General features: G+C 42.5%; 2 protein-coding genes across 3 annotated transcripts; both read right to left on the minus strand.

Annotated features, from left to right (window-relative positions):
* Window positions 1-25,329: 25,329 nt before the first annotated feature.
* Window positions 25,330-34,597, minus strand: LOC311105843 (protein YIF1B-like). 2 transcript variants are annotated; one of them, XM_084148055.1, is made up of 8 exons: window positions 34,432-34,597; window positions 27,857-28,077; window positions 27,640-27,744; window positions 27,382-27,460; window positions 27,211-27,268; window positions 26,950-27,105; window positions 26,684-26,777; window positions 25,330-26,554 (listed from the first exon to the last, which is right to left on the minus strand). In XM_084148055.1, the coding sequence occupies exons 1-8, from the start codon at window positions 34,481-34,483 to the stop codon at window positions 26,399-26,401; spliced, it is 921 nt and encodes a 306-aa protein (XP_084004181.1). In that variant the 5' UTR covers window positions 34,484-34,597; the 3' UTR covers window positions 25,330-26,398. The 2 variants fall into 2 exon arrangements, with proteins under 2 accessions (XP_084004181.1, XP_084004182.1); XM_084148056.1 differs by having other exon boundaries at window positions 34,441-34,596.
* Window positions 34,598-42,380: 7,783 nt separating this feature from the next.
* Window positions 42,381-52,805, minus strand: LOC311106272 (HHIP-like protein 2; the record flags this gene model as incomplete). Its single annotated transcript, XM_084148559.1, has 9 exons — window positions 42,381-43,516; window positions 43,646-43,728; window positions 44,141-44,222; window positions 44,613-44,758; window positions 44,993-45,119; window positions 45,289-45,617; window positions 48,258-48,401; window positions 48,601-49,247; window positions 52,518-52,805. 9 exons carry the CDS (start codon window positions 52,803-52,805, stop codon window positions 42,381-42,383), a joined length of 2,982 nt encoding a protein of 993 aa, XP_084004685.1.
* Between the last annotated feature and the right edge of the window lie 19,284 nt (window positions 52,806-72,089).

The following is a 72,089-nucleotide window of genomic DNA, read 5'->3' on the forward strand; positions in this document are numbered from 1 at the left end:
CATGCCCCATTCAAAAAATTCAGAACTAAGAACAGATATAGCCCCTGGTTCTCCTCAGACTTGGCTGCCCTTGACCAGCACAAAAACATCCTGTGGCGTACTGCATTAGCATCGAACAGCCCCCGCGATATGCAACTTTTCAGGGAAGTCAGGAACCAATATACACAATCAGTTAGGAAAGCAAAGGCTAGCTTTTTCAAACAGAAATGTGCCTCCTGTAGCACTAACTCCAAAAAGTTTTGGGACACTGTAAAGTCCATGGAGAATAAGAGCATCTCCTCCCAACTGCCCACTGCACTGAGGCTAGGAAACACTGTCACCACCGATAAATTGAGAATTTCAACAAGCATTTTGCTACAGCTGGCCATGCTTTCCAGCTGGCTACCACTACCCTGGCCACCAGCTCTGCACCCTCCGCTGCAACTTGCCCATGACCTCTGGCAGTCTCTATGGGGGTGCCACAGGGTTGAATTCTCGGGCCGACTCTATTCTCTGTGTATAGCAATGATGTCGCTCTTGTTGCTGGTGACGCTCGGATCCACCTCTATGCGGACGACACCATTTTGTATACATCTGGCCCTTCATTGGACACTGTGTTACCAAACCTCCAAACGAGCTTCAACGCCATACAACACTCCTTCCGTAGCCTCCAACTGCTCTTAAATACTAGTAAAACTAAATGCATGCTCTTCAACCGAACGCTGCTTGCACCCGCCCACCCGACTAGAATCACTACTCTCGGCAGGTCTGACCTAGAGTATGTGGACAACTACAAATACCTAGGTGTCTGGTTAGACTGTAAACTCTCCTTCCAGACTCACATTAAGCATCTCCAATCAAAAGTTAGATCTAGAATCGGCTTCCTATTTCGCAACAATGCCTCCTTCACTCATGCTGCTAAACATGCCCTCGTAAAACGGACTATCCTACCGATCCTTGACTTCGGCGATGTCATTTACAAAATAGCCTCCAACACTCTACTCAGCAAATTGGATGTAGTCTATCACAGTGCCATCCGTTTTGTCACCAAAGCCCCATATACTACCCAACATTGTGACCTGTACACTCTTGTTGGCTGGCCCTCACTACATACTCGTCACCAAACCCACTGGCTCCAGGTCATCTATAAATCACTGCTAGGCAAATCCCTGTCTTATCTTAGCTCACTGGTCACCATAGCAACACCCACCCGTAGTCTGCGCTCCAGCAGGTATATCTCACTGGTCATCCCCAAAGCCAACACCTCCTTTGGCCGCCATTCCTTCCAGTTCTCTGCTGCCAATGACTGGAACGAACTGCAAAAATCTCTGAAGCTGGAGACTCTTATTTCCCTCACTAACTTTAAGCATCAGTTGTCAGAGAAGCTTACCGATCACTGCACCTGTATACAGCCATTCTGAAATTAGCCATCCCCATATTGTTATTTATTTTGCTAATTTGCACGCCAGTATCTCTATTTGCACATCATCTTTTGCACATCTATCATTCCAGTGTTAATATGAAATTGTAACTATTTTGCACTATGGCCTATTTATTGATTTACCTCCATAACTTACTACATTTGCACACACTGGATATATGTTTTCTGTTGTATTTTTGACTTTATGTTTTGTTTACCCCATATGTAACTCTGTGTTGTTGTTTTTATCGCACTGCTTAGCTTTATCTTGGCCATGTCGCAGTTGTAAATGAGAACTTGTTCTCAACTGGCTTACCTGGTTAAATAAAGGTGAAATAAATATATATATATACAGTGGGGGAAAAAAGTATTTAGTCAGCCACCAATTGTGCAAGTTCTCCCACTTAAAAAGATGAGAGAGGCCTGTAATTTTCATCATAGGAACACGTCAACTATGACAGACAAAATGAGAAAATCACATTGTAGGATTTTTTATGAATTTATTTGCAAATTATGGTGGAAAATAAGTATTTGGTCAATAACAAAAGTTTCTCAATACTTTGTTATATACCCTTTGTTGGCAATGACACAGGTCAAACGTTTTCTGTAAGTCTTCACAAGGTTTTCACACACTATTGCTGGTATTTTGGCCCATTCCTCCATGCAAATCTCCTCTAGAGCAGTGATGTTTTGGGGCTGTCGCTGGGCAACACGGACTTTCAACTCCCTCCAAAGATTTTCTATGGGGTTGAGATCTGGAGACTGGCTAGGCCACTCCAGGACCTTGAAATGCTTCTTACGAAGACACTCCTTCGTTGCCCGGGCGGTGTGTTTGGGATCATTGTCATGCTGAAAGACCCAGCCACGTTTCATCTTCAATGCCCTTGCTGATGGAAGGAGGTTTTCACTCAAAATCTCACGATACATGGCCCCATTCATTCTTTCCTTTACACGGATCAGTCGTCCTGGTCCCTTTGCAGAAAAACAGCCCCAAAGCATGATGTTTCCAACCCCATGCTTCACAGTAGGTATGGTGTTCTTTGGATGCAACTCAGCATTCTTTGTCCTCCAAACACGACAAGTTGAGTTTTTACCAAAAAGTTATATTTTGGTTTCATCTGACCATATGACATTCTCCCAATCCTCTTCTGGATCATCCAAATGCACTCTAGCAAACTTCAGACGGGCCTGGACATGTACTGGCTTAAGCAGGGGGACACGTCTGGCACTGCAGGATTTGAGTCCCTGGCGGCGTAGTGTGTTACTGATGGTAGGCTTTGTTACTTTGGTCCCAGCTCTCTGCAGGTCATTCACTAGGTCCCCCCGTGTGGTTCTGGGATTTTTGCTTGCCGTTCTTGTGATCATTTTGACCCCACGGGGTGAGATCTTGCGTGGAGCCCCAGATCGAGGGAGATTATCAGTGGTCTTGTATGTCTTCCATTTCATAATAATTGCTCCCACAGTTGATTTCTTCAAACCAAGCTGCTTACCTATTGCAGATTCAGTCTTCCCAGCCTGGTGCAGGTCTACAATTTTGTTTCTGGTTCCTTTGACAGCTCTTTGGTCTTGGCCATAGTGGAGTTTGGAGTGTGACTGTTTGAGGTTGTGGACAGATGTATTTTATACTGATAACAAGTTCAAACAGGTGCCATTAATACAGGTAACGAGTGGAGGACAGGGGAGCCTCTTAAATAAGAAGTTACAGGTCTGTGAGAGCCAGAAATCTTGCTTGTTTGTAGGTGACCAAATACTTATTTTCCACCATAATTTGCAAATAAATTCATTAAAAATCCTACAATGTGATTTTCTGGATTTATTTTTCTCAATTTGTCTGTCATAGTTGACGTGTACCTATGATTAAAATTACAGGCCTCTCTCATCTTTTTAAGTGGGAGAACTTGCACAATTGTTGGCTGACTAAATACTTTTTTTCCCCACTGTATATATATTGAGTTGCACCCTCTTTTTTCAGAACAGCCTCAATTTGTCGGGGCATGGACTCTACAAGGTGTCAAAAGCGTTCCACAGAGATGCTGGGCCATGTTGACTACAAACCTTCCCACAGTTGTGTCAAGTTGGCTGGATGTCCTTTGGGTGGTGGACCATTCTTGATACACACGGAAAACTGTTGAGTGTGAAAAACCCAGCAGTGTTGCAGTTCTTGACATACTCAAACTGGTACACTTGGCACCTACTACCTTACCCTGTTCAACGGCACTTGAATATGTTTTGGCCCATTCACCCTCTGAATGGCACACACACAATCCATGTCTCAATTGTCTCAAAGCTCCTTATTTAACCTGTCTCCTCCCCTTCATCTACACTGATTGAAGTGGATGTAACAGGTGACATCAATTAGGGATCAGAGCTTTCACCTGGTCAGTGTATGTCATGGAAAGAGCAGGTGTTTCTAATGTTTTGTACACTTAGTGTACAAAATATGTTGATATGGCCAGTAGTGACTTTGCCACGTGAAAGGTAAACAAACAAATAGGCAAATATAGCCTACAAGCAGATTCAGCCCCACCGACAGCGATCTGCATTCCCGTGATTTGACAGTTAGGTCCAACAGAGGAAAGTGGTAGATGTATTTTTTGACAAGATGACGACTGAAAAACAATAAGCATTCTTTTTCAATAACTTGATGTTCCTAAAAAAAAGCTTCCTACAGTAATTGACAACTTTCATGCAATGGGCATGGCACGAGTCCAAACTTTTAACAGAAGCTGACCAAAAATTATGTCCAATAGAAAGAATCATATAAGAAAAAAGGGGGATGTCTGGAGTAAGGGGTGGGAAATGCCAGGGCGCCAATTTTTACATGACGAGATTGCTAACTAACATGAGTTTGACACTTGCGCCTCCTTATCGCCAGGCGAAAATAGAGCCCACAGTCTCAATTCAGCCTGAATGACAAATTGCCTTGCATGTTTCCACTTTCAAGACTAACACACAATGATGCATGATATATGATAGTGATTCACCTATTCCACTTAATCCCAGAATTTATGAACTCACTGATGCAGAATTGAATTTAACAAGGGAGTGTCTGAATAGTGAAACTAAAAAATAAGTAACTTTTATCAGTGAAGATGGAGCATTGATAACAGAATCGGATGATAATGCATTAATTGTAGATTAGTTGGATGTGTGTGAGGCAGAAATAGATGAGCTGTGTCTGGTACAACACTAAGGTGTGTGGCTCTTCCTTACAGGGGGTCAAACATGGACCTTGGCCAAAGATTGATAGGTCAGCAAATATGCATCACTACTTGCATGCTTTGCAGAAACTGTGTGAAACTGTGCTCTAAATAACCAAACAAGCTTTCGATTGCATTTTTTTTATATATATATAAAAAAAGATTGTATTTCATATTCTTTTAACAATACAAACCATACACATACAAACAACATCATACACACATCAACTACATCACACCTGCCCAGCTCTTTTTTAGAACAGTTATTTTCTTCCTTATAACAACATCAGGACCATTATATAGGGATTCCCCTGTATCCATACTTGAACGGTATAGGCTGATACAGAATAGTAGCCTACATGATAAGTTGTTTTTATCGTATGAATTAGTTTGGATCACAAGCGAGGTTTTAAAATGACTCTCAAGGCTAGGACAATATGTAGCCCAATAATGAACTAAAGGAGCCTAACACTACTCCTTATAGTCCAAGGACCTTACAAGTTCTGCTTAGAGGCGAATTGGCTCTGGAAGCCAACACAGCCAAATACTCCCATCTAAACAAGAATCGATTCTCAATTCCGGTAAGGTTCTAGAAACATAAAGCCCTATACTTTCATATCACATCAAAATAATTTCACAAACGCTAAATATACACTTACTGTACACTGTTTTAACACAGTTGCAGCTGACAGTATTTTTCAGTGACAACACGTTTGTGGCGTCCGACTTCCATTTACACACAGGTGTTTGGAGACGCAGAAAGCTAGCTAAATAGCACAGGTACGCCTCTGTCTTCCGTCTGTTTCCCGCAAACAAGCGCTGTAACATGTCGTGTGGGAAACCTAACTCTATAAAGGTGTGTAATAACATTTTTTTATTATTATTATTTCTCGCTGATATGAAAGATACATTCCTTGTTTCCAAAACTGTACCGCAAGTGATGCATTTCAATGTTCAGATTGAGTGTCGGGGCTCTTAACAAAACTCCCCTGGCCAGAAGATACTATCGTCAATAGGTGCTGAAGCCAAGGTAGTTAGCGTCTATGAATGGGTTAGGGCAATATGCTGCGTAAAGTTAGCATTTGCCATGCGTCATTTCAAATTGTGCAGTGATAAAGCTAATCATTTGCATTAACTATTGAGATACACTGAGTACACAAATATTAAGAACACCTGCTCTTTCTATGACATAGACTGACCAGGTGAATCCAGGTGAAAGCTATGATCCTGTGGTGCCGAGACAACGATGCTGACATGCTGTGTAGACAAGAAATCCGCTGACACTGTCCTTGATTATAATGGTTTATTACATCAAAGATTACAGTATCAATTTACAGACTCCTGCAGAAATCCAGAGAACAACTGACCCAATCTCTTATATGTTATTCTCTCCGTCCTTTGTTCAAAACATGGTATTTATATCCTATGTAACATAAAATGGGTGGTTTTTGATAGACCAATCCCTGGCCTCCCCATATCTCCAAATGTCCTTTATTCCAAGAAGCCTATGTAGTAATGCTTTCCAGATGTTTCAGCAAAGCAGAGTAAAGTTAATCTATTACACCATTTGCAAACGTCAGCAAAATCATAGACTTTCAGATACTACATATTTCCCCCATTTGAGACTAATTAAGTCTCGAAAACAAAAAGAATAGGATTATGACAAATAACAATTTTTGTTCTTAAGTAACTTTAGCAATAAACCAAAATGTATGGAGAGTAAACACATTTTTATATAGACACATTTTTGTATGGAGTGTAAATAAATTGTTATGGAGTGTAAATAAATTGTTATGGAGTGTAAATTAATTGTTATGGAGTGTAAGAGCGAAAAACCTGTCTGGCAGCTTTCATTCCAAATATCCATCAATCAATCAAGACAGGAAAATTCTCTCACGCCCCCTCTGCCCCAGGCGACCACCTAAGTACTCCAGATCAATTTATAAATCTTTATCAATGCATTTTAAGCTATGATGCAATTGAATACACATGAAAACCTCAGAAAACAAAATACAATCAAAATTGTCCACATTCAGGCTGGTCGACCCATCGGACCCTCCTGTGGATTCTCTCTGTCCCTGCCTAGACCCAATATCCCTAAGCTTCAACGAAATAAACAAAAACATCTGAGGTCCCCACATGTACCCAACAACAGAAAACATAATTCTTCAAAAATTTATACAGAAAGAATATGACACAAATTATGTATTACACATGCAAATATGTCTATATATCATTGCAGACACTGGAATGTAGTCCACTATACCGCATCTCCTCAGCAGTGTCGACTTTCAATGCAACGTCGATGATGGAATCTGAACATTTCCACACCATCCTTGTTCTGCTTCCTCCAATCCATTCATATTGTCCATGTTTGAGTATTTGAATCCCACTCTACACACCCCCATATACTTCTGGAAGAAAAGAAAACACCAACCAGTATCTTTTGCAAAACAACACATGCAAATTAAAACATCAATATCAACAATAATATAAAAATTATATATAAATGATATATAAAAATTAATCACATTCCATTTCCCCCCTTTGATTCATAAGAAAACACTAAATATCACAATAATATGCAAAGAAATGTAAAAATCTTCGCACAATCAGATATTGAACATTTCCTAGAGTTACTTCAACCCTAGTTTTCATAACATTTTAGTCTGACTTTTTTCCCCAATTTTTTAAAAAACCATTTCACTGATTTATCCACAAAACTCTTTCCCACTAATTTGAGGATATTTGATCGGGAAGTCCCCACCTGCTTATGACTTCTTTACACAAGAACTTTGCAACCGACTGAGCATCTTTTAACTTAGTTGGACATCTTATGCACCTCTTGGTGTAGGAATTTAACCAGGAATAACAGTCACACCCCTGCGATCATTATTTTTCAGACAGATTGTGCACCTGCCTATGACATAGTCAACCTGTTCAAGCAAATATGGTGCCCAAAAACCATACTCCTTTGTGATCTTTCTCCTAACCTCCCCCCTTGCAACATTAGCTAACCCATGTGCTTCCTGAATCATCAGACCTAATAGGTCTAGAGGCGCTACTATCAACCCCTCATGGTTTCTCCAAAGACAACAAAGGATTGTTACTCTGAGGATTTTTTATTGTCTTCAAAACACCTGCTTTCGAAAGTCCTTCAATTTGTGGTTCGATCCCTTGGATTGCTTCATCTTTCAATGGATACTGATTCTTCCAAGGAGGTTTGGCTCCTGGTCGAAGTTCAACTTTCACCGGTTGGGCTGATTTCACAAGTCCAATATCGGTACTGTGTTGAGACCACAAACATTCTGGAACTTGTTGCAACATCTCCTCTTTCATAGAGTCTGAATCCATCTTCGCACTGCAAATAGATTCATGTGTCATCCGTACAGCTTGTAGCTCTCCTTGTCCTTGAGCCGAAATCATGATTTTGAGAAATCGCTGATCTTCACTCCTCCAAATCGCCAAATTCTCTTTCATCGGTACGAAAACAGCTTTCTCTGCTTCTGTCATCATTGCTCCTATTTGCTTCTGCTCATAGCCTTCAGAAACCAACAAGGTCACATGTGGCACACTCTTCTCAATCTCAAATTCTTTATCCAGATAATCGTCTGTGTTTATCTTCATAGCCGCTCCTTGTGGTCCTAAAATTATGCAACATGAGCTGAGTTGAACTTTCTTTGGTTGATAACTCAACCATTCCTCTGAGTTCGATTGGGCAGCATTCTTGAAATACTTGAGCGTACAATGAAATGGATATTCCGGAAGCCTCGCATCTGGCATGTTTGCCACAATGAATTTCTCCCATATCTTAGCCTGCTTCAAAAAATCTTCACTGAGATTTCCAATCCAGAATACTGAAGAAGAATCCATCTCTGTCGTCATCAACAATTGGTAAACCTTTTCCTTTGGCACTTCTACCAGACAGCCGTCCGGTGTACATTTTATTGTACAGTTCAATTTACACAATGCATCTCTTCCCAACAATGTGATAGGTGTATGTTCCGATACCAGTATGGGTATTGTAATTTTCTGATTTTCATAGCAGAGCTTAATTGGTTCCGTAAGAGGAATCAGCTGTTTCACTCCCTCAAATCCGATTGTCCTAATTAGTTGATTGGACATAGGGAGATGTGTAGCATCTTCAGGCCGAACACAGGTAAAAGCAGCTCCGCTATCCGCCATAACTTCCAATGGTCGTTTGTTTACTTTCACCTCAATTGTTGGATCTTTTTCCGGTCCTGATGCTACCAGCTGACACCCCCCTTTCGGATCTTCTGGGCACCTCTAGAATCCTTGCTCCGGGCCCCTATAAGGGTTCACCGGTCCTCCAGATGATCTTGACTGGCCCCTGTATCTTCCTCTGAAATTCCCTCTGGTGTTTCCTCCTGGCCCATTACACTCACGGGCAAAGTGACCAACCTGTCCACAATTATAACACACTTCTGAAGATTGCTGGAAGTATGGCTTAAATCTTCCTCCTCTTCCTCTTCCTAAGCCTTCTCGTCCTCTTCCTCTCCAATTCTGTGTCTGTCCAGAAACTGGCTGTGGATATGAAACAACTGGTACCGCTATTGGTGGCTGGTACAATTGCGGTTGGAACTGGTTCGGTTGAAGCTGTGGCAGTGATTGTTGATTTGGTGCACACTGATTCTGCATAACCAAAGCTTGTTTCTTCTCCTTCTTATTCTCCACCAGTTGTATTTGATTGCGTTTTCTGAGAGTTTCTTGGTCCTGTTCTTTCTGGTTGTGTTCCTTTTTCCGGTACAGATCCACTTGATGGGCTATATGATCTGTATAGACACCTTTTGTCATGCTTCCAAGTCCAACAACCTCTGCCAGTTTGACTGCTCAATTTGACTCACATCTGGATCATTTCCGGTAATATTTCTCCACACTTGATGAACTCTTGACACATAGGCTCTCTGATTTTCTTGTTGTCCTAGTGGGTCAATCAGAATGTTGTCAGGATGCACATTTGTTGGAAACGTATCTTTCAGTGCTCTCCACAGCCGATTTCTGCTTGCAGCTAACAATTCAGGATAATTCACCGCAGTCCCCACATATCGATGAAGTCCAGCTCTCTGAAACATTTCTTCCATACCTGGAATCCCAAGGAGATTAGCCAAAAGTCTCTTAATGTCTCCTATGGCAGACTGTGTTCCCACCGTAATTTCTTCCAACTTGGAAATCCAAGGATATGCTCCATCTTGAAGAGTAGGCAGCTTCTCAAGTATATCTGACATATCGGTATTCTGCAAAGGCTTATACTCCAGGTTCTGTCCTCGAATTATCACTGGCATCATCTCCTTACTTGTGCTCCCTTGTCTTGGCCTCAATGTATACTTCTCCAATTCTTGGGATCCTTTTTTCAGCCATTTTTTCTTCTGTATCTTCAGCTTCTTGAGTTGTTCTTCCAGTTCTCTTACTTCTTCTAAATTATTGGCCTTATCCAGGCATGATATGCATCGATCTATATCTCTTTCTATGTCTTCTGTGCTAGTCATTGTAGGATAAAATCCTTTTGAATATGAAGCACCTTTAATCTCCAAATCTTCATCGCTGTCTCCATCTTCACTTTCATCAGAGATCGAATCTCTTGTATCCTTCTTCTTCCAACTTCCATCACCCCTTCTTTCCGCTCATGATCTCTTCTGAATCACTCTGATCATCATCATCATCATCTTCAAATTCCATCCTCCTGAACCTCACTCCACCCTTAGTTTCCAGACATCTCGTTTTCTTCTTACTTTTGGAGTTTGGATTCATCTTTATGGTCGTTTCTGCTTGTCCTCTCTCTATTATTCGTTCATCTTCATCTCTGATGCAATAATCACCCTCCTGAATGATCACTGGAAGCTGAGGATAGACGTCCTTAAACTCTACTTCTTCCTCGTAAGGTGGGGGTCTTTTTGCTGAATCCGTATGTGAGAAAGGTGTATTGACTTCTTCCATTAGTTTTTCTGTTACCTTCACCTCTTTTGCCATTTTCTCTATACCTCTGTCTCTTTTATCTTTTGTATCTTTTATCAGTTTTTGTCCTTTATTTTCAAACAGCTTAAGAACACCCAGCTCTCTTTGTCTCTTTGCTTTACGTTGTTCCCCTTTTTTCCCTTCTTTTGATCTGCCTTATAAGTCGACACAAGCACTTTCATTATGTTGATGACGTCTGGGTTAAGAGTCCCTTCCACCGGCCATGGTTGTTCAATGTCAGGACAACATTTATTCCATTTTCCAGATAACCTTGCAATACCATTAACTAGAGGATTACTATTTTGTACTACATCAACAGGAGTAATTACTTTCATAGTTTTGATGTCCCTTTTCCCCATTGTAACCACTCTTTTATATTCCTTTATTGTGAATTATTTTATTATTATTATTATTTTAAATAATACATTTGTAAACCCAAAAAACGTTTAGCTATGTTGTTTATCAATCCCTCCTATTTAATAATAAAATTATTATTAATTATTTTTATTTATTTTTATTATATTTTATTTTACCAAATTATTGATTAGTGGCAATCTAACCACATCCGGTCAGGAAAAGTAAAGGAAACTAGTCAACTTCAGAGCAATCCAAAAAAGAAAGACCTGTAATACAGCAACACTACAGCACTCACAAACCAATTGCTTAATAATCACCCAATTACCTTAATTTTACATAATAATGTCAGTGCTGGATTTCCAACACAACTCTAATCAAACCAACCCATGCACAAACAACTCCAATGTGCAATTCTTAATTACATCAATTGATCAGTCTGTTATCAAAAAAGCAACAGTCACTTATCAAACAGAATACTTTATCCGTGTGTATTCAAAATCTCCACCTTTTCACATCCCTGCAGCACTAAGTCTGCGTGTCACAGCAGCTCAGTGCAGGCAGGTTAGTGGCATATTTGCTCTACGTAACTCTAAACTCATAAAATCCCACGCATGCGCAGCTCATTCACCAGTGCGATTTCAAAGCGAGAGGAGCTCTCCCAAGCAGCTCTCTCCAAGCTAAACAACAGAAAGCAGACAGACCAGCTGTCCCTCCGTTATTTCCAACACAGACAAACAGTAACACTTAACAAAACTCACAAACCAACACAGAACATAGAACACAAATCCTACTTCAAAGTTTCTTATCTTCACTTATTGTAATCTGCAGATTTATAGTTATTTTCTTATCCATTACAAATAATCGTCCTCCCAGGGGCTCATAGTTTTTTAACAATTATTAAACGTTCTCTTCTATAGAGACTCATATAAGGTTTTAACCTTACCTAACATATTTCCTTACAAAAAACTAAAACCCCTGTTGTCATAGCCTTAGTCGACACACAGCAGAGACCTCCCCATTCACACACACGCATAGGCTGTCTGCCTCTCACACACACACAATTCAAGAGGAATGCATCCGTTCATACAATACACTAAGCATGCTACCGTCGCTCCTTATTTCTCATTGTTCCTTCCTAAATTTCTGCTACCTCGAGTTGCAGATATTCAATGAGAGGTTACTTCGAACACATACCTCGTCAACTATATGTCGAGAGGTAACGTACAATTAAATGTATCTTCCACAAACTCCAGTTCCCAGAACTGACCTTAAAAATCAACCTAGTGAGTTTTCAGGATTTTCGGCTCATCCTAATGATCGCCTCGTTTGAGGGCTTCCTTAAATCAGCGACGTCCTAATAGTATACTTTTTCCTTATTTCCTGGCCTTATTCCTTCATGCTATTCCTGGACACTCCTTTTAATTTTATTCAAGCCAAATATCCGTGTGCCCAGTGTTAACAATTCCTATAGACACTCCCCCCTGTTTGCGTTGTTCCCAACGCAAACAAATTTAGAAATTTAGAACGGATTCTCATCACAGAGCAAATAAGAGCAAAGCGCACATGCAAGTCCTAAAATGGTACATCTCCTCAGCGCACACACACAGCACACGAACCGACCAGCGCCCAAAGTTTGTGAGAAAGCTCACCTTATCTGCCGGCCTCTTGAGCGGGAGTCACTTCGTAGCTCATGAATGGAACGCTGAAGAGACGCAACACGTCCCAAAAATCCTCGTCGCCATTCTGTGGTGCCGAGACAACGATGCTGACATGCTGTGTAGACAAGAAATCCGCTGACACTGTCCTTGATTATAATGGTTTATTAAATCAAAGATTACAGTATCAATTTACAGACTCCTGCAGAAATCCGGAGAACATCTGACCCAATCTCTAATATGTTATTCTCTCCGTCCTTTGTTCAAAACATGGTATTTATATCCTATGTAACATAAGATGGGTGGTTTTTGATAGACCAATCCCTGGCCTCCCCATATCTTCAAATGTCCCCAAGAAGCCTATGTAATAATGCTTTCCAGATGTTTCAGCAAAGCAGAGTAAAGTTAATCTATTACACCATTTGCAAATGTCAGCAAAATCATAGACTTTCAGATACTACAATCCATTATTGATGTGACTTGTTAAATCCACGTCAGTCAATGTGGATGAAGGGGAGGAGACAGGTTAAAGAAGGATTTTTAAGCCTTGAGACAATCGAGACATGGATTGTGTATGTGTGCCATTCAGAGGGTGAATGAACAAGACAAAATACTTTAGTGCCTTTGAACGGGGTATGATAGTAGGTGCCAGGCGCGCTGGTTTGTGTCAAGAACTGCAACGCTGCTGGGTTTTTCACGCTCAACAGTCTCCCGTGTATATCAAGAATGGTCACCCCCCCCCCCCCAAAGGACATCCAGTCAACATGACACAACTGTGGGAAGCATTTTATAAATTTTTATTTTACCTCAATTTAACTAGGCAAGTCAGTTAAGAACAAATTCTTATTTACAATGACAGCCTACACCGGCCAAACCCGGACGACGCTGGGCCAATTGTGCGTCGCCCTATGGGACTCCCAATCACGGCCGGTTGTGATACAGCCTGGAATTGAAGTGTAGTGTAATTGTAGTGACACCTCAAGCACTGAGATGCAGTGCCTTAGACCACTGCGCCACTCGGGAGTCAATATGGACCAGCATCCTTGTGGAACGCTTTCAACACCTTGTAGAGTCCATGCCCCGACGAATTGAGGCTGTTCTGAGGGCAAAAGGGGGGTGCAACTCAATATTAGGAAGGTTTCCTAATGCTTGGTATAATCAGTGTAAATATTGCATTGAGACATTGCATACTACAATCTCTTTGTGGCTGCTTACACAATAATAGACAATCCTGAATAATAAGTGTTCAGTTCATTTACTTGTTTTGAACTCTTCTAACATGTGCTTTATGAACATAATTACCCCACATTACATTTTCTTGATAAATGTCAAAGCCAATGGTGTATCATAAAATGTTATTTTATTATATGTCCCAGTCCTTACAACTGTTTCTTGATTTCATGGAGGGGTTTCAGGAGGAGCTATGTGAAGAAGTCAGGCAGGTTTCCACTAAACAAGATAAAGCTGAGTTGGCTGAGGCTCCTTCTCCTGAGCCTTATACTCAGCACACTTTTCCTCACACTCCTCAACTGTAGCAACTTACTGTATATAACCAATTCTGGGTCTCTTTCAAATCAACTGTCAACTCAACCAGGCCTGGAAGATTGACAACCACAGCCCCCCACCAACCTTTGGCAGTGTGCAGCTCAACAGTGAAGAAAGCCCCTAGGTGGCCATTGGCGACGCACATACATTTATGGTATCAGAGATTTGAATAATCGCCATCGCACTCTGCGAGTGAGAAGGCAGTCTTTCAGTGCTAATTCTGCTGCGATGGACAAAAATACAACTCTTCAGCTGTTAACAGCATCCACTCTGACCACTATACATTTGACTATGGCACAGCTGACATCATGTGCCCAGTCCCTCATAGATGTGAAGCCCCCAACCGCATAGCCCTTTACATTGACTTGCCAGATGAAGAGCCTCCTTTCATACCAGTCTTGAACCTGAGGGCCCGCAACGAGTCCTTCCCCTACGAGTTCACTGTCTGCATCTCCCCCATGTTTGACTTTGACAACATCCTGCTTTTGGAAAAACCAAAGGGTGTGCAATGTGTCCCTAACCTGTGAACAAAACAAAGTTGGTTTTAGGTGCCTAGGTCATGTGATCAAGGATTTATTTAAATTCTAAGTAAAAATTGTAACAAATAAATTAAGGTAAAAGAACATTAAAGAATTTGTCAGAAAACCAAAGCATGTGTGATGTGTGTCCCTACCCTGTTAATACTCCAAAGTTGGTTTGAGGTGTCTAGTTCACATGGTCAAGGAGCTATTGGATTTTAAATGATTTTATATACACTGCTCAAAAAAATAAAGGGAACACTAAAATAACACATCCTAGATCTGAATGAATGAAATAATCTTATTAAATACTTTTTTCTTTACATAGTTGAATGTGCTGACAACAAAATCACACAAAAATTATCAATGGACATCAAATTTATCAACCCATGGAGGTCTGGATTTGGAGTCACCCTCAAAATTAAAGTGGAAAACCACACTACAGGCTGATCCAACTTTGATGTAATGTCCTTAAAACAAGTCAAAATGAGGCTCAGTAGTGTGTGTGGCCTCCATGTGCCTGTATGACCTCCCTACAACGCCTGGGCATGCTCCTGATGAGGTGGCGGATGGTCTCCTAAGGGATCTCCTCCCAGACCTGGACTAAAGTATCCGCCAACTCCTGGACAGTCTGTGGTGCAATGTGGCGTTGGTGGATGGAGCGAGACATGATGTCCCAGATGTGCTCAATTGGATTCAGGTCTGGGGAACGGGCGGGCCAGTCCATAGCATCAATGCCTTCCTCTTGCAGGAACTGCTGACACACTCCAACCAAATGAGGTCTAGCATTGTCTTGCATTAGGAGGAACCCAGGGCCAACCGCACCAGCATATGGTCTCACAAGGGGTCTGAGGATCTCATCTCGGTACCTAATGGCAGTCAGGCTACCTCTGGCGAGCACATGGAGGGCTGTGCGGCCCCCCCAAAGAAATGCCACCCCACACCATGACTGACCCACCACCAAACCGGTCATGCTGGAGGATGTTGCAGGCAGCAGAACGTTCTCCACGGCGTCTCCAGACTCTGTCAAGTCTGTCACGTGCTCAGTGTGAACCTGCTTTCATCTGTGAAGAGCACAGGGCGCCAGTGGCGAATTTGCCAATCTTGGTGTTCTCTGACAAATGCCAAACGTCCTGCACGGTGTTGGGCTGTAAGCACAACCCCCACCTGTGGACATCGGGCCCTCATACCACCCTCATGGAGTCGTTTGAGCAGACATATGCACATTTGTGGCCTGCTGGAGGTCATTTTGCAGGGCTCTGGCAGTGCTCCTCCTGCTCCTCCTTGCACAAAGGCGGAGGTAGCAGTCCTGCTGCTGGGTTGTTGCCCTCCTACGGCCTCCTCCACGTCTCCTGATGTACTGGCCTGTCTCCTGGTAGCGCCTCCATGCTCTGGACACTACGCTGACAGACACAGCAAACCTTCTTGCCACAGCTCGCATTGATGTGCCATCCTGGATGAGCTGCACTACCTGAGCCACTTGTGTGGGTTGTAGACTCCGTCTCATGCTACCACTAGAGTGAAAGCACCGCCAGCATTCAAAAGTGACCAAAACATCAGCCAGGAAGGATAGGAACTGAGAAGTGGTCTGTGGTCACCACCTGCAAAACCAGTCCTTTATTGGGGGTGTCTTGCTAATTGCCTATAATTTCCACCTGTTGTCTATTCCATTTGCACAACAGCATGTGAAATGTATTGTCAATCAGTGTTGCTTCCTAAGTGGACAGTTTGATTTCACAGAAGTGTGATTGACTTGGAGTTACATTGTGTTGTTTAAGTGTTCCCTTTATTTTTTTGAGCAGTGTATATAAGTGGAACTTGCCCCTGTGTAAGGAATAATGGACAGTTGAAATTAGGTTGCTAAGTCACATGGTGTCAGAGCTATTGAAATGTTAATATCGTGATTATGCACTTTGTTGACGGTCCCTAACTAGTTGCATTGACTGCGCATCAGGCTGCCTTTAAATTGCCATGTGATTATGAAACTGGGGTCGGAATCGGGAAAACAAGACCTGTGCAATATTGTACACTTTTTTACCATCATAACGAGCCTAACTTGAGGTATGTAGCACAACTTGTTCGTGAGCTATTGACGTTTGAAGGTCTGAATGTCTGTTGAAATTTAAACCAACTTTACCTTGGTTCATTACCGCATTACTGTACGTTCTCATTTGGTTAGCTAGGAAGAAATGTAAATCACTTTGCTAGCTAGCTAGCTATGCTGATCTTGAACGACTGTTATCCATAGTTGGCATATCTTATTTGTCAATCAAATGTATTTGGCATCAATCAAATTGGCGGGCAGGCAAGTTCCCATTCAGTTGTCATCGTTTATCAGTGCAATTTTGACGGCCAACTACAAGCTGTTCCCTCTTTCGATTTCAGCACATCTTGCTCTAGCTAGTTTAGTTGTTGATGATTTGCATATAACTGAGGGAGAGAGAGCCTTCCTGTTCATGGTTGTTTGATCAATAGGACTGTAAAGTTCCCAAATGTAAAAGGACTCCAGTGATATTTGCATAAATCCATTCAGGTGTATTTTTTATGGCTTTTGGCAAATGCTTTCTAATGATCTAAAGACCCTCTGTTGATATACTGCCTGTAAACACCGGGGTGGCAGGTAGCTTAGTGGTTAAGAGCATTGTGCCAGTAACCGAAAGGTCGCTGGTTCTAATCCCCGAGCCGACTAGGTGAAAAATCTGTCTGTGCCCTTGAGCAAGGCACTTAACCCTAATTGCTCCTGAAAGTCGCTTTGGATAAGAGCGATGACAAAAAGAAGAAGAAAAAAAAAATATATATATATATATAAACACAGTCTAGTTCAAAGTGAAGGATGGCAGGCCCATGTTGCAAATGGCTTATTTGCATATACAGTTGAAGTCGGAAGTTAACGTACACCTAAACCAAATACATTTAAACTCAGTTTTTCACAATTCCTGACATTTAATCCTAGTAAAAATTCCCTGTCTTAGGTCAGTTAGGATCACCACTTTATTTTAAGAATGTGAAATGTCAGAATAATAGTAGATAGAATGATTTATTTCAGCTTTTATTCCTTTCATCACATTCCCAGTGGGTCAGAAGTTTACATACACTCAATTAGTATTTGGTAGCATTGCCTTTAAATTGTTTAACTTGGGTCAAACATTTCGGGTAGCCTTCCACAAGCTTCCCACAATAAGTTGGGTGAATTTTGGCCCATTCCTCCTGACAGAGCTGGTGTAACTGAGTCAGGTTTGTAGGACTCCTTGCTCACACATGCTTTTTTCAGTTCTGCCCACACATTTTCTATAGGTTTGAGGTCAGGGCTTTGTGATGGCTACTCCAATACCTTGACTTTGTTGTCCTAAGCCATTTTGCCACAACTTCGGAAGTATGTCTGTAAATGTAAATGTAAATATGCTTGGGGTCATTGTCCATTTGGAAGACCCATTTGCGACCAAGCTTGAACTTCCTGACTGATGTCTTAAGATGTTGCTTCAATATATCCGACAGTAGAGGATGCCTGGTTGTTCTTTAAAAGTGCTTTCCTCTCAATCTTAAATAAGCATGCCCCATTAAAAAATTTCAGAACTAAGAACAGTTATAGCCCCTGGTTCTCCTCAGACTTGGCTGCCCTTGACCAGCACAAAAACATCCTGTGGCGTACTGCATTAGCATCGAACAGCCCCCGGGATATGCCACTTTTTAGGGAAGTCAGGAACCAATATACACAATCAGTTAGGAAAGCAAAGGCTAGCTTTTTCAAACAGAAATTTGCATCCTGTAGCACTAACTCCAAAAAGTTTTGGGACACTGTAAAGTCCATGGAGAATAAGAGCACCTCCTCCCAACTGCTCACTGCACTGAGGCTAGGAAACACTGTCACCACCGATAAATCTACAAGAATTGCAACAAGCATTTTCCTACGGCTGGCCATGCTTTCCACCTGGCTAGCACTACCCCGGCCACCAGCTCTGCACCCTCCGCTGCAACTTTCCCATGCGAACGCTACTTGCACCCGCCCACCCGACTAGAATCACTACTCTTGGCGGGTCTGACCTAGAGTATGTGGACAACTACAAATACCTAGGTGTCTGGTTAGACTGTAAACTCTCCTTCCAGACTCACATTAAGCATCTCCAATCAAAAGTTAGATCTAGAATCGGCTTCCTATTTCGCAACAAAGCCTCCTTCACTCATGCTGCCAAACATGCCCTCGTAAAACGGACTATCCTACCAATCCTTGACTTCGGCTATGTTATTTACAAAATAGCCTCCAACACTCTACTCAGCAAATTGGATGTAGTCTATCACAGTGCCATCCGTTTTGTCACCAAAGCCCCATATACTACCCACCATTGTGACCTGTACGCTCTTGTTGGCTGGCCCTCACTACATATTCGTCGCCAAACCCACTGGCTCCAGGTCATCTATAAATCACTGCTAGGCAAATCCCCGTCTTATCTTAGCTCACTGGTCACCATAGCAACACCCACCCGTAGTCTGCGCTCCAGAAGGTATATCTCACTGGTCATCCCCAAAGCCAACACCTCCTTTGGTCGTCATTCCTTCCAGTTCTCTGCTGCCAATGACATTCCCAAACATTCCTATGAAAGTATAAAAATGTGAAAATCACCATATCTAAGTGCTTGCTTGTTAGAAAATGTTTTTTTTTTTAAAGGCGTCATATTCTTCCTGGGAGTGTGTACAGATTTGAATACGATTTAATGTTGTTAAAACACTGTCAGTTCCACTTTAAATGTAAAATAAATCTACTATATATAATTAATTTCTTAGTAAAAAAATTGATGTACCTATCTCAGATTGTGTCTTTTAAATATGTTGATGTTTGCACACTGCTTTCTGACCCTTGTATGGCCATTTGTGTTCTGCAGCTTTCTTCAGAGAGACCCTCATCAGCCCCTCAACTCTGACAATGAAGAAGATATATCTGGGTTTGACTCTGTTCACCTTGGGATATGTGATTTTTATTTTATTTACTAAGGAATGGTCTGTAGAGCAATTGTTTAGGAGGATAGACTGGGCAAAGGACACCTGCAGTCTAAATTTGAGCACTGACCCCTTCATCCCGGTCCACAGGTCCAAAACATTTGTGCTGAATGCTTTCTTCGAGCACCGGACCCATAACATGAGCATCCGTCTCATCTCCATTGTGTGGCGACCAGAAAATACCATCCATCACTGCTTAATGTGCTGCCAAGGCCGTCTGGTAACCTCTTTGGCCAAGCAGACTATCCACAATTCCCACTTTTGGTTCCCTTATGGCACGGGGGACTTCCTGTGTGACATCCCAGAGGACTGTGAGCCCACACATGCTGGCCTGGTGTCTGAGGAATTTGATCCTGAGCACATCACTGTTGTCCCAATCTTAAACAGGGTACCAAGGGAGTCCGGCTTTCCTGTCAACTTCACTGTGTGCCTCTCTACCATGTTTGGGGGGTATAACAACGTGCTACAATTTGTGCAGGCCATGGAGATGTACCGCCTGCTGGGGGCCCAGAGGGTGGTGGTCTATAAGACCAACTGCAGCCGTGACATGGAGGAGGTACTCCATTACTATGAAGACGAAGTGGGTCTGGTGGAAGTAGTTCCCTGGCCAATCGACACCCACATCAAGGTGTCCTCCAGCTGGCTTGCCAGCAAGTCGCCCGGTGACCTGCACTACTATGGCCAGATCCCTGCACTCAATGACTGTGTGTACAGGAACATGTACCAGACCAAGTATCTCCTCCTCCATGACCCCGATGAGATCATCGTCCCTGTGGACAACAACACCTGGGGGGAGCTCCTGAGCACTCTGGAGGTCAAATATGGCAACAAGGCCAACTTCTACTTCGAAAACAATGTTTTCCCAATCGAGGAGACTGACGAAAGCAGCAGGTTCAACTTGTCAGAGTGGGCCACCATCCCTGGCGTTAACTTCCTTCTGCACGTCCTGCGAGAGCCCATCCCCAAATCCCACTACACAACGGGGAAGCTGATCGTCAACCCCAGGACTGTGTTTGAAATCTCAGTGCATGGCGTGAAGAGGCAGAACAGCCGGACAGTAGAGGTGTCTTCCCATCTCGGCAGGCTCTATCATATCCGCCGGCGGAAGAACGCCAAGCTGAATAGCAGCGACTTGGTCAGGGATGAGGGACTGTTGAGGTTCGCCCCACAAATGATCAGAAAGGTAGCAAACTCCCTCAGCAAAATGAACCTGCCCTCCCAGAAACAGCAAGCGCTCTAGTCTAGTCTAGTGTCTAAGCTCTAGATTTAATCATTGTTTCTCTTCAGTTCAGTTCTTCATTTAGGTGTTTTTAACAAGAATCATTGTTTGAAGTTGATTAATTGCATTATATTTTGATTGATAAATAGCCCAAACCTCACTGTGGAACGTGACTGGCAACAATTAGACTTTTCTTAAGATATTCTATTCAGCGCAGACCAATGTACCATCATTGGGTGTGCCTCTTATCAGGAAATAAATATAATGCTATTGTGAGCAAAGGAAAATGGTCTAATCTAGTCATGAATCTGCACACAGCAGATTTACAGACGCCACATTTGTCAGAGGTGCTGAATTATTGGATGTTGTTGGACGGAAAATGTTCAGACACCTTCTGTGACTTACCTTACTCAACATTCTTGATGTGATGTTTTGTCTAACTTGATAATAAACTGGTACGCACTGCAAAAAATGAAATCCTAGCAAGTGAAAACATCTTGCATCAAGGCAATTAATTTTAAAAAATGTCCGCCAATAAATCATCTTCCCAAGCACTGTATGTGTTAGATTATTCAGCTTGTTTTAAGAAAATTGGTCTTGAGTTGTCTAATTTAGATATTATATCTAATTCTAGGTATTTTATGTGAAACTAGCACAACTAGACAATAAACAAGTTATAATGTAATGCCATTAATGTTGATGATATTAAATCAGGATTGCTTCTCTTGTTTTAAGAACCAGACCTGAGGAAATTCCTCAAATTTCCACCGGTCTGATGTCCATTGCTCGTGTTTCTTGGCCCAAGCTGGTCTCTTCTTCTTATTGGTGTCCTTTAGTAGTGGTTTCTTAGTCCCCTCTGAACAGTTGACATTGAGATGTGTCTGTTACTTGAACTCTGTGAAGCATTTATTTGGGCTGCAATTTCTGAGGCTGGTAACTCTAATGAACTTATCCTCTGCAGCAGAGGTAACTCTGGGTCTTCCGTTCCTGTGGCGGTCCTCATGAGGGCCAGTTTCATCATAGTGCTTGATGGTTTTTGAGACTGCACTTGAAGAAACTTTCAAAGTTCTTGAAATGTTCCATATTGACTGACCTTCATGTCTTTAAAGTAATGATGGACTGTCGTTTCTCTTTGCTTATTTGAGCTGTTCTTGCCATAATATGGACTTGGTCTTTTACCAAATAGGGCTATCTTCGGTATACCCCTCTTACCTTGTCACAACACAACTGATTGGCTCAAACACATTAAGAAGGAAAGAAATTCCACAAATTAACTTTTAAGAAGGCACACCTGTTAATTGAAATGCATTCCAGGTGACTACCTCATGAAGCTGGTTGAGAGAATGTCAAGAGCGTGCAAAGCTGTCGTCAAGGCAAAGGGTGGCTATTTGAAGCACCTCAAATATAAAATATATTTTGATTTGTTTAACACTTTTTTGCACGCTACATGATTCCATACGTGTATTTCATAGTTTTGATGTCTTCACTATTCTACAATGTAGAAAATAGTAAAAATAAAGAAAAACCCTGGAATGAGTAGGTGTGTCCAAACTTTTCACTGGTACTGTGTGCCTTCGGAAATTATTCAGACCCCCTCCCTTTTTCTACATATTGTTAGGTTACAGCCTTATTCTGAAATTGTTTAAATTGTTAATTTTTTTCCTCATCAATCTACACACAATACCCCATAATGACAAAGCAAAAACAGGTTTTTAGACATTTTGGCTAATTTATTAAAAAGACATCCCCACAGCATGATGCTGCCACCACCATGTTTCACCGTAGGGGTGGTTTTGGCCAGGTGATGAGCGGTGCCAGGTATCCTCCAGACGTGATGCTTGGCATTCAGGCCAAAGAGTTTCTTGTTCTCATGGTCTGGGAGTCTTTTAGGTGCCTTTTGGCAAACTCCAAGCGGGCTGTCATGTGCCTTTTTCTTGGGGGCCTTCAATGCTGCAGACATTTTTTGGTACCCTTCCCCAGATCTGTGCATCGCACACAATCCTGTCACGGAGCTCTACGGACAATTCCTTCGACCGCATGGCTTTGTTTTTGCTCTGACATGCACTGTCAACTGTGGGGACCTTATATAGACAGGTGTGTGCCTTTCCAAATCATGTCCAATCAATTGAATTTACCACAGGTGCACTCCAATCAAGTTGTAAAAACATCTCAAGGATGATCAATGGAAACAGGATGCACCTGACCTCAATTTCGAGTCTCATAGCAAAGGGTCTGAATACTTATGTAAATAAGGTATCTGTTTCGCTTTTTCATTATGGTGTATAGATTGAAGATAATATATTTAAAAAAAAAACATTTTAGAATAAGGCTGTAACTTAACAAAATGTGGAAAAACTGAAGGGGTCTGAATACTTTCCGAATGCACTCAATTAACATGAACTTTACATATGAATATATTAACTTAACTATGAATCTGGAAATACATTGTCTTGCAATTCTTGGCACCACTTGTCTTTTTATTTTTATCGAGAACTCTGAAAGGAAAAAAATGGAATCAAACCAGATGGATAAATGATATTTGGTTGTCTATGAAGAGTTTCTGAAGACAGTCATGTAGAGAATAATATTTGTCTGTGAAGTAAAACCATTTGTTTTTCTTCCATATTGTCACTACCCAATCAGACTACGGACAGCCATCTTTATGAGAGGCATAACTGATCTCATTTTACACCTTGAATTGAGTGGTTGAATTGCAAAGTAAACATAATACCAAATAATAGTTTTATACGGAGATCACCTGAAATATGTAGATTAGTCTTTCTCAGAACATGGTCAGAAACCCAAGTAGTAGTAGTAGTAGTAGTAGTAGTAGATTTTATTGGTTTCTCGCATTCATAGACTAAATTGTACAGCAATTTTCAATCGTAGATTATTATCAAATAGTAAAATCCTAAAGTAGCACAATAATTTAAATATAACACAATGTTAAAAGATACAATACATACAAAATAATAACACTACAATGACAATGTTTGGGTCGCAGCAGAAAATCGCAGTGCATGACAAGTATATGGTAAAGTATAATGTGTAGGCCTAATTTTCCACCTGTATGTTTAGATCTAGCCAGAATGAATGGTCTATTTCAGTTGCTATAGGCCTGTCAGATATGAAAATAATACATTGGTATTATAATGCAATCCTTTGATTGTATTATATTCAGTGAATCTTTGAGCATTTTCCAGCTATCAATAAAGTGCAGAAGATGTCCAAACTGATGCGTAAAGGCGCATAGCTTTCTGTAAGCATGAACGAGGCCACTGTTCAATATATCGATTGCCGCTTTTATCCAAGCATTTTCATAATTTGACCACCCGTCTTGCTATAGGTTATCATATTCAGGTTCCGTTAGCGATTTATCACTGATCAATTATTTGGAGGAAACTATACCATGGTTGTACTCCCAGCATGTAGCTTTTTTTATTTGGTGCTGTAGACCTATACTAGAGGTTATTTACAATGCAAGATTACAATAATATAAAGACAACATCCATGCGTAAAGAACAACCCTGTCCAGAGCTGTTTGGATAATGCGTTGCGCCATTCTGAGATGCACTTTGTAGCCTACTTTGTAACTTAACTTGTTTCGGTTTTTACTGTGTGCATTAGGGCTTAAGTGTCATTTCTATTTATACTGTGAAATAATTATATTTTGTATAAAATAATTATTATATTCTCCCATCCAGATACTCAGCTCGTTTGTGTGGTGACTTTTTTAGGGATGGGAGAGATTCTCCGAATATTTATTTGTACGGCTGTGGACAGGTCAAGGTCATCTTAAATCATTGGATAACAAAAGTAGGCTGTAATGATGAGAGTATACAACTAAAAGTGTGCCGTTTTCTTTCAATTTATACAGCTTGTGTCATAACGGGAGGTCCAAGGCAGGTTGAATTAATTTGCATACAGGGAGGGACCATGGCATCTGGGCACAATGTGGACGCAGCAGCAGATAAGACATTTTATTACCATGTGTAGAAGCAACAAATCTCGATCAGATAGTGATCCGATCAAGATCTGATGATGACAACCACATGTTAATCCAAGTTGTAAACCACAACTTCTGTTATCTGATTGTGCCATGTGACAGTGGGGGCAGAGCAGGAGGAATCTGGTTTGGAATGCAAATCTTGCAACTCTTATACCAACTCTCAAGTGTTGGATCAAGATTGACAGGAACATCTGTCAAATACATCTGCTAATGTCAAGATAAGCAGGCTTTATCGTACACACTGGCTTTCCTTATTGATTATCATATCATCCTAACTTGGTGCAGAGGGAAAAGGGCTAAGGTGTTAATCTTGCATAGATACAACGTAACCATAGTCCATTAAAGCTTATATCCTGTTGGAAAAAATTGTTGGATCAATGGAAATCAAAGTTTAAGTTAGTGATATTGGATTAGACATATTCAGCTTGATAACAGTTCAATAAAAAAAGCCATAACAAATTTGTACTCCAGTTTCAGTTTATTTATCAGGTTGTAGAGAGCATAAGAGGATCCATGTTAATCCGTTTCTGTATATCAAATATTCATAAAAGCTATTGAGGCATGGCAAAGCAACACCATTTTAGCGTGATATTTCTAGTAATTAGGCCTACATTTCAAATGGAAGCTAGTAATTGTAACATCTAAACCGTTGTATATTTTTTCCCCTTTCCCAGTTTGAAACCTGAATATCAATTACAGTGTCATATGCTCATGTATCTTTGTCAAGCTTGTTTAAAAATGCATCAGCTGTCAATTAAGATTATTTAATGACTTTGTTACATGATAGAATGCCTTTGTTTGGGCTTCAGTTTGTGGCACCAAGACTCCAGACATGTACAACAAGCCTTTTTTCCTATTTACAAACACACATCCACAAATATGTTTACATACATCATCCTATGAATAAGGACATTGAGTACTTTTTTTTGTGTTCACTGGACGGAACAGGCTAAAGCCTTTTAGTCAACGTAAGTATGTAACGCAAGAAAGCACTTAGCCACACAAAATGGCTTCCCTGCGTAGTTGTGACACGTTACACATTTTGGGCTGCAAATTCTGCAATGCAATTCTGCAGGGCAGCCATTTCGCGTAGCTAATTGCATTCTTGCATTTCCTACTTACGTAGGCTATAAATTAGCCTTAACTGTGCTTCCATCCTTGGCTCAGTCAAAGCTTTTGAGATTGAGGACCCAAGCTAGATTGCTAATATACAACCATATGTTCACAAATGCTTAGAAAACATAATTAACTAACTAAATACAGTATACAAAACATGACAAGCCAGTCAATTATCCTTTTTAGACAATTACATAAAAAAACAATACAAAAGACAGGTCAACAATACTGTTACACTTGTGCTGTGAGGCAATGCTAATTCTACAATGCCATTTGTCTGGTTTTATTTATCCGTGCAAGTGTCCCGCACCTCTGCAGCGAATGGTGGGGAGCGGTGATGGTCAGTGGACAGTCTTATCTTTCCATAGAGAGGTAGTGTCTTGTCAGATGAAACACTCCTGGTCAGCTCGTGGCCTTACCTGACCAGGTGATAGGTCAACCAGTACATGAATATGGGCTGGGCGGCTGCGATGGACATGGTCAGGTACATCCTCAGCTGGTTCCTGGCCCCGTTGACCAACACGCCTTGGGCTGCTGCCTCAGACAGGAGCTTTAGTCTCAACGTGCGGATCTGAAGAGATGACCAAGACAGAGGGAGCCAAAATCAAGCTTGTGAACCTACGTACAGTAGTCAAGGCACTGGCAGGGGACATTGGGCGGAGTAAATTCGATTCTAAAGTCAGCTCTTCCTGCTACTCACCATGAAGACGAAGATGGATATACAGCACCACAGCAGCGTTAGGTAATACCCTGTTCGACCAAATAGTAACCCTGCCACAACCCCTACAATCATCCTGCACACACAAGGGAATCCTTCACAATTCATCCGAGTAGTTGATGTGCTATCATGTCTATACAACTTTTAAAAATCAGACGACATCAATGTTGAAAGACAGGGAAATCCAGAACCACAAAACGCAATGTCATACTAATCATGTCAGAGAGCGAGAGAGAGACCATCCGTACCCCACATATTTGTATCCGGAGAAGGCCACAAGGTCGATGGTGGTGAGGTCTGTGTTGACTGTGACCAGGTAGAGACTGAGGAGGACAGCCAGCACCTCCATGATGAGCCACACCAGGGCTGAGCTGGCCTGCATGCCCAGGATCTCAGGGGTAAACCTAGAGCCAGAGGGGGGGAGGGTAGATACAAGTTTCAGTATACTCTTTCTACAGAAAACTGTGAAGAAAGGTCCAAAGAAGTGAGTGGAAGTGGGCCACCTTTACCTGTTCTGTGTTCCGAGCGCTAACCCAGCCACCAGGATGTATGTGATAAAACCCATTGCTGCAAAATAATATAAAACCATGTTAAAACAATACAAAAACAATGATAGGCTAGTTACAGGTCTTATTAGTTTGGTTCAGTCAAGGTGGTAGACCTGACCAAATCTCCTTTACCTGGAATGTACAAGTCAGGAGCGTTGATATCAAAGCGTGGAGCCACTGGGGTGTCCTGTTGGTAGCTCACTTCCCAGTTCTAATGAAAAACAAACCAAAACATACATCTTCTTTAGTTCCCCAATCAATGAGTGTCATCCTAGGGCATAAGTTCAGTATCAGCTTGGTAGCTCTGAGTCTGGACACGGACACAAGCAATACCAACAGATGGTGACCAGATGGTTACCATAGTAACACAGGGTGACATGTAAGCAGTACCTGGTGCATGTAGGGGAAGACTAGCAGGCCGAGTTTCTTGCCCACGTAAACTGTGTCCACAGCAAAGTAATACTTCAGCTTGGAGATGGGGAGGAAACGATCCAGCTGTAGATTCAACGGAGCAAAACCAAGACGATTTAGGCCTACTTAATGGCACTCATGTTGCTACTTACTAACTGGTACCACAACTATTTACCATCACTACCATGAGTCTTACATTTTTGTCCACTAAGTCTTTGCCCTGGCTGGCCAGGCTGCTCCCGTAGGCCATTGCCAAGTTGGACATGGGATCTGAGAGGAGGGTCTGGCCAGGGTAACCCATCGCACCAACACCCTGGCCCGGAAACCCAGCGGGCTGCACCCCCGGCGCTGCACTGGTGTCGTCAAACAGCTGGCTGGGGTCTGTCCCGTCCATTGACGTGTTCTTCATTTTGGGATCTGTCACGCAAGAGGCGGATGAAAGCACATTCTGGTCAGTGGAGTGGGGAACAAAGACTGCAAGTACTGCGCAACACACGCATCGTTAATAACTGTGATGTTATGTGAAGTTGTAAGTTGACAAACTTCCAATGCATTTGAAGGACAACAAAAAAAATTTAGCTGCAAAAGAAGGAGCTATGCAGTGCACACTGACACACATCAACAAAATAGCCTAAGCAGACAGTGCCAATAAAGGGGTCTCTTCACTCCATGTGTAAGATAAACCCTGCTCTCAGTCACCAATTCTGGGTGTGTTTTATCCACTGAGGGCAGAATGTGAAGTTTGAAATTAAATAAGTCTGCTAATATGGGCTATTGCTAACTGGACAAAATGGTACAATATTAAGTAGTAGCTTTAAGGGTCATAGAACACAAGTAACTGGTGCACACTAATGTTAAAGTTATCATTACATTTCTCATTAGTGTAACAATTGAGTCAATTTATCGTGATATGGATCTTTGTCCAAATCGTCCAGCTCTAGTCTGTGTCAAAAAAGCCTATAGGCCTAAATAATTATATACAATGTTTGTTATTCATTAGAAGCACATCTCTTAATCTCCATTTCTGACCTATTTTCACAGGTAGGCCTATCGTTTCATATCCTTTACAAAATCATTAAGTTTACCATGGTGCTCTTAGCCCTTCTCATGACTCCAATTCCATTCCTTTACAGTGGAATCCATGTCCCATTTTGCCTTGTGAGTGAAATGGCCCGATGCTCCGACGCTGCCCAAATGCTCTGTCTAAACGCAAACACGGCTCACTTGCGATTTGGTTTTGGAAACATTTGGAACTTAACTTTCATATAAGCGAGAAATCATTTTTCAAATACAAAAGGTACACTCACTGTACGCAGTTTAGAAAAGTTGTACCTGGCTGTATTTTGAGAAACATGCGATCCGGCCGGAAATGTGAAATGGAATTGTCCAATGGAAATGTGAGAGGATTTTTTTAATATAGAAAAACAACATTTTATGTTCTAAGTCCACAACAATGCTTATACCACATCAGAGGACAATTTTTTTGGTCTGAAATCTGAGAAAATTAGATTTTTTTTTGTGTAGTCACCCTTTAATTCAGGTGCGCGCCAGACAGTTGTGTTTGGCTAGTGTGTTTCTATAGTGCAAATGGACACTGGATTGATGCAAATAATCATTCTGCCAGGTAGGCATACGCTACTTTGTAGTTACCTTTTAATTGCCTTTCCATCTACCCGAAAACGGTTAGGCCATTATTAACATTGCTAATGGCTACACAAAGTGGTAGACTACCTTCACTGCACACAGCAGGGCACGACATTCAGGTGAATTTGCCAGTGGCACACCGGACCAGTGGGCCTTGAAATACATCCACAGGTACACCTCCAATTGACTCAAATTATGTCAATTAGCGTATCAGAAGCTTCTAAAGCCATGAATTTCTGGAATTTTCCAAGTTGTTTAAAAGGCACAGTCAACTTAGTGTATGTAAACTTCTGACCCACTGGAATTGTGATACAGTGAAATATAAGTGAAATAATCTGTCTGTAAACAATTATTGGAAAAATTACTTGCCAAAATTATAGTTTGTTAACAATACATTTGTGGAGTGGTTGAAAAACAAGTTTTAATGACTCCAACCTAAGTGTATGTAAACTTCCGACTTCAACTGTAGTTCCCGGATGTCGTACTACATTCGGCCATAATGCAATTCTCCAGAAAATAGGCGTGGCTTCACAACATTTTCAAATGGCGGAATATGCAGTCAAAGTCCGAGAGCAGATACAAATTCATTGCTTTAACTAATTACGACAAATGTTAAGAAAAAAAAAAGTTATGACTTTTCAAAGAAGTTACGTTACATGTTATGTTGCCGTTCTCAATGGACATTGTTAATGAAGTCGTAAGATGTCTAGCTAGTAATTTGTTATGCTAACAAGCTAGCAAGAAGTTGCATTGCAACAGCATCAAATTCCAGTAGACAGGCGAAGCACTAGTACACTCAACTGAAAGGATGCCGTTCGTTTACAGTATACTAAAATGAACTAATAGTATATAGTATGTAGTATATACTTATTAAGTATGTAGTATACAGTATGTTAGTATGGGTATTTAAACACAGCTATAGTTTGGTTAGCTAAACTAGCAAGTCTGTTTGTTTATCACAGCAACTACTGTAGCTATCTACTAAACTAGCTACCTACTTCCGCAGATGTTGAACACATTTCTACCGGCAAATTAACAAATTTCTAGCGCAAAATGTGTTAAATTATAGCCATGGTATAAAAGGGCCTTCCACGTCGTTCATTATTTTCCAGAGAACGCAAAGCCTCTCGTTGATTATCCCTTACATAATTGGCCTCAACAGGCCCAACATTGGGTTTTACTACATTGTAATGGAATGTCCGGGGCAGGTTAGTCCTCATAAACAGCTACTAGCACCGGGTTCCCCAATTGGCGGCCGGCGATGATTTTATTTGGCCCCCCAAGTTCTCTGAGCAAAAATAATATTTTGTTACGTTACAGCCTTTTTCTAAAAGTGATGAAATACCCCATAATGAAATAGTGAAAAGAGATTTTTAGAAATGTTTGCAGATAAAAAACAGAAATACCTTATTTACATAAGTATTCAGACCCTTTGCTATGAGACTCGAAATTGAGCTCAGGTGCATCCTGTTTCCATTGATCATCCTTGAGATGTTTCTACAACTTGATTGGAGAACACCTGTGATAAATTCAATTGATTGGACATGATTTGGAAAGGCATACACCTGTCTATATAAGGTCCCTCAGTTGACAGTGCATGTCATAGCAAAAACCAAGCCATGAGGTTGAAGGAATTGTCAGTTGAGCTCCGAGACAGGATTGTGTCGAGGCACAGATCTGGGGAAGGGTAACAAAAAAAAATCTGCCGCATTGAAGGTCCCGAAGAACACAGTGGCCTCCAACATTCTTAAATGGAAGAAGTTTGGAACCACCAAGACTCTAGAGCTGGCCACCTGGCCAAACTGAGCAATCGGGGGAGAAGGGCCTGGTCAGGGAGGTGACCAAGAACCCGATGGTCACTTGAGAGGATCTGCAGAGAAGAATGGGAGAAACTCCCCAAATACAGGTGTGCCAAGTTTGTAGCGTTATACCCAAGAAGACTCGAGGCTGTAATCGCTGCCAAAGGTGCTTCAACAAAGTACTGAGTAAAGGGTCTGAATACTTATATAAAAGTGATATTTCCGTTTTATTTTATAAATTATAAAAAAGTCAAGGGGTCTGAATATTTTCAGAATGACTGTATGCATTTTACATCTTTCAAGATGAAACATTGCTATCATTGATCATAACGTCTTAAGAAATCAGCGATTCAGACAGCTTTTTGGGCACATTCTTACCACAATTCTGTGAATAATTGAACATCTTAAGATACTGTATCTGGCACACCTGGCTCATGTGGTTGTATATTCTACATCACTCTGAACATTTGCATACTACAATTATATTTCATACAGGTATGGTCATGCGAAATGTGGGGTTAATGCATGAATTCTGTAATGGCCCCGTATCTACCAATCTTTTTAAACCCCTGTCCTTGCTGTGTTTGTGCAATTTGGTGCCTCGATAACCAAAGTAACAATCCAAAAACATAGCTGCCCCATTACATGGAATTGTAGAGTGTCAACACACAGAAAGCTACCATTGCTGCACTGCTATCACACATTTTCCAACTCTAGGGACATAGACCTTCAAAAAAATCACTATGAGACATCGTCGGCCCAAGTGAGCCCAACCGACCCCCACCGGCTCATGGTTACCTAGGGTTCTTGAGAGATAAGGCGCTCTATCATAGAGCACTTGCTATAATTAGTATTATTGAGCAGAATGAATCACCAACTCAGTCACTAGTACTACCTATGCTTATTATGGAGCCGTCCAGGAAGTCAGCCATCAGGTCTTACAAATCTCAAGTTTAATTGCACAAGATGCTGCCAAGTTGGGACACCCAGTAGTAGGCCATTGTTGGACTTACCACAGCGGTGTCAGTAACTTTAGCAAGTACAATGCCTTCAGAAAGTATTTACACCTCTTTACTTTTACCACATTTTATTGTGTTACAGCCTGAATAAAAAATGTATTAAATTGTGATTTTGTGTCACTGATATACACACAATACCCCATAATGTCAGTGGAATTTTACTTCAGAAATGTATAAAAAAAGCTGAAATGCCTAGAGTCAATAAGCATTGACTCTGTTATGGCAAGCCTAAATAAGTTCAGGAGTAAAAATGTGCTTAACAAATCACATAAGTTGCATGGACTCATTCCCTGTTCAATAATAGTAGTTAACATGGTTTTTTAATAACTACCCCATCTCTGTACCCAACACATACAATTATCTGTAAGGTACCCCAAATCTAGTAGTGAATTTCAAGTACAGATCCAACCACAAAGACCCCAGAGCTTTTTCAAAGCCTCGCAAAAAATGGCACCGATTGGTAGATGTGTAAAAATAACAAAAGCAGACGTGAATATCCATTTGAGCATGGTGAAGTTATTAATTAGGCTTTGGATGGTGTATCAATACACTCAGTCAGTACAAAGATACATGCGTCCTTCCTAACTCAGTTGCCGGAGAGGAAGGAAACTGCTCAGGGATTTCACCATGAGGCCAATGGTGATTTTAAAACATTTATATGGTTGTGATATGAGAAAACTGAGGATGGATCAACAACATTGTAGTTAGTCCACAATACTAACCTAATTGACAGTGTGAAAATAAGAGCCTGCGTACAATAATAAAATATTTCAAAACATGTATCCTGTTTGCAACAAGGCAAAGAAAAATGAACTTTTTGTCCTGAATACAAAGTGTTATGTTTGGGGCAAATACAACACATCGCTGAGTACCACTCTTCATATTTTCAAGCATGGTGATGGCTGCATCATGTTATGGGTATGCTTGTCATCGGCAAGGACTAGGGAGTTTTGGGGGATTAAAAGTAACGGAATACAGCTCTAAGCACAGGCAAAATCCCAGAGGAAAACCTGGTTCAGTCTGCTTTCCAACAAACACCGGAAGACAAATTCACCTTTCAGTAGGACAATAACCTAAAACACAAGGCCGAATCTACACTGGAGTTTCATACAAAGATGACATTCGTGGTCCTCTGTAGCTCAGCTGGTAGAGCACGGCGCTTGTAACGCCAAGGTAGTGGGTTCGATCCCCGGGACCACCCATACACAAATGTATGCACGCATGACTGTAAGTCGCTTTGGCTAAAAGCGTCTGCTAAATGGCATATTATTATTATTATTATTATTATTTAATGTTCCTGAGTGGCCAGTTACAGTTTTGACTTAAATTGGCTTGAAAATCTATGGCAAGACTTAAATGTCTGTCTAATTATAATCAACAATCAACTTGACAGAGCTTGAAGAATTAAAAAAAGAATAATGGGCAAATATTGTACAATCCAGGTGTGCAAAGCTCTTAGAGACTTACCCCAAAAGACTCACAGCTGTAATCACCACCAAAGGTGCTTATTCTACATAGTATTAACTCAGGGGTGTGAATACGTATGTAAATTAGATATTTCTGTATTTTATTTTCAATAAATTAGCAACAATTTCTATAAACATGTTTTCACTTTGTCATTGTGGGGTTTTGTGTGTAGATGGGTGAAACAATTAATATTGAATCCATTTTGAATTCAGGATGTAACAACAAAATGTGGAACAAGCAATGGGTGCTAAATTACAAAATGTAAATGTAGTGTATGAATACTTTCAGAAGTTAGCTACTGTAGCTCTGTCCTGGGTACATGTTCTGATTGGACACTGGACAGAGACCAACACGAAGCTAACGTTAGCTAACATAACCAGAGGCACAGTCCCATGTCCCAATTTTGAAGCAATGCGGGCAGTACGTAAAGGTTTGGAAACGTAACTCTAGAGAGCGAATAGCGCGACCTACTAACCTAAACCTGAATAATGTAGCCCGAGGTTGATCAGACATGTTTCAGGTTCTCTGTCTACATGGAATATGACAATCTAACTGGTGACGTTATCTAATGACGTGGCTAACAGCCAGCTAGCTAGCTAGCTAGCTAGCTAGCTAGCTCAGTCTTGTGCAACAAAGACGTTAGCTGTTATGATTGATAACACACTGCATATGACAAAAAATAAAGTTAGTCAGCTACATTTGCCAGGTAGTTAGGTTAGCTTTGTCTTACAGAGCAGCCATCGAGTGGGTTAGCTAGCTGTTAGCATGCCGGTTAGCTAACTAGTTAGCTAGATTTCTAGGCCAAAAAGCAAGACATCTTACCAATACTTTGATCAACGTACATAACTTACGCTGTCTGAACCCACTTTGGGTTGCTGTGTAATCCATGTCCATCAATTATTACAGGTAGTTTCGGATATATCGTCTATAAAAACGCTGATTTGAAACCATTCAATATGCTTCCTACAAAATTAGAACACAGCCACACCCATGTGTCAACTGGCCAATGATAGTATCCTAAAAAAAGAAAAAGATGAAGGCGTTCCAGGAAAAATATGGACCAATCGAAATAATCTTCTTCTTCAATGAGGTTTAAATATATTTATTCCTACCTCATGCCCTTAACCTGAAATGATGGGACATCACCACTTAACACTCCCTGTAACTCTTCTGATGTCAAGTCTCAAGCACACCCAAATACCTCTCTGCAGCTGCCACCACAACTTCAATTTTCTTGGACTTACGTTCCATCCCTGCAGTACAATTAATAACCATTGGTATAAATGCTAAAAATCCAATCTTACTAAAACATATATCACTTGTTGTCCTATCCCTCTGTACCGGTACATATCTACTACTCTCACCACTACCCCCCCCCCCTCAACCTGCTTCTCTCGCACAGGACATTTCTGATTCCCAGCCCCATGGCCACCCCTACAATTAGCACATACCATCACTTTCCCCAATGCTACACATTCCTTTGTCTCATGCCCTTCTGCACACTTCTCACACCTTGGAACCTCCCTCCTACATACTGCTGCCACATGCCCATACGTTTGACACCTGTAACATTGTAATGTATTTGGCACATAAGCTCGTACAGGATAACTTATATATCCTAACTTCACTTTGTCAGGCAAAAACTCAACTTCAAAACTCAAAAGAACAGACAATGACTCTTCTGTTTCCCCACTCTCGCCATCCTGTATGCGTCGCACCAAACGACGAGCATCACAAACATCGGGAATCTTCCCCTTCAGTTGGTCAACTTTTACATTTACTGCTACCCCAGTAATCACTCCTGTCAATGGCGCCATTTTCTTGAGAGCGAAACCATTCACAATTCTTTCCCCCATTTGTTTAACTCTGAGTGCCTTCTCCCTCTGACCAACAGAAACACAAAAAATTATCACTAGACCACTTCTGGTTACCCTCACCGATTCCACTATACCCAACGCTTTTTTCACCCATCTTGAAACCACAAATGGATCAGCCAAAAGGCAAGGGTCCACTTTTTCCAAAAACTTCACTCCTACTGTCACAGACTCATCTTTTTCCTGACCCTCTGTGCAAGCCTCTGGCTCCGAGTACTTCACCACACCTACCACCTCCGTTACTTCACCCTCATTCACTTCCATTTCTCCTCCTGTCTTCAGCTCACTTTGCTTACATTTCCTACCATTCTTCTTTAACAAACCTTCTCCCTTTTTCCCACCATTTTTTCCCGACTCAAGCTCACAATCTTCCTCCCTCTCTCTCCTAGACCTCCTCTGCCTATCTTTTTCCTTCCATTCCTCCTCTCTCATCCAAGTATATGTCTCCTTATCCCACAGCTGTCTGTTAGACATCGTTTTTCCTCCACAGGACTACGGATACTCCGGACCTCCTTTCCTTGAGTCACCTCATTTTCCCTTGCTAATTCGTTGACCGTGGCACGTGTATAACTACAACCAGTTAATCGAAATAATCCACTATGATTCATTTATTTCTGCAGGGGCAGTAACGTCATAAAATCTTTTTCGGGTGTTAGTTACAGTACATAATAGTATTTCTTCTTAAGTACTTCACACCACTGATTTTCACCTACATTTTTGACACATTGCATCTCTTGTACAGTAATGTGTACCTGTATTGCACCCTTAGCACGGATATTTAGATTCCATCAGGTTCTGATATAGAGTGGGAAAGTGAATCGGTTTCTCCTGAGGAATGGTGTTCTAGTCTCTTGCCACGTTCATATGCCATCCGAGTAATTGGAAGCTCCTAGTTCCAAGTGGGAAATTTCACTTGAACGACCTTCCAAATAGGAATTACAAGCAGTGGTGGAAAAAGTACCCAATTGTCATACTTGAGTAAAAGTAAAGATACCTTAATAGAAAATGACTCAAGTAAAAGTGAAAGACACCCAGTAAAATACTACTTGAGTAAAAGTCTAAAAGTATTTGGGTTTAAATATACTTAAGTATCAAAAGTAAATGTAATTGCTAAAATATACTTAAGGGAGTGAACGTTATTCATAATAATAATAAAAAATATATTTTACCTAAACCCTCCCTGAATACTTGAAAAGAACCAAGTGACCCTCCCCTATACTCAAAATAATGTGGATAGCAGAGAACATGTCTACCATTTACCATCACTTCTTGGACAGACCAGAGCCTTAGATGTGACGTTTTAGAAACTGTTCTTTGTCCTGTAAGCATTACATGGCAATTTTAATAGTGCACAGGGCTGCGGGCCAAACGGTTGTGGGTTTGCAGACCACCATGGACAATAGTAGGGGTGGAAAGATCTCCTATATAGTAAAAGCAATTCTACGTAATTTTACATATTAGCTGAATATTTTTTAAATACCATACACATTACCGAAATTACAGGCTAAGAATGGACAGAGTGATAGGCGTTGATGTGTTGATTTTATCATATTTCTCCAATCTCCAATCTGAGACATCATTAGGAATCTCAGCATGGTACTGTACTTTCAAAAGTTAGGCCTACCATTCCACCCCAGACAGAGAAAGCCTACCAACGTAGAGAAATGTAAGCTTTAACTGCGGCCTACTCTTCTTCCGTGGCTTAACCCAATGAGAGAAGGTCACAAGTGTTTCCCTACAAGCTGTCTGGGTTTAAACATCTTCTATTGTACTGTGAGGTAATAGCTTACTCAATTGATAGTGACAGAATTTGATTATTTCCCAAGCAAAGTCCATTTCTTGTCTCCTCGGCTTCAGAAGGTTGTAGCTCAGCCTCTGAATATCCAAGAAACTAAACAATGATATCCCCACATGCATAGGATTCCTGTCTTTCAGGGGTATTTTACGTCTTGTTTCTAGCATAAAGCATCACGGACCAAAGCGCCATTATATATCAATTTATATAATCATATTATTTTCTTCACAATCTTAAGCTAACAAGGGCTAGTCCTGTGCTTTTTGCGATTTTCTTAAATAAAAAGTAGGCCTATGGCATACCCTCTCAATTTTAGTCTTGGTTTTAATTTAACAGCTCTTCAATAACACTGTGGTAGGCTATTTAAAGAGTGCATGGTGGGTGGCGGAATTGACCGAGAAATCTATGGATATAGTAGCCTATAGCCTAATTTTGTCTGTCAAACAGGTAGGCCTACCTCTTAACACAAAGCCCTCTTCTTGTTAGTCAAATCTAATTAAAATGAAGACGGGCCTCCTGAGTGGTGCAACGGTCAAAGGCACGGCATTGCAGTGCTAGAGGCGTCACTACAGACCCGGGTTCGATCCCGGGCTGTATCACAACAGGCCATGATCGGGAGTCCCATAGGGCGGCGCACAATTGGCCCAGCATCGTCAGGGTTAGGGGAGGGTTTGGCCGGGGGGGCTTTACTTGGGTCATCGCGCTCTAGTGACTCCTAGTGGCGGGCCGGGCGCCTGCAGGCTGACATTTACATTTACATTTTAGTCATTTAGCAGACGCTCTTATCCAGAGCGACATACAGTTAGTGAATACATATATATTTTTTTGTATTTTTTTTTTAACTGGTCCCCCGTGAGAATCGAACCCACAACCCTGGCGTTGCAAACGCCATGCTCTATCAACTGAGCTACATCCCTGCCGGCCATTCCCTCCCCTACCCTGGACAACGCTAGGCCAATTGTGCGCCGCCCATGAGTCTCCCAGTCGCGGCCTGCTGCGACAGAGCCTGGATTCGAACCAGGATCTCTAGTGGCACAGCTAGCACTGCGATGCAGTGCCTTAGACCACTGCGCCACTCAGGAGACTGACCTCGGTTGTCTGCAGGCTGACCTCAGTCGTCAGTTGTTTCCTCCGACACATTGGTGCGGTTGGCTTCCGGGTTAAGTGGGCGGGTGTTATGAAGCACGGTTTGGCGGGTCATGTTTCGGAGGAAGCATTACTCGACCTTCGACCTCCCGAGCCCGTTGGGGAGTTGCAGCGATGAGACAAGATCGAAATTGGGGAGAAAAAGGGGGTAAAATACAAATAAATAAAAATGAAGACGGATTAAATGAATTATGCCTACTTTCAGCACCAGGAGCTGTCCATTTCCGATTTGTGTCGCGGCTGCTGCTTCAAGTTTCAGCACCACAATGTAAGTTACTAGAATCTGGCTTATTGTGAGGTAAATAACTCTGATAAATAGGCCGACATGGGCAAGAAGCATATTGCTTTTAATAAAATGAATAATAGTAGTAGCAAGTTGACCTCAGGTACTCCTTCTCATCTTCCCACTCTCTTTCTCAAACTGAACAGAACATAGGCTATAAGCTAGTACATTCCTCCTGAACTGCCACTGTATGCCAATTACAGGACAGCCATTGGTTAGGCAGAACACAAAAACATTTTTTGATCAGCAAGAGCAGAGCAGGCTGGGGCTCAGGGTTGGAATATCCATTGCAGTGTGTAATGCAGCCTAGTTTTATTTACACCATCCCAGCAGCCATCTTAGAAATATAATTTTGCTCTGTGCTTCTCCAAGCATGCACTTCGTAGCCTATAGCCTATAGCCTATAGGCTATGGATAATTTGATTGAGACCACACTAGCCTATAGCTGCACTTGATATTGCATGCCCAGCAGAGAATCAGAGGTGAGGGGAGGCATCGGGCACACATTGATACAGTCAGAAGTTTATATACACTATTAGACAAATACATTTAAACTCAGTTTTTCACTATTCCTGACATTTAATCCTGTCTTAGGTCAGTTAGGATCACCACTTTATTTGAATAATGTGAAATGTCAGAATAATAGAGAGCTTTTATTTATTTCATCACATTCCCAGTGGGTCAGAAGTTTACATACACTCAATTAGTATTTGGTATCATTGCCTTTAAATTGTTTAACTTGCGTCAAACGTTTCGGGTAGCCTTTCACAAGCTTCCCACAATAAGTTGGGTGAATTTTGGCCCATTCCTCTTGACAGAGCTGGTGTAACTGATTCAGGTTTGTAGGCCTCCTTGCTCGCACATGCTTTTTAAGTTCTGCCCACAAATTTCCTATAGGATTGAGGTCAGGGCTTTGTGATGGCCACCAATACCTTGACTTTGTTGTCCTTAAGCCATTTTGCCACAACTTTGGAAGTATGCTTGGGGTCATTGTCCATTTGGAAGACCCATTTGCGACCAAGCTTTATCTTCCTGACTGATGTCTTGAGATGTTGCTTCAATATATCCACATAATATTCCTTCCTCATGATGCCATCTATTTTGTGAAGTGCACCAGTCCCTCCTGCAGCAAAACACCCCCACAGCATGATGCTGCCACCCCCGTGCTTCACGGTTGGGATGGTGTTCTTCGGCTTGCAAGCCGCCCCCTTTTTCCTCCAAACATAACTATGGTCATTATGTCCAAACAGTTCTATTTTTTGTTTTCTTCAGACCAGAGGACATTTCTCCAAAAAGTACGATCTTTGTCCCGATGTGCAGTTGCAAACCGTAGTCTGTCTTTTTTATGGTGGTTTTGGAGCAGTGGCTTCTTCCTTGCTGAGCGGCCTTTCAGGTTATGTCGATATAGGACTTGTTTTACTGTGGATATAGATACTTTTGTACCCGTTTCCTCCAGCATCTTCACAAGGTCCTTTGCTGTTGTTCTGGAATTGATTTGCACTTTTCGCACCAAAGTACGTTCATCTGTAGGAGACAGCGGTATGACGGCTGCGTGGTCCCATGGTGTTCATACTTGCGTACTATAGTTTGTACAGATGAACGTGTTACCTTCAGGCATTTGGAAATTGTTCCCAAGGATGAACCAGACTTGTGGAGGTCTACAATTATTTTTCTGAGGTCTTGGCTGATTTCTTTTAATTTTCCCATGATGTCAAGCAAAGAGGCACTGAGTTTGAAGGTAGGCCTTGAAATACATCCACAGGTACACCTCCAATTGACTCAAATGATGTCAATTAGCCTATCAGAAGCTTCTAAAGCCATGACATCATTTTCTGGAATTTTTCAAGCTGTTTAAAGGCAGTGTATGTTAACTTCTGACCCACTGGAATTGTGATACAGTGAATTATAAGTGAAATAATCTGTCTGTAAACAATTGTTGGAAAAATTACTTGTGTCAAACTATAGTTTGTTAACAAGAAATGTGTGGAGTGGTTGTAAAATGAGTTTTAAAACCTAAGTGTATGTAAACTTCCGACTTCAACTGTATATAGCCTAATAAGCAACTAATTCTAAAACATTGAGAAATAATGAAATGTAATAAATTACATTACCCTCCCCTGGACTAGATACAAAAAAAAAATCCTAAACCCTCCCCTTGACTGAAATTGAAAAAGCATGACTTGCCCCCATTTTCCTCCAGGGACCATTATGTAAATGTTGATCCATCCTTAAGTATCAAAAGTAAAAGTATAAATAATTTAAAATTCCTTATTTTAAGCAAACCAGGCAGCATTTTCTTGTTTTTATTTTATTTACGGATAGCCAGGGGCACACTCCAACACTCAGACATCATTTAGAAATGAAGCATGTGTGTTTAGTGAGTCTGCAAGTTCAGAAGCAGTAGGGATGACCATGGATGTTCTCTTGATAAGTGCTTGAATTGGACAATTGTTCTGTCCTGCTAAGCATTCAAAATGTAAAGAGTACTTTTGGGTGTCAGGAAAAATTTATGGAGTAAAAAGTACATTATTTTCTTTAGGAATCTAGTTAAGTAAAAGTTGAAAAAAATATATACATAGTAATGTAAAGTACTTAAGTAACGACTTAAGTAGTAGCCTGGGAAACTCAGATAAATGTTTTTGTCAAATAGAGATATTTCACCACTGACCTTTTACCTTTTCAACCAAAAGATTACAACAAATCTGTTTTTGACAATTATTTACAACCTAGTCAATATGGAGAATGTGGCTAGTTTGACCATGTGTCAATGTTAAGCAAGCTAGCTAACTTTATTATTAGCATTCTCTGCTGGGCGGGCAATATCAAGCTAGCTAACATCTTATTGGTTGAATAATTGTTCCGACTTCAGAGGAACGTGAACACATTCATGTCGGATTTACGACTTCCCAGTTTCTCATTTACAATGAGCACATGAAACCACCCCTCAGCATCCAGCATAATGCCATATTCACGTGCTAGTCAGAACTAGGAAACTCGGAAATGTCCGACTTGCTAACTGGTTAAACTCGGCACTTGTATAACTACAACCTATTAGCAAGTTAGTCCTCCGGATAACAGTTTAGTTTTATCTGGTTGTCCAGAAATGAGGAGCAAGAATGAAATTGAAATCTCAGTTTATTCATCTCAAAGGCACCCTGTACCTTGAAAACAGTTTACATATATAATCTGTCAAATTGTACAATAATAAAGCACACAATGTCCAGCATTTTCCTCACTTATATCATTATTATTATTATTTTGACTGATATCACTTCTTCACATGTAGAAACGTTTTTTTTTATTAAAAAGAAAAACAAAACAAAACAAATGTATGTATATAGATGTGATTATCAATTCATACAATGTAAAAAATTAAAAAAGTTTTCAACAAAATGTATGTCTTTTTCTTTTCCAGCAGAGGGCAGTAATGTAAAGTGATACACATTTTTCTGGAAGGGAGGCAAGGGAATGAAAGGGATTCTGCCTCTGAGTAAAGTATCAGAAAGTCTAGTCTACAATCAACAATTGTTGTTAATCATCTTGAATTCGCATGTGTGTGAGTATGTGTGGGGGAGTAGAGGGGTGAGATGTGTCTGACCACAGTTTGTGCCCTGAAGTACAGTACATAGAGGAAGTTTCTGTTCACGCACAAGTGACTAGCAATGATTCCCCAGTCAGACGTCCTTTGGCTTATTATTTATCTTCATCGTGGTGGTAGCCACACACCACCCCCACATCCTCATCGTGTGCACAGTTGTGCTTGCCCACCTTTGCCCGTTTGCAGTCCAGTAACGTCCTCTCTGTGCCTTCACACTCCACATCATCTAGCAGGATACTGCCACTGCCGCCCCCCAGCTCCGCCCGTTTAGCCACACGCAGGGCTACAGGGAAGCCTAGTTGCTGGCACACCACCGTAGCCGCTTTACTGCTAAACAAGTCATCACACACTGTGCCCCACTCCCCCCGTATGTAAATCTCCACCCGCCCACGGTCCGATAGCTGCTCTGTATTGATCAGCCGCACAGACCCAGCCCGGTGCTTCCTGCGCCGCTGCTTCCCCGGTTTGGAGCCCCGGTCCTTCTTGTTGACCCGGTTCCTTGTGGAACGGTCTATCTTGTCACTCTGGCCTTTCAGGAACTTGTCCTGGGCCTTTGAGAGGGTGAAGTTAGGCTTCTGGGTGGTGGGCTTTGTTGCAGCTGTCCAGTACATGGGCCTTGGTGTGGTCTGGGGCCGGTTGGTCGTAACCTCTAGTGGTGAGGGTCTGACCGTGGCGTGTGGTTGTGGTCGGGTCAAGGGTTGTGCTGTTGGTGGAGAGGGCCTTCTGGCTCCAGTTGTCAACAGTGGTCGGGGCTTCGGGGTAACAGTGGGCCTGGTGTAGGACAACGACGGCCTCTGCCGGGAAGGAGTGGTGGCATGACCTGGCCTGGCCGTCATTACCTGCCTCCATGAGGTGGTCAGTGCATGTGTAGCGGTTCCTGTAGGCCTCTGCTGCATTGAGGTGGGGTTGGAAGGTGTTGTTGCTGGTTTAATAGTAGCCCTCGTCATTAGAGGTTTAACAGTAGCCCTCGTCATTAGAGGTTTAACAGTAGCCCTCGTCATTAGAGGTTTAACAGTAGCCCTCGTCATTAGAGGTTTAATAGTAGCCCTCATCGTTGAAGGTTTAACTGTAGCCCTTGTCTTTGCAAGGGTTGCAGTTAGAGGTCTGTAGGTAGGTCTCGTCGTCGTAGAGCGCATGGTGGTCGGAGGAGTACGGAGCATGGTAGTAGCTGTTGTTCTAGCAGTGGTAGTGGGCGCAGCGGTGGTCATCGGCTTCTTGTCAATGACAAACTCTGTAGAGAGGAAGTCAAGTGAGAGGAACAGCCCTTTAGAGCACTCCAACTGACCGAGATGTGTTGCGCTATGACTCATGATAGCCTGCAAACACAGAGCAACGCGTGTTTGTTTGTGGTGTCACTTACCCTCCTTCGGGTGGAAGTGAATCAGCTTGCCCTTAATCTTGACAAGAGTGGGCTTGAAGCTGCACTTGCCTGGAGGTGCTCTCCTAGATGGAAAGAGAAATCCATCAAACAATCAATTTATTCCAATGCTGCCCATGACAACTATTTCCGACTAATACAGTATAGTGTAGTTTTAATCATATGTTATCATAACCACATGAATAACAATTATATCATAGATAAGCACATTATATTCAGTAAATTGCATTTAGGGTAAAGGATTTAGCAGATATTCCCTTAGCGTGACACAGAGCGATTACATTTGCTGATTATACAGTTAAAGTATGAGATGTACTAAACAAACACAGGGGGATTGAAGACCACATTCATAATTGGATGGACAATAGACATTAGTATATCTGGCAAAGGTATGTCTGTTTTGGGAATCTGCCATTAATCCGAGATTAATTCCCAGAGCCCCCTGGCTGTTGGGACATTGTGACACTTGTTTAATACCTGGATGGATCCACTATCTTATAGATCACCCCCGCTCTGGCAGACGCACTGGGAGCTCCCGTTGCCAGGAAGTACAGCTCCCCTAGAAACAAGAGGGAAAAATGATCTAAGACCCAGTACAAAGATATGCAGCACTGTCAAAGTGAAATGAAGACAACCTGTTTCTTTTGAACCCCTTCCCACTTTACTCAAATCAGCTTTGAAGTCAGGCATTCTGAACAAGGTTGCTTTTTGAAACTTATCTGAAGCTAAAGAGCATGCACTACTAAGTGGTACACCACTGGGCTTTTATTTCTTTATTTCTGTTCAAAAGCAGCAGACGCTTATCATGAAATAACTCATTTTCCATGGTTGTCTTTGGTGAGTGAATTCACAAGCAGCATGCATCCCCTAATGGCCTTTTCATGTACGGATCAGTACGAACAAAACACAAAGAGACACAAAAACATGCAAAGCTAGTTGTCAAGGTTACCTGCCTCATCTTCAGCAAAGGAGATGATGTATTTGTAATAGCTGTTGATAAGTTTGGTAAATCGGCACGTCTGGCCTTTTCCCATACAGATCTCCTTGTACTCCCACTTCCCAGTGCTTTGGTTCTCCTTCAGTGACATCAGGCGCCTAGGCAGAGAAGGAGTCACTCAGATTGTGCATGTGTCAAGAGAGTTTAAGGGCAAAAAAAACTATTGTAATGCTATTGTTTTTATGCATTTGAAACATTTGGCAATGATCTTTCAATGTTAAGAACATTTGTCTATCAACTCTTTTTCGATGCATGACAATCTATTAAACATTTTAAGCATATTAATCAGTATAACATTGGAAAAATGTAGGTTATATTGTATAAACACACACCCACTCATAAAATCCCCAAATATGTAGAGGCCATTGAGATTAGGCATCTGGCAGCCGCGGTATATGTAGCCTCCAGTGACTGACTTCCCCAGTTTGTGGGGGTAAGCAAAAATAGGCAGGATGTCATCTGAGGAGAAAACATTTAACACAATAATACATCTATCTTGCTTTGGAATTTTACACTGCTTAAGAGATTTAATAAATATCTGAACCTCTTCACCAACTAATGAACTGATGCTTCATAGAGAATCAGCCTGCCACTTCTACCAAGCCTGTAGGAGGAATAGCCTACTCACCAAGAGAGGAGTTGCGACACAGCCTGTTGTCATAGCAGGAGAAGCCCTCCTTGGCTCTCCAGCCATAGTTGCCACCCTTGACGATGAGGTCCACCTCTTCAAACTTGTTCTGCCCCACATCTCCACAGAACAGTCGGCCACGGCCCTGCCTGGTGATGGGGTCGCCCCGGTCGATGGAGCAGCGCCACATGTTGCGCACCCCGTAGGCATAGATCTCAGGCAGCGAGCCCTTCTCCCCCAGGAAAGGATTGTCTGACGGGATGCTGTAGGGGTCCACGTCATCGTTGTTGTCCACATCGAGACGCAGCACCTTGCCCAACAGAGTGGACCTACACACACAGGGGTGGAGTTTAACTTGTAGTTGTAGTCATAGGAAAATGTACGAGCATTTTAGTGTGTGCTTCTGTCATTGTTTTTAATTTGTGTATGTGTATCCAACCTGGTCTCAGACCATTTTGTATTAGTCTCTACGTAAATCTGAGACACTCTAGTATGATATGTTACGTTTCGTATGGTATGTATTAATTTGTGGATGTTCATCACCCATTTCGTATGATATGTTCAAATTACAATTTGTATTATACATTACGAATTTGCCAAACGTACAATATGTTATGAATTTGCAAAATGTACAATATGTTACGAATTTGCAAAATGTATGATATATTATGAATTCTAGCTAGGTGGCTAGCATTATCTAGCTGGCTAACGTTAGCTAGGCTAGGGGTTAGGGTTAAATTTAGGAGTTAGATTAAAGGGTTAAGGTTAGGGTTAGCTAAAAGGGTTAAGGTTAGGGGAAGGGTTCGCTAAATGGGATAGGGGAAGGGTTAGCTAACATGCTAAGTAGTTGCAAAGTAGCAAAAAAAAAGTAAGTAGATGAAAAGTTGCTAATTAGCTAAAATGCTGAAGTTATCCGTGATGAGATTGGGACCTCTCTCTCTCTCTCTCTCTCTCTCTCTCTCTCTCTCTCTCTCTCTCTCTCTCTCTCTCTCTCTCTCTCTCTCTCTCTCTCTCTCTCTCTCTCTCTCTCTCTCTCTCTCTCTCTCTCTCACATATACACATACTATTATGCGGCCCACAGCGTCTTGTGTAAATATTAGCTTTGGCAGGTCCCACAACCCTCATATCCCTGGCCTCCCACTCATTGGCTGTCAAGAAACCGTCTGCTGATCTTTCTTCTTCTGGGATGAGCTGAAAGGGATGTTTCCACCCAATGCAACGCAATAGAATGCCTTTACCATAAGTACCACCCCCGGGGTAAAGCTGTGATGTAAAGATCCCTCTATTTCTGCGTGCATGAATTCTGCTATACACTAGAGCTACCCAACTATGAACTAGACATAACCCTCTTCTGAGAATAACGCATAACAAGGTTTGATTTAGAGCACCTGCTCTTACTGTACGTCTTGCTGCTGTTGAAATTAGGAGGATGGGCTCATTGTTATGGCTGGAATAGAATTAATGGAACGGAGTCAATCATGTGTTTTCATTCTTTTTTGTGATTTGTTTGATACTGTTCCATTTATTCCATTCCAGCCATTACAATGAGCCTGTCCTCCTATAGCTGCTCCAACCATCCTCTTCTGCACTACATTTACATCTACGCCCTAATATTCTGAACAGAATAGCAGATATTCTACCTCCACTCAGGTCTTTAAAAGGAGGGGTAAACGTCTTTTTTAAACTCAACTATGCAAGACTGTAGTAATTATCACATGGTACGAAAAGGCCAGACATCGTCCGACAACATTCTCCATAAATATTACATTTGGCCTGGCACTGCAGTTCCAGACTCTGGCCACTGACCAACGCACCAACCCGGTTTGTGGGTGGCACTCACTTGCATCCTGACTGGCAAGGTTAGGCCCTGTCCTTGCCCATGGTTCAAAATAAAAATGCATTCTAAAACACAGACTGTCCAAAGCTCAGTGATGTTTTTCTCCAAAGAAGAGTCACTGTGTGTACTATTCTGCCATTGTATTATAATTATAGAGGTAGGTCACTTTCAGCTGAATGTTTTAGGCTGCCTTTGAGTCGTTTCTGAATGGCCCTGTGACACTCTGTAGATTCTGGGTACTGCCAACCACTGCCCTAGCCCCTGCCAGGAGAAAGCTAAACCTACAGTGCCAAGGCTAATATTGTGAACAACTGTACCGTCTCTATCTGCATGAATGTACACATAGCGTTGAGCTGAATGTTTGTCATGTCAAATGCTCAGGGGTTGAGGTCATACAGATTCTCTCCCAATGTAACATTGGCACCATTGACAAGTAAGGTCATAAAATCACACTTTCCTGGATAGCTGCTGAGCGGCATTGCTGAAGGTCCTGTATAAATGTAATTGGAAAACGTTGCGCTTTAATCCATGAATATGTCAATTCATCTTCTGGAATATTAAACTTGTTTATGACAATCTAAGTGACTACAGCTCAGAGATAAAGTTAATCTATGACATGTATTAGTCAACCATGAATATAATAATTACTAGACATTTACCAGGCAACAGGATTTTCCATTCTTTAAAAATAGAATCATGTATCACTATAGTATCATATGAGAAGGTTGAGTACTTCAGTTTACAAACACACTAAAATACTAATTGTGCCCTGTGGTCCCTTTGCTGTAGCTTAAATCTCTCCTGGCATAATCAAAGATGTCACGCTATAGGTTGAACTTTTTGAACCCCTATTTTTCCTGTAATTCTTTGTGGTAAATCACTGTAAATAAGTGTAAAGAGCCACGTTTCCGTCCACTACTAGCACTAATACTCCAACACCACTGTTTAGGTGTCCTTAGTTGAATGATAACTATATCTTAAACTCTTTGAGAATGTAGGTCTCTGAAACGAACATATCATTCTGACCTTCAAAGAACATCAACATGGGGTGAAGGCTAGATATATACCAAATGTCACCCCCTTATTTGTTTCCCCTGAATTCATTTGAAATGTATAGAGCAGAGTGACTCACTTATTCTGGGAGTTCCCAAACTTGCCAAAGGGGTCCCCTGCTCTTCCCCCATCGCCGATGAAGATATAGAGGTAGCCATCGTGCCCGAAGAGAAGCTGGCCCCCGTTGTGGTTAGAGGCAGGTTCCACCACTTCCAAAATAGTTCTACAAAGAAAACCACTCATGACTAAACATCACTAAATTAGAATCTGATAGGATGAGTGTAGTTGCAGATCTCTATTTCAAATCTGCTGGTTCATTCAGATTTGTATTGTTTCAAAATGTCAAATACATGCATGTGAATGGAGCCGATGACACCACAGGTTCTGATTCAGTCCATGCCATTTGGTGATACTTCTCTTACCTCTCTGAGGAGTGGTCTAGTTGGTTCATATCATCAGCGGACAGTGTGAACTCACTAATGCGGATCCTCTCCTCCTTCTTCACAGAAACAGAGTAGTAGACGTAGGCCTTCCGCACCACTGTGAAGCGCGGGTGGAGGGCCATGCAGAGGAAGCCCCTCTCATCCCCCGCCCAGGGCGAGGTGAGCACTGCCTTGGTCAGGTTGAGGAAGGGCCGGTCAATACGGGAGCCGTTGGCCAGGTACGCCCACACGTAGCCCAGCTGCTCGGCCACAAAGAAGCGATGGGTCCCGTCGTCGGCGTGGACCATGGCCACCGGGTTCCTCAGGCCGTTGGCCACCTCCTGCAGGCACAGCTGCAGGCAGCCCTCGGGGTCCGCCCGAACATTTCCCAGGTTGGCATTGAGCTTGCCGTCGGAGAGCACGTTGGGGTAGCAGTACTCCCTGTCTTTGAGCTCCAGGAAGTTACAGAACTTATTGCGGTCCTCCTCTATGCCCACCGTGGCGTTGTTGTCGGTGAGCAGACTAATGGTGTAGCGGCACTGGTGCCAGAACTCAGAGCAGTAGTCTCCACACAGGCCTGGCAGCTCCCTCATGGGCGTATTGGCATCCTCAGCATCGTACAGGTGAGCAGAGTAGGGAGAGCACTCCTGCAAGGATAAGGAAACCTCGTTTGAAAAGTGGCAGAGCTATTGGGGTTCGGACTACACATACTTATGAGCAAAACTCCATGATCAGTAGACCTACCTTATCGGCTGATAACTTTCATAATGAGCTATCACTTAAGCTGTAGGCTATAGCCACTTGATTTGTGCATTCTCATATTGAAACTTCAAAAGCATAATCTACAGGTTAATACTATGCCATGTCTGTTCATGATATTGTGCAGCTATCATGATGAACTCTCCATAGGTTAGAAAACGTTTGAAATTCATCATGTCCTCTTCTCCTCCCAGTACTCACCAGACCAGCTGGTAATGACTATTCTGGCTATAAATAAGGCCTCTTTAAATGCATCTTGGAATGTCCAATCCCTTATTAAGTCAAAGCCACAAAATTACACCCATTTAGACACTGGTAAACCATTGGGACAATGACGCAAAACATATAAACACTGTAACAACTGGTACTGAAAGAGACAATTCTGTTACAAAGACTCTGATTGATTATATATATATGATTCCAAGTCTAATGCAAAGGGGGCATAATGTGTTCTGGAGTTCTGCTGAGTAATTTTGTATTTCTTTATATTTCAATCTGGGATATGCTCTCTCAAAGGTGCCATCAGATACTGCTCAAAAACTCAACATCAAAACTTTTAACATCAACAGCACTGGCCAACTCGGGGTTGAAATCTGTTGCTGACCATAAATTGCTGGGTGGATTATGCAATCACATGATTGTCAGGCAGTGACAAAAACAAAAAGGGGGTAATCTGGAGGTGGTATGTGTTATTCACAGTCACACTATGTGTCTGACTTGGGGGTACAGTATAAAACTAGTAGGTAAGAGCTGACAAATGTGGGCATATAGCTGCTAAAAGGAACATAAAAGCATGCATGAAATGCTTTGATTGTATACAAAATGTAAGATATATCACGTCATAGCACCTTGGAGTGAATGATGTATTTTTTACATACAACATAATTTCCGTTAGATCTTAAAATATCTAGATTTGGCTCTTGTTGAGGGGTTCATTTGTTTCTGCAGATCTTAAATAGTTTCCCAACTATCTCCTAGCAGGGTGCCACCCCTTTCAAGTCTTTACAAACAAACCCAGCCATGCTGAGTCCCATTTCCTTTGTACATGTCATGGAACTATCCAGAGAAATGGTATCAAAGAGCACAGTGTTCAGTGAAGCTATGCAAAGCAGGATTGATATCATGCCATGCTTATTTGGTTCAATTGCACTCCAAGGTGAAAACGTGAATCTCTGAGTCTGAATGTAAGATGCTATTGAACTACGCCGAACATAGACACAAACATCTAGGTTGCAATTACCCTTCTATGACTCTCTGAAATAAACATACCAGTGCTACCCCTAACCATATAATGTATTGTCTAATTCAGCCCAAAATCAACAGGGCCAATTTTATTTATATGGATTTCACCTATCAGATAGGATTAAATGGATATAAAATAGAATGAATAGAATGGGAGTCCCCATTCAAGTCAATGATTTGACGGTTCTAGTCATTCTATTTCTATGCATTTAATCCTAATCCAGATAGATATTTCTTTTTAAACTGGGCCCTGAGCATTGTTCTTTGCCCTGTTTCATCTTGTTTCGTCAAATGGGTGTTGACTCCTCTGGCCTCTACTGCAGGCAGCCCTGATAATGCAGTCACTTCGCCAACTATAACGTTCTGTTGAAATCCTTTGGAAACACTGTAATTTAGAATGGTGTTGGATGGGATGGGGAGCTCTGACAACAGCAATCCGTCAAATTTAACTCCACGTGCCTTTTGTTCACAGAGATGGCAACCAGATGTGATGTTACAAATTGTACATTTTAGCGTGGAAACATCCCTAGACTAGCACTACCACACGCACACCCACAAACACTGTGAGAGAGTAAAGAAGGACTGTAGTAAAATGGTTAAGTACACAGTGCAGGGTGAGCTGGTAGGGTTAAAGCTGTGTGTGTTGGTTTCCTTTCCTCCATGAGTCACCAAAGTCAACATAAATAAACTCAAAGAAACCTCTAAAAAGGCCCTCCTTCCAAAAGGGGTGGGAGGTAATGAAAGAGTGCACATGTGCCACATCATATAGGACAACCCTTCAGAGTTCCACTTTGCCACGATCACTGTAAATGTGAGACCTCTCAGCTTCCAACATTGGGAAGGAGGTATAGGATTGGCTATATTGAGTTAAATGGTTGACGTCATTGTTACTAATTGTTTTGTAATAGTCAATCCTACCACAAGTAGAAGTTATAGTTCCTTCAACTATTTCAGTGGAAATATGATACTGTATATCCTGTTCAGTGGCCACACAGGAAATTGATGTTTGGCTGGTGGTCAGTGGACCTCTTGACAGATCACAAGCAGCCCCCTGTATCTAAGACAACTGTCCGGACAAAGGGCATCATTGAGCAGAGTTTACCCTGGCTAAGTGGCCGTGGGCATTGGGTCTCCAGCCACTGACCACACTGCCTGTATCTCAGCATGGCTGATAGGAGAGCTGAGAGCCGAGCACAACAGCTCACTTCCACCAAAGGAGGCTGCTGAGGGGAGGACGGCTCATAATAATGGAACGGAGTCAATGGAATGGCATCAAACACATGGAAACCATGTATTTGATGTATTTGATACCATTCCACTGATTTCGCTCCAGCCATTACCATGAGCCCGTCCTCCCCAATTAAGGTGCCACCAACCTCCTGTGACTTCCACTGGATCCAAAACCAAGCAAAGCTGAGGACACGTTCACATGGTCTGGAATTATCATCATTGGAGAGGAGAAATAAGTCATCCATTTACAGTAATTATGTTGTGGTGCTGTGGTTCCGGGCCCCAAAACCCACCATTGGTAAGAGTGCTGTCGTATCTCATGGTCGAACAGACAAGGCAAGGCCTTACATAATACCTCCAACTGTAATTTGTTCCAATCTACAGCGTGCACATTTGGAAAGGCCTGGGTTATGTAATTATCATGATGTTCACATACATTTCAGTAGTGCAGGGGGTGCCACTGTGTAAAAATCGGAATTGAAATACAGTTTCATGAAAATGTGATATCTTAATCTGTATCAAAAATTTTTTTAGGTCCTGTGATGAATTAGAATTTTATAACAAGTGAAAAAGATTTAAAACCATTCAAAAAGATAATCCAGTCTACAAATATCCTGCAATTTTGTGGACTGTTTTAGGTAAGGAGGCATAAGCTAACATCCGACTACTGACAGACTTCAATTTACCTGACAGAGGATGGTGCGTATGTATTTCGCACAGGTCATGTAACCTGAGTAGTCAAAGTAGTCCATGATCTTGTAGAAGTTCTGGGAGATCTTGTCATCTTTCTCCAAATCACAGCAACCAAACTTGGCGTACTCCTTACAGAAGACCAGAGGCTCCTGTGGCTGGAAGGGGGGCTTGTAATCCAGGCACTGGGGGTGTGTGTTCCCATGTCGGGGTACGAGTAGGACCAGTAGGACCAACAGCCACTGGGACAGCAGCTCAACTCCCTTTACACTTACCCTGCTCATAGCAATGGTAGTTCACCCTGCCACCTGTAGGGCTAAGTAATGGAGCGATGCAGAATTCCAAAAGGTCTGTGTGTAGTGGTGATTCTGTCCCTTCCCCCTGGCGCCTGACTGTTGGAGAGCCTTCCTATGTTTGCTCTGGACATGTGCTCTTTTGTGGGACAAAAAACTAACGGTGGTGGAGAGCAACAGGCCCTTTCATTCAGCAGTCAGCCCCGGCTGCTTCCACTCTCCACTCAGATCCTATTCCCTCCCTCTTCCCCTTACTCTCCCTCGCTCTCTTTCTGTCCTCCACAGACACATGGCATTCTTTCCCATTGCGGCCTATCTATATCACCCTGCTGTATATCCCCTCCCCCTCTACATACTCAGCCTTTTCTCTACTTCCCACACACCACTCTACCCTGCCTCAGACAGATTCACTGAGGGGAGTAGAAGAGGGGTGTGTATGGTTGAATGACTCAGGACGTGTGCTGAAAGAGGAGAGCAATGGCTCCTCCACACACCACAAACAATGGCATAGCCTATAAGAAACTGTATGATGGAGTACACGTGGATAATGCTCATGTGTTTGATATAGGCTACTGCCGTTATTCAACAGGCATTTGTGAACCACTTGATGATATGAAATGTGTCTAAAACCAATAGACATCAACTGAAAATCTGCCCTAAAGTGAATTGAGGCTAACGACAAGTGGCGAGACAGCCTTTGAATTGGCTTGCTACTGAATGTTGTGTTCTAGACCTACAGGGTATACAAATACCACTGTCATCTGTCTTTCATTGGACTCAGCCACCCCCCTCCCATATACTTGGCTTCAGATGTGACACATTTGCACAGCAACAACATAGGAACAACATAGGAACTGTTTATATTTCCTCTTTCAATGACACATTTTGAACATGGGGATATTAAACCATATGCATCCCAAGAATTAAATACAGCCCCATATTAGGAAAGGCTGGATAACAAGCTCATTAATCAAATATTGGTTATTCAAAATCGGTATCATCATTTCTTATTCCTTTTTCACTAATCTTCTAGGATGTTTTCAGAACTTGCATTGCTGTCCGTGTTTAGTGCTTTATTGGGGTGAAACAGCTGTGAGCCAGAGTAAGTGAGTCACAGCGAGTTCATCTGCTTTCTGGGAATTGTACTGCCTCATATCAGTAAGCCAAGTCTCAAACACTTCAGATAGACAGAATGAAGATGTAGTCTGGGCCATGGCTTTTTGGAAAAGCTATCAAAGATTTTTTTCAACATAAATGATGATAGGCTAGCAGTCTGTAGGGTGTAGTTTGTATTACTGTACCATTTGGAACCACTTCTGCCATTGGCAAGTGGTGTAGTCTATTCCTGCATGCGCAATGCTAAAACTGAATTTCAAAGAAAGTGTTACATACTACAGAATGCTGTATTTAGAGAGATAGATATTTTCACATCTGAATGGAAGTGGGACCCATGGTGTTTGAAGGTCTGGACCTGAAGACAAGGACAGTAAATCAAATCAAATTGTATTGGTCGCGTACGCTGATTTTGCAGATGTTATCGCAGGTGCAGCGAAATGCTTCTGTTTCTAGCGCTAGCTCAGTAAAAAGGAAATTAAGAAATTAAGAAATATCAGAAAAAGCAATGTCAGAGTCCGGAATATATATCTCGTGGGGCAGGAAACATGTTGGTGGTACACGACATTACCAAACGTATGTGGACAACTGCTCGTCGAACATCTCATTCCAACTGCGAGCCAGACCTAATCGCCCAACATCAGCGCACGACCTCACTTATGCTCTTGTGGCTGAATGGAAGCACATCCCCGCAGCAATGTTCCAACATCTAGTTGAAAGCCTTCCCAGAAGAATGGAGGCTGTTATAGCAGCAAAGGGGGGACCAACTCCATATTAATGCCCATGATTTTGGAATGAGATGTTTGACGAGCATGTGTCCACATACTTTTGGTCATGTAGTGTATGTTATGTGATAACCTGTGAGTCCAATCTAAGGATGATAACAACTTAATAACATATCTTGGATCTAAGGTTACCCCGTAGTAATTCAACATAAACTTGCTATACTAATTTATCAGGAAACTGTGGTGTATTGTAAGTGTACACTGAGTCAGTAGCGATTTTAGCATGTCAATCTTGGTGGGGCATACAAAACAAAAAAATGTTTTATTAATTGCACTATAACAGTGACAAACGGTGCCCACAAACGGTTTTGGCCTACATAAAGATGTCCCAACAGCAGAGTCCCAACAGCAGTCCCAACACCTTACCACTGTTACACCTGGCTATCAGCGGAGCCTTGTCTGGCAGCGAAACAGTTCATTCAGCCTCATATACTGCCTTAAACAAATGTGGTTTCTACAGAAAATTGAGATGTACAAACTTTGGCATAAGGGGATGATGAGTGGATAAGAGGCAATCCGTAATTTCTATTAAGGCATTAATGAGCGAGCTAGGCCGGACGTAGTCAATATAACTATTTGTTCAACACTTTTGAAATGTACAGCGACAGAATTCAGAACATGGGCCATTCTTACAGTATTCTCCCTGTACACCAAGTCAGAACCGTAGGATAAATAAAGGGGGCATATAAGCAGACAATGAATGCTCTTACAATATTCAATGATAACATTTCTCTAAAACAAGCTATAGGCTACATGTGCACCACCAAGTCAGAACAGTAGGCTAAATTATGAAGGGAAAAGGGACCAAATTATTAGGGTGAGGCACATGGGCTACTAACAGCTTACTTCACAACATACACTTAGTATAACTTTCTTAGCTACATTGTACATATCTCCCTGGCATATTACATCATATATGCAGCAGCATACAATACATTTTTGGACACACCTTGTTGTGCTGTGCTCACTTGAACAGGAAGATGGCGCGGCGGTCCTTTGTGGGCATATTTTGTCATCAAACTTTGTCATCAAAGTTTGGCATTCTCTGGATTGATGGTGCTTTCAAGACAACTGGGAACTCTGAAAAAAACAAGGTCGAATCATGATGACGTCAGTGATCTTCAGGTCGGAGCTCTAGAAAGAAACCCTAGTTCCCTACTTGCCATTCAGAGTTGGATGACCGTTCAAAACGTATTTTCCCTGTTGGAACTCGTTTTTTTCCCGAGTTCCCAGTTGTCTTGAACTCACTAAAGTCTAAGATTTCCATGTTCCGAGTTTCCAGTTGTTTGGAGCGCGTCAGAAGTCATGCTGGATTGACAGCATGGCCAATGTTTAATGTTTATCCTTTTAAGCTTGGAAAAGAGACCCTTAAACCCAGACTTGGACCACACTCCCACTCCACTGAATAGCAGGCTAGTGATTGCTTTGCATTGCTTGCAGTTAACCACTGATTCCTTCCAAACCACTCAATGTTGAATTTGCGATTTCCAACTTGTTGTTGTTTATGACCAATGGCCGATGAGCACCGATAAGTTTAATCTATAATTTCTCTTAATTTTTTCACGTCATATGACAAGGATTGAAAAGGATTTGCCAGTAGATTGTCGACTTGATTCATGGTGATGACTGCTAGCTTGCTAGCTAAGATTTTGAAAGTATGATGTTGACATGATCAGTCCAATCAAAGCTACTGTAGATATAATGTGATTTGACATCATTTTATCTGTGGCCAATGACCTTGAGCCTCCTTGGATGGGCACTTCCAATGTAACTCTATGGCAGCATCCAAGGGGCTTGAATTTTCGAGCTCTACCCGTAGATTATGCGGTGACTAGTGTCCCCATGAGTGTCAGAACACTGAGCCAATCACGGCGCAACTAGAGAACATTACCAACCCCTACGCTCTGTATTTTCCGCTTGCTGCCCCACAACCACAAAAAGCACTGAGCTAGGCTGAAACACCTGCATTTTAGAGCTGCCTTACTCAAGAAAGCAAGTTTGTATGCATCTTTATTAACTCAATGATATAATTTTTTTTACATTGTTTGCGAACTGATATGTGACACGTATTAATGCCAAAATAACACGCAAAACAGGAAAAAACATTTTTTTTTAAGCTAAACAGGTGGAGCTCAAAACAACCCTGAATGACGTGTCGCCGCTACACTGAGTACAAACATTAAGAACACCTGCTCTTTCCATGACATAGACTGACCAGGTGAATCCAGATGAAAGTTATGATCTATTATTGATGTCACTTATTAAATCCACTTCAAACAGTGTAGATGAAGGGGAGGAGACCGGTTAAAGAAGGATCTTTAAGCCTCGAGACAATTGGGACATGGATTGTGAATGTGTGCCATTCAGAAGGTGGATAGGCAAGACAAAATAATTAAGTGCCTTTGAATGGGATATGGTAGTAGGTGCCAGGCGCACCGGTTTGTGTTAAAAATTGAAACACTGTTGGGTTTTTCATGCCCAACAGCTTCCTGTGTGTATCAAGAATAGTCCACCACCCAAAGGACATCCAGACAACTTGACACAACTGTGGGAAGCATTGGAGTCAACATGGGCCAGCATCCCTGTGGAACGCTTTACACATTGTAGAGTCCATGCCCCGACGAATTGAGGCTGATCTGAGGGCTAAAGGGTGTGCAACTCAATATTAGGAAGGTGTTCCTAATGTTTTGTACACTCAGTGTATATCTTGCTATCGCCAGTTCCCACTCGCCCTCTTCCTCTCCTTGCCTGCCTGCCTCAGAGTACCATCTCAGGGTTGAGTATCCATTAACTCCGGAGACAATGCTGGAGCAGTGCATTTCATGCTCTGACGCTTCACTCCATCTCCAACCTAAGAGCCAGACAGGGTGAGTCAAGGAGTGGGAGAGGGTGCATTCGGCTAGCCCAAGAAAGTCATGAGCGTCTGGGGTCGTTCAGGGGTAACCAGTATACCGCGCTGCTCTTTCAGAATGATACACAGCCAAATCCACCCTTTGGTTTAGTATCACTAAGCATTATTTCTTATGAAGTGATGTTTTGGTTTGATAAACAGTGACTGCATGATTGTTATGCAATTCCAACAATTGAAAAAAGTGGTGGAAAAAAAGGTGTGAGATGACTGACTGTATTAAGCTTTAGAGTACATTTATGTGTGTCAATCAATCATACTACACTATCCAGCGACTGGACACTTTAGCTATGGTTTTACTGTGTCTGTGTAGACTATAGCAATCCAGATACTCTGACCTGAAAATCAAGGCATCTTTCAGTGGTAGAATCAATAAAGGATTGATATTTCATTGTGGTACAGTGGAAACTGTATTGAGGAAGAGGAGGATGGCACTCCACAGTACATTGCTGTGACATCAAGGGGGATGGCAGCAAATTAACATGTTTTGTTAAGCTTTAGAATGCCCAGTGGGCTAACAGAGAGGGCTATTCCCAATGTGTGCATATTCTCTCCCCAAAGACACATAAGTGGCGTGACTACAGATGGCTTATCATGGATTGCCTGGAGCCCAAACGTTGCAAACTGTACAAAACACACCCAGTGTCTCTTACGTATACACATCAACTGCTTACCGTACTATAAAACTATCCAAGCATGCATTTAAAATTGAATATACACTCTGTACGTTCTTACCACCTATCGAGATATTGTTGCCAAATAATATTAGCAATTATCCTGATGATTTACTGGGTTTTCCACAGTGGACTAACAGAGTCAGGCTGACACCAATACTTTTGGCATTAATATTCCTAATTCCTATGTAAATCCATTTCCTGACATATTATGTAACACATCAGCAAAGTTAGTTCCCACAATCCAAGGTTGTTCCAGCTCTAAAACTTCAGGTGGATTAGTGCTTCTACCTCGTGATTCACCCCAGTTGCTCTCAGAGAAAAAATATTTAACAAATGCTCAAATGGCCATGAAAAAGCCCAGGATTTAAACTTCAGTCAAATTGCTACTGACACTAATTGATTGCCGTTTTAATTGTATATATGAGAGATCGAAAAGCCACGTCAATTTCATATTACATTATAACACTCCAATTTAAGTAATATCTCTAGAAGGCCACTTGAGTGTGGCTGTGCCAGAATGAATAAGCTGATTTCAGTTTTGAACTAGAGTTGCCATTTCAGAGCCAATGCTAATTCTGAAAGAACAAGAGAAAGTCCTCTATTTAAATTCCGATGAGTAACCCATCACTATGAGTTGGGGGAAAAACATTTGTTCAAAGGATGAAATTAGTCCACTGCGGATTCAACCCAATATGAGCATGACATTGACAGATTTGTGATAGTATAATATCATTCATTCACATTCAATTGAAGAATGGCATTAGCATCAAATAGCCCCCGCGATATGCAACTTTTCAGGGAAGTTAGGAACCAATATACACAAGCAGTTAGGAAAGCAAAGGCTAGCTTTTTCAAACAGAAATTTGCAACCTGTAGCACTAACTCCAAAAAAATGTGGAACACTGTAAAGTCCATGGAGAATAAGAGCACCTCCTCCCAGCTGCCCACTGCACTGAGGCTAGGAAACACTGTCACCACCGATAAATCTACAATAATCGAGAATGTCAACAAGCATTTTTCTACTGCTGGCCATGCTTTCCACCTGGCTACCACTACCCCGGCGACCAGCTCTGCACCCTCCGCTGCAACTTGCCCATGCTCCACCCCCCGCTTCTCCTTCACACAAATTCAGACAGCTGATGTTCTGAAAGAGCTGCAAAATCTGGACCCCTACAAATCATCTGGGCTAGACAATCTGGACCCTTTCTTTCTAAAATTGTCACAACCCCTATTACTAGCCTTTCGTAACGTCTGAGATCCCCAGAGATTGGAAAGCTGCCGCGGTCATCCCCCTCTTCAAAGGGGGTGACACTCTAGATCCAAACTGTTACAGACCTATATCCATCCTGCCCTGCCTTTCGAAAGTTTTCGAAAGCCAAGTTAACAAACAGATCACCGACCATTTCGAATCACACCGTACCTTCTCCGCTATGCAATCCGGTTTCCGAGCTGGTCATGGATGCACCTCAGCCACGCTCAAGGTCCTAAACGATATTATAACCACGATTGATAATAGACAGTACTGCGCAGCCGTCTTCATCGACCTGGCCAAGGCTTTCGAATCTGTCAACCACCGCATTCTTATTGGCAGACTAAATAGCCTTGGTTTCTCAAATGATTGCCTCACCTGGTTCACCAACTACTTCTCAGATAAAGTTCAATGTGTCAAATCGGAGGGCCTGTTGTCTGGACCTCTGGCAGTCTCTATGGGGGTTCCACAGGGTTCAATTCTTGGGCCGACTCTTTTCTCTGTGTATATCAATGATGTCGCTCTTGTTGCTGGTGATTCTCAGATCCACCTCTACACAGACGACACCATTTTGTATACATCTGGCCCTTCATTGGACACTGTGTTAACAAACCTCCAAACGAGCTTCAATGCCATACAACACTCCTTCCATAGCCTCCAACTGCTCTTAAACACAAGTAAAACTAAATGCATGCTCTTCAATCGAACGCTGCTGGCACCCGCCCACCCGACTAGAATCACTACTCTGGACGGGTCTGACCTAGAGTATGTGGACAACTACAAATACCTAGGTGTCTGGTTAGACTGTAAACTCTCCTTCCAGACTCACATTAATCATCTCCAATCCAAAGTTAAATCCAGAATCGGCCTCCTATTTCGCAACAAAGCCTCCTTCACTCATGCTGCCAAACATGCCCTCGTAAAACTGACTATCCTACCGATCCTTGACTTCGGCGATGTCATTTACAAAATAGCCTCCAACACTCTACTCAGCAAATTGGATGTAGTCTATCACAGAGCCATCCGTTTTGTCACCAAAGCCCCATATACTACCCACCACTGTGACCTGTACGCTCTTGTTGGCTGGTCCTCACTACATATTCGTCACCAAACCCACTGGCTCCAGGTCATCTATAAATCACTGCTAGGCAAATCCCCGCCTTATCTTAGCTCATTGGTCACCATAGCAACACCCACCCATAGTATGCGCTCCAGCAGGTATATCTCACTGGTCATCCCCAAAGCCAACACCTCCTTTGGCTGCCATTCCTTCCAGTTCTCTGCTGCCAATGACTGGAACGAACTGCACACACTGTATATATATTTTCTATTTTCTGTTGTATTTTTGACTTTATGTTTTGTTTTACCCCATATGTAACTCTGTGTTGTTGTTTTTATCGCACTGCTTTGCTTTATCTTGGCCAGGTCGCAGTTGTAAATGAGAACTTGTTCTCAACTGGCTTACCTGGTGAAATAAAGGTGAAATAAAATAAATAAATACAAAATAATAACCTGACAGGACAGCCCATCATTTTCACATTCTTATCAATTTAATTGAATTATACAGGATGGTAAATCATGAGGTTAACAGACAATATAGATTGTTTTATTATGCAGGTAAAAACATGTTTACTGCTAAGTTTTTCTGTTCGCTTGCAAGAGTGTGTAAAATAAAAAAGACATCGACTTTAACAGCAATGTTTCTGCACTGACTGAATTACTAAAACATTTGAAAAATGTACACGATCGATAAAAAGTTTACAAAAAACATTCCTCATACGAGTAAACATTAGTTCTACATCTTTGTTCATGAACAAAGTAATTAATCATCCAATCAATATTCCATAAAATAAGACCATGAATATTACGTTATTTATCCCTTACTGTAACGCAGCTTGCAGAGTTGTCGAGTAACAGAATGTTGGGATGGAAGTGGTACAATACATGCAAACAAGCTAGGTAAGTTTATACTAAATCAAAATATCACAATAGAAATTGAGAACACAAGAAAATGATCATGGTTGAAATGTCATGTGGTCTCTCACCAGCTGCATTGAAGTGTTTTCCATATTAAGATGTCTTTGCAATGAGCATGCACACATGGCTTAAATGTTGGGACTACTGGTAATGAGGAGCATTATGAACAACAGAGCTGGTCTAATTTACTGATGTGTACACAGTCATTATCCTTATAAGATTCAAGTATTGAATCCTGGCTCCTGTAATGCAAGCCACGTTCCACAATGTGTGTCTGTGTTTGTTTGTTTGTTTGTTTGTGTGTGTGTGTGTGTGTGTGTGTGTGTGTGTGTGTGTGTGTGTGTGTGTGTGTGTGTTTTGGTTAATTTAGCACGGGAACAAAATAATAATGAACCTCAAATATCAGGTTCAAAATATAAATTGTGTCAATAACCCTCATAGTGTTTATACTGTACACTGCAATCATGAAAATGTTACATTTCCTTTTTTAAACAAGATATGTTTTCTAAGTAGGTCATACATTTATGGAAAGTCAAGACAATAAGTATTTCCCCACCCCTAGAAATTTCATTTAAAACAGTTGCAGTGATGTGACTCTGTGCAGTATTCTGTATGAAGTAATTGTTAAAGAATGCTTTTGTGAATGAACATTGTGAATGAATTGAACTAATACAGTGACTGTAGCCAATAGACTTTCTGTTAATCAGTATTTCATAGCGGTAACCCTGACACCTACAGGGAGGTATCAGAACATACAACACTGCAACTGGATGCACAGAAAAGTAGAATCCAATTGTTCAGAGTCAACGAAGTCGATAAATATCCATTCATTCATTGCAATGAATGTGTGAATCGCTGTCAGAAATCCATTTCAAAACAAGACGTACAGAACTCCAGAAGGATGTTGCTCTTTTCATAGTGTGGATTCACTTTCTATGTCCTTTGTGTGTCATGAGTCACAGCACATTCCAAATAAAGTCAACTACAAGTAACCTTGGATAAGATATGGTATTATTTGTTGAAGTCATAAATATGATGTCTGTTACCGTCACCTCTCGAGTCCCACTTCCTCCATAATATCCCTCCTAGCCCCCATGTAGTCTTTATGGGTTCCCTGTGGGTGCTTTTATAAAGTCACAGTCCTTAGTCCCTAGTCACCCATACTGTCTCTGCTGACTCAGGATATAGGAAGTCTGCTTTAATGAGACTATATATTCCTGGGGGCCGAGGAAGGATGGACATTTCCTGGGAGTCTGCAGAGACAAACACAAACAAGCCACCGGGTTAGGGGAGCCGCTGTGAATCAGGAGGGAAGGGAGTGCATAAGATGTCCGGGCAGCATTGAAGTCAAGTAGGATTCTCATATCTCCGAATAAACAAACATGCAGCGTAGCCTCGTTGGGAAATGCAACACTCCGCAGAGGAAGAGAGCTGGGATGCTTAGCGTCTGACGACGACCCAGAGCCAGAGAACACCACAAAAGTGAGGTGATCTATGGAGGGTGTTACCATGGCAACAACATATAGAAACACCCACTGAAGTCTGACTATATTTTAGTTATCCCGCTAGGTCATTTGTCAATTTATACATGGGTATATCACGATATGTGAAATGTTGGATTCATAAGCCTTTAAATATTTACAAAGGCAATGATGCTTATGAATTATAGAGCTCCCAAGTTAGTGTGAGCCAGCATATTTACGCAACATAGTCTAGGGTTATACCTCAGCGGTAAGCATGTTTGAGTGTGTGTGAATAACTATGACATTAGGCAATACAGTGCTTGTTAATTAAAGCTAAATTATAACTAGTATAATTGGATAGAATATTAGCCTTAGGGCTCTATTCAATCCGTATTGCGGAACTTCAGCGTTACAGCATGATAGAAATTTAAAGGTAATGTTCCCGCGTTAGTGGAGACTGCATTCTTGGTAAACACTGCGTATGTCAGCTCAATTGGAAATTACCTTTACATTTCTACTGCACAATCTGTAACGCTTCAGCGATACAGATTGAAGACAGCCCAAAATTGAAGCTTAACTAATTTAGCCCAGGAAGACTAGCTCAACTTTAAATGGCCCCTATAAAATTTTATAATTTGCTAATTATAACCATGATGAGAAAAATGTTGTAAAACATTTACAATGTGTTAAAAGATAAGAAAAAATACAAACCCTAATAACACATAATGACATCATAGCATTGTCATCACAACCATGTTACAGAAAGGTACATTTATATTGTGTGTGTATTCGCTTATATACCCAGCTGCTCCTTGCTCCTACAATTCTTGTAGGAGTGACTCATCCATTTCCCCAGCAACGGCCGGACTATTTCTTGCTGCCTGGGAAGGAAGAGGCATGTGGGCATGAGGTGCCCTGCCTCAGGTCAGAGGCCAGTGCCAATGCAGACACCACAGTCTAGTGCTCTGCATGGATGGATGGATGGGGGGATGGGGATGGGGATGGAAGGAGAGAGAACAGAGGGGAAAGGAGAAGGAGGATGGGATGCTCAGTGCTCTATGGGGTGTGGTTAAGTAGACTTCAGCCCCCTCTGGGCCTATGGAGGGAGGAAGTCAAACGTGTTGAAATGCACCTGCTGGTGAAGGGGGCACCCTATGGTCACGTCTCCCCCATTTAACAGCTGTAACTGTCAGGATCTACAAGAGTATTATCATAGTAGTGTTTCTTTATGAATGTGACATTTATCATATAATGCAGTAGAGGATACATGATCACAAGTCTACACATGCTCTCAGTTAACACCGTAAAGAGATGAACTATTAATCCATTAGAGCGAATATGTCACGCTCGGGCTCCGGGACTGCGTAGTTTGAGCCAGGGTGTATTCATTTGGTTGTGTTGGGTATAGGGTGTGTTCATTTGGTTGTGTTTGGTTTTGGTTGTAGTGTCTTGTCTCGTCATGTGACTCCCAATCGGAGGTAACGAGTGTCAGCTGTCGGCTCGTTATCTCTGATTGGGAGCCATATTTATACTGTCAGTGTTCACCTTAGGGTTGTGGGTTTTTGTTCCATGTTTCAGTCTGTGTACTGAGGACTTCACTATCCGTCATTGTTTATTGTTTTCTCGTTCGTGCACTTTAACTTTAATAAAGTCATGTTCGCTACAAACGCTGCGCTTTGGTCCACTCCTTCCGTAGACGGCCGTGACAGAAAAACCCACCAAAAAAGGACCAAGCAGCGTGTCCAGGAGCAAGGAGACTGGACATGGGAGGAAGCGCCGGGTAAGGAGATCGAGAGGCTGGCGATGGCCCAGGTGGGCAAATCGTGGTCCTGGGAGGACATGCTCGGGGGCAAGGGACCTTGGGGGAGGATCAAGGCCCTGGCGAGAGAGGAGCAACGGCGTCAGCAGGGCCATCGTCGGAAGGACGAGAGGCAACCCCAAAAAGTTTTTGGGGGGGGGCACATGGCTTGGGCGGCTGGGCAGCAGGAGGCTGCCACAGGGAGACGTGGAGAGAAGGCTACCGGATTACGGGAGCCATTGGCGAGTAGAGGGAGGGAAGTAGTGGAGGCACGGCGTGAGAGACTGAGGTGTGTTACCAGTCCGGTCCGGCCCGTTCCTGATCCCCGGTTAAGGCCAGTGGTGTGTGTTCCCAGTATGGACCGGCCTGTTCCTACTCCACGCACCAAGTCCACGGTGTGCGTCGCCAGCCCAGCCCGGCCTGTTCCTGCTCCACGCACAAAGCCTACGGTGTGCGTCGACAGCCCAGCCCGGCCTGTTCCTGCTCCACGCACTAAACCTACGGTGTGCGTCGCCAGCCCAGCCCGGCCTGTTCCTGCTCCACGCACTAAACCTACGGTGTGCGTCGCCAGCCCAGCCCGGCCTGTTCCTGCTCCACGCACTAAACCTACGGTGTGCGTCGCCAGCCCAGCCCGGCCTGTTCCTGCCACCCGCACCAAGTCTACGGTGCGCGTCGCCAGCCCGACCCGGCCTGTTCCTGCCACTCGCACCAAACCTACGGTGCGCGTCGCCAGCCCGGTCCGGCCTGTTCCTGCCACCCGCACCAAGTGTACGGTGTGCGTCGCCAGCCCGACCCGGCCTGTTCCTGCCACTCGCACCAAACCTACGGTGCGCGTCGCCAGCCCGGTCCGGCCTGTTCCTGCCACCCGCACCAAGTCTACGGTGCGCGTCGCCAGCCCGACCCGGCCTGTTCCTGCCACTCGCACCAAACCTATGGTGCGCGTCGCCAGCCCGGTCCGGCCTGTTCCGGCCACTCGCACCAAGCCAAGGGTGCGAGTCGTCAGCCTGGTAAGGCCCATTCCTCCTCCACGCACCAAGCCAGGGGTGCGAGAAGTCAGCCTGGTAAGGCCCGTTCCTCCTCCACGCACCAAGCCAAGGGTGCGAGTCGTCAGCCTGGTCCAGCCCGTTCCTGCTACTCGCACCAAGCCAGGGGTACGAGTCGTCGGCCTGGTCCAGCCCGTTCCTGCTACTCGCACCAAGCCAAGGGTGCGAGTCGTCAGCCTGGTTCAGCTCGTCCCTGCTACTCGCACCAAGCCAAGGGTGCGAGCCGTCAGCCTGATCCAGCCCATTCCTGCTACTCGCACCAAGCCAGGGATGCGAGTCTTCAGCCTGGTGAGGCCTGTTCCGGCTCCACGCACCAGGCAAAGGGTGCGTATCGTCTGCCAGTTCCGGTCCATTCCTACCTCACGCGCCAAGCCAGGGGTGCGCGTCGGAGGTCCTGATCCAGCAAGCTGGGTCAGATCGGACCGGGGGCACTACGGGGGGAGTGAAGTGGGGTGGTGGTCAAGCCCGGAGCCGGAGCCGCCTCCGAGGAGCAACACCCACCCAGCCCTCCCCTAGTTTGGGGTGTAGGCGCGGTCGGAGTCCGCGCCTTTAGGGGGGGGTACTGTCACGCTCGGGCTCCGGGACTGCGTAGTTTGAGCCAGGGTGTATTCATTTGGTTGTGTTGGGTATAGGGTGTGTTCATTTGGTTGTGTTTGGTTTTGGTTGTAGTGTCTTGTCTCGTCATGTGACTCCCAATCGGAGGTAACGAGTGTCAGCTGTCGGCTCGTTATCTCTGATTGGGAGCCATATTTATACTGTCAGTGTTCACCTTAGGGTTGTGGGTTTTTGTTCCATGTTTCAGTCTGTGTACTGAGGACTTCACTATCCGTCATTGTTTATTGTTTTCTCGTTCGTGCACTTTAACTTTAATAAAGTCATGTTCGCTACAAACGCTGCGCTTTGGTCCACTCCTTCCGTAGACGGCCGTGACAGAATATGGAAATTACATGCTTAATGGAACATTTCAACTCAAGATATACTGTAGACTTAGTATGAAGTAATGTTGACTTATAGAAATAAAGAAACACAGTACATTAAATACTAAAAAAAACAGTTCCCTTTAACAGGCAGATGCATACTGTATAGCACAACAATTAACTTTTTACCTGGAGGCGGTAATTCAAAACAAATCTTAAACAGTAAGGGGCAGTTTCCCGGACACAGATTAAGCCTAGTCCTGGATAAACAGTAAGCTCAATAGAGAATCTCCATCTGAAAAAATATGTAGCCTTATTAATCGGTGTCCGGTGAAACGCGCCTAAGTGACATTGCAAACTGGTTCATACGGTACCTGGGCTTGAGGCTGTGATGATGTTTTGTCATATGTAGGAGGTCCAGCATCCATGGTGGTCAAGGGGCATCCATGGTCAATAAGCAGTTGATGGGTAGGAGTTGTGTAAGTCAGTTCAGGCACATAATTCGAGCCGTAGACAGTGGGCACCTGATCCTTAACCAGTCCCATGTCAAAGCACACAGTCGACACAAGGGTAGAAGAAAATACTATTATAGCTAACTGGGGTTCCTCACCTAGTTCATATGAATGTTGCTTCAGAATAGTTACTGTATTAAACTAACTACATATCGTGGGGATGTATAAAATTAACTTGTATGCATCATCTTGAGTTATTGCCAGCAGATACTTATGACCCCATGCTGTGCGATAAAAAACAAGTGTTTTGTTGTTGTTGTTGTTTATTGTAAGAGACAACCCATTAATGTTCCCACAGGTTTCTTCTGGCTAAGCTCTCTAAGGACCCTAAAAAGGACCGCTCAGAGATGCCATGATGAATCTGTCTCTTGTTTTCATTAACTCTACTGTACAGTGAGATCAGGGCAATTAGCTGTGTGAAGTGATGCCTCTGCCAGACATTTGATCCTAATTCTCTCCATCTTAAAACCTTTTATTCCACTTCGTTGGTTTCAATAAAAAAATGAAATGTTCCATTCATCTTCAAAAAAAGTTCAGTAATTCAAAGAGATGACATGGAAGTTGGCTGTTATAAATCAATTCCCATGCAGTCACTCCTCTAGTCTACTCCTCTCCTCCTCCTCCTCCTCCTCCTCCTCCTCCTCCTCCTCCTCCTTTCTCTCACAATGAGTGTTGATTAAATGAGGAAGTCACTTTAAAAATTCACTTGAAGCACTATCTTTGTTCAGAGCAGCCGAGTGCAGCAGGGATCAGATCTGCTCTGATCACCGCAGCGCAACGAGGAGATCAGTGTTCGCTTTAGGAAAGAGAGAGAGAGGCATTACATCTCATTACAGCCCTGCCGTTTGACAAGTCTGTGGCCCCACTCCACTGGGTGCATGGGAGACAGCACATAACTACTGTGGCTGCTGCCACCCAAACACACTAGTGTACTGAGAGACAATCTGAGGTGAATGTGAGATTCTGCCTGCCTAGCACAACAACAAAAAAACGAACGTTAACAGCAATGGGGTTTCTTATGACGAGTGAAATCGTTTGATTGCTAGCTCAACAACTTGGGGCTGTTGTAGTGGCGGTCTGGTAATTTGGGATAGTCAGGTTATGGTGGGCGGCTCAATGATTTAGTGCGATGTAATTGGTGGTTCCGTGATTTCAGATAATGTCAGCAGGGGTGGTATAACATCTGATTTGTGCTGACAACTTAATTCCCTCATTTGGCTTGTGGGTGATACTGTGTTTGTATACATCTGTATCACTTATAAACATTATCCACAGTTATCCTACTGGGCACAGACGTCAATTCAACATCTATTCCATGTTGGTTCAACGTCATTTTCATTGAAATGATGTGGAAACAACGTTGATTCGCCCAGGAGATGTCATCACTGCATAGTTCAACTGGCACAGGTCTACAGACACTGCAGAGATGCAACAGGTGGGCACTGAACACTGCAGTTAAAATGGAAGAAAACGCCCCAGTTTATTGGGTTTTATAAAGTGCTTCGGGAGATTTCTAGCACTTAGAGGCTGATGTGGATAGGACAGCGCAGTAATGGTGAATGGTAGTGAAGGGGTGCAGCAGGAGTGAACACTGGGTACTGGGGACACTGCCAAGTCTGCCCTGGGCCCCTCCGCTGTCCACTCTGCCCCCCTACCAGCCACCATCTGTCACATATCTCTCCACTGGTCTCCGAGATGGTGGCCAACCACAATTAGAGCCGCTGATTGGGTGTTTATTTATATCACCCTTATTTAACCAGGTTAGTCTTGTTGAGATAAAAATCTATTTTTCAAGAGAGACCTGGACCAAGACAGCAGCATCAACACACCCATTTCAGACAAACAGGCACATGACAACAACCAGACGAAGATATATGGTGTGGTGTTCTGTTCAGGTTCATAGGCAGAGGGGATCTCACAGCTGTACACTTCCCTAATCCTTTAGGCTGACTTCTGGTGATCCCTCCGATTGGAAAGCAGAAGGGAGGCTCACTGCTTTACATAATCCCATTTCCATAACTAATTTACAAATGTTCATTATAAAAATGCACAGCCCACATCAGCTCACTTCCCTGTTTCTCATTCAAAAAGAACACATAGGCTTTAGGTAAGATACAGTATGGTAACTCCAGAGGATTGTCTCTCTCATTCCTAGTCTTAGAAACTCATTCATAGTCCTAGAGAACATCAATTTTGTCAGTCCCTATATTTTCACTATCATATTCTGTCGACCCTCAGAACAGGGCCTTTGCTTTAATATTATGGATGGACACATACAAGAGGAAAATGAATACAGGGATAGGTTAAAGTGGAGGAAAGAGGGGGCAAGAGGGAGGTTCGGCTGTGTGCTTGTCACCAACGGGTCTTAGAAGGCACAGGCGCAAACCACTGCTACCACTACTATGTTGCCGATGGTTGCAATGACGGCTACCCAAAGCCAGATGGCATCACTGGAGTACTTGCCCTCCTCTTCCGCTTCAGTCGGCCGGGAGAAGTTGGCGTTGAGGTTGGAGGTGGAGGTCTGGAGGGACGTGTTGCCATTGTACGGGGAATCCATGAAGGCCCCACTCACAGCCGGAAAATGCTGAGGGACAAAAGAAAGAGAGAGATGAGAAGATGACTTGGATCAAGGCCAGCATAATTGCATATTAGAGATTGACTTTATGTACAGTAGCTCTGTGCAGTAGCTCTGTAACCCTGTGTCCAAAAATAGCATCTGGAGGGTAACAGGTATCATAAGGTTGATAAAATGGTGAACGGAAATACCCTCAGTGCTGTGAGGGCAGACGGGGGAACAAGAACAATCCAGAGCATCTGGTTAGTCATTGTGGCGTTACTACCCTGTGTCCTATTCTGACAATCACAGCTGCATGACCTACAGTGGGGAAAAAAAGTATTTAGTCAGCCACCAATTGTGCAAGTTCTCCTACTTAAAAAGATGAGAGAGGCCTGTAATTTTCATCATAGGTACACGTCAACTATGACAGACAAAATGAGAAAATCACATTGTAGGATTTTTTATTAATTGATTTGCAAATTATGGTGGAAAATAAGCATTTGGTCAATAACAAAAGTTTCTCAATACTTTGTTATATATCCTTTGTTGGCAATGACACAGGTCAAACGTTTTCTGTAAGTCTTCACAAGGTTTTCACACACTGTTGCTGGTATTTTAGCCCATTCCTCCATGCAGATCTCCTCTAGAGCAGTGATGTTTTGGGGCTGTTGCTGGGCAACACGGACTTTCAACTCCCTCCAAAGATTTTCTATGGGGTTGAGATCTGGAGACTGGCTAGGCCACTCCAGGACCTTGAAATGCTTCTTACGAAGCCACTCCTTCGTTGCCCGGGCGGTGTGTTTGGGATCATTGTCATGCTGAAAGACCCAGCCACGTTTCATCTTCAATGCCCTTGCTGATGGAAGGAGGTTTTCACTCAAAATCTCACGATACATGGCCCCATTCATTCTTTCCTTTACACGGAGCAGTCGTCCTGGTCCCTTTGCAGAAAAACAGCCCCAAAGCATGATGTTTCCAACCCCATGCTTCACAGTAGGTATGGTGTTCTTTGGATGCAACTCAGCATTCTTTGTCCTCCAAACACGACGAGTTGAGTTTTTACCAAAAAGTTCTATTTTGGTTTCATCTGACCATATGACATTCTCCCAATCCTCTTCTGGATCATCCAAATGCACTCTAGCAAACTTCAGACGGGCCTGGACATGTACTGGCTTAAGCAGGGGGACACGTCTGGCACTGCAGGATTTGAGTCCCTGGCGGCGTAGTGTGTTACTGATGGTAGGCTTTGTTACTTTGGTCCCAGCTCTCTGCAGGTCATTCACTAGGTCCCCCCGTGTGGTTCTGGGGTTTTTGCTCACCGTTCTTGTGATCATTTTGACCCCACGGGGTGAGATCTTGCGTGGAGCCCCAGATCGAGGGAGATTATCAGTGGTCTTTTATGTCTTCCTTTTCCTAATAATTGCTCCCACAGTTGATTTCTTCAAACCAAGCTGCTTACCTATTGCAGATTCAGTCTTCCCAGCCTGGTGCAGGTCTACAATTTTGTTTCTGGTGTCCTTTGACAGCTCTTTGGTCTTGGCCATAGTGGAGTTTGGAGTGTGACTGTTTGAGGTTGTGGACAGGTGTCTTTTATACTGATAACAAGTTCAAACAGGTGCCATTAATACAGGTAACGAGTGGAGGACAGAGGAGCCTCTTAAAGAAGAAGTTACAGGTCTGTGAGAGCCAGAAATCTTGCTTGTTTGTAGGTGACGAAATACTTATTTTCCACCATAATTTGCAAATAAATTCATTAAAAAATCCTACAATGTGATTTTCTGGATTTTTCTTTCTCAATTTGTCTGTCATAGTTGACGTGTACCTATGATGAAAATTACAGGCCTCTCTCATCTTTTTAAGTGGGAGAACTTGCACAATTGGTGGCTGACTAAATACTTTTCCCCCCCACTGTATATATATATATATATATATATATATATATATATATTTGCGAAAAAAAAAAAAAAACATATGGGGGATTGGAAGTGATGCTGACAATTACATTGATGGAAGTTACAATCTATCTGCAATATTAAAGCTGATGTACCTTTAAAAAAAAAAAGTTTAGGGGTTTTAATTGTGAGTAGTATAGTTTGACTCAGTAAGTTATTTGAGGACATCTTCTATACAAACACTGGTGAGTCCTATAGGAGAGAGGGAGACAATGCCTGACTGTGTTGTATAATATACCAGTATGAAAATGTATGCACTCACTAACTGTAAATCGCTCTGGATTAGAGTGTCTGCTAAATGACTAAAATGTAAATGTAATATAC

This window comes from Coregonus lavaretus, assembly GCF_964263955.1.
Source record: "Coregonus lavaretus genome assembly, chromosome: 30".
Lineage (NCBI taxonomy): Eukaryota > Metazoa > Chordata > Actinopteri > Salmoniformes > Salmonidae > Coregonus > Coregonus lavaretus.

Coding starts and splice junctions, on each gene's coding strand:
- LOC311105843 (XM_084148055.1), bottom strand. CDS start 34,483: ATGGACATGGATTACACAGCAACCCAAAGTGGGTTCAGACAGCGTAAG. Junction 27,745..27,856: donor AAGACTTAGTGGACAAAAAT/GTAAGACTCATG, acceptor TTGAATCTACAG/CTGGATCGTTTCCTCCCCAT. Junction 26,555..26,683: donor TATCCATCTTCGTCTTCATG/GTGAGTAGCAGG, acceptor TCATCTCTTCAG/ATCCGCACGTTGAGACTAAA.